Below are 72,089 nucleotides of genomic sequence, written 5' to 3'. Positions count from 1 at the left end.
CATAATAACATTACATAATTGCAAACATAAATATAAACAAAAAATATATTTTATTTATTTTACAGATCAACATATATATTTAAAATTCACGATATTATTTATGCAGATTAGATCTAATAATAATCATACAGATTAGATCATATCCATAAATAAGTAATCAAATACGGATAATAATATTATGGATCTTGCGAATGATCAGATCCCCTCGAAAAAGGTTGAATTAACTAGATATACCGTCAATATTATTAGTTGGTATATATATAATCTTGGTCTGTCGGGCGAGGTAGCAATATATACACAAATATCCAATTAATTAAGCATATGATAGGTCTCTTCCAAATTAAAGCAATTTGTGTAACTCAATGCCCTATCTTCAAGGTAAAATCAAGGTTGAGATCATCATCATCACCACTGCTAATACTAATATATATACACATCCTAATAACTAATAACTTGATTTCTTTTTAGTTTCTCAGATAATATATAATACTACTACTATTAATAATTTGATGGTATGGCATATATATTATTGCTTTAATTTCACCAATATATAATAATAATAATTAATTAAACCTCGCTCCCAATGCATGCATATTAAATTAAATCAGTTCCCAGAAAGTGAACTTCGAACGATCACCAATCATAGTTGACTTTACTATTAAAATGTAGTTAGCTAAAGATAAATAAATATTAAAATTGTTCCTATTAAAACAAAAATCTTATCAGCTATGCTGAAATTTATGAGACAATAAATGGTTTTAATTTGCTCGCATGTTTAGGTGTTGCGATGATGTATGTTATTGTGAGTTGTGCCTAAGCTGCTATTAAGAACATTTTTAATGGAATATTTTTAGAATAGAGGAGTGCTACACGTACAAGTCATTTTTGTTTACAAGTCTTACAAGTTGGGCCTAACACGCGTATTACAGAAGAAGAAGAAAAAGAAGAAGAAAAAATTGGGCCTAACACGTGCGTTACAGAAGAAGAAATGACTTATATGATTTGTATGGAAAAGCGTTCTCTCTTTGCCTTCGATCTCCTTCTGTTTTTTTCGATTTTCATGGTTTCTGAAATCAAGCTTTGAAATTGTTTTAAAGATGATGGAACTTCAGAAATACACCCGAACGATTACAAAAATACACCCAAACGATTATAGAAATACATCCAAAGGATTACAGAAATACACCCAAACAGTTACAGAAATAAACCAAATGATTACAGAAATACACCCAAATGATTTAAGAAATACACCCAATATAGAGAGAGACAGTATATTTCTTCTTGAAATCAATACACCCAAAGAATTATAGAAATACACCCAAATGATTACAAAAATACACCCAAAGAATTTAAGAAATACACCAAAATTCGTTGAAGTACACCTTATGCATAATTCAGAACTCTTTCTCTTTTTCTTCCTCATCTTCTGCTACTGCTTCTTCTTCTTCAAAAACGATTTCAGAGCTTAATGTCAAAAAACAATGAAAACCGAGAATAACGAAAAAAGAAAACAAAGAGAAAAGCACGTAAATGAAGAAGAAGAACAGGAATAGGAAGAAGAACGTGTAGCAAGAAGAAGAAGAAGAAGGAGAAAGAGAAGGCAAGAAACGTACCTTGAATAATGTTTCTTCGTTTTTTCTGGTGATTTTGATGAAGGAGAAAGAGAAAACGAAAAGAGGAGAAGAAATTTCAATTAAAAAAGAGGGAGGAAGAGAAGAAAAAGAGACACAGAGAAAGAAGAAGAAGAAGAAGAGGAAGAGGAAGAGGAAACACGGAAAGAAGAAGAAGAAAAAGAGGTACAAAAAAACGTGAAACGACGTGTCTATAAATGACTTGTATGACTTGAATGGAAAATCACTTGTATGTAGAGAATTACTCTTTAGAATATTATTTTTAATATTTTTAAAAAATAAATTAATTTAAAAATAAAATTTATATTAAAATTAATTTTTAAAATGAATCTAATATTATCTTAAAAATATAATTAGATTCATTTTAAGATAATATTAGATTCATATTAAAAATCAATTTTAAAATGAATCTATATAGGATATTATTTTAACAGAAAATTAATAAAATTTTGTTATTTATATAATTATGTTGATAAAATAATTAAAAATAATATAAAATCTTAAATTAAATAAATTAAAATTAAGCAATGAAAAAATAAATTTTATTTTTAATTTTAAATTACTATTTATAAAATATGATTTCACAAATGCTCTTATAAAACCCAAAATGAAATTGAAATTATAACGAGTATTGAAAATACTTTAATTAGCTAGTGTTTGAAAAATAAAAATAACAAAAGGAAATTAAATGGTATTTCATACATGGTTTAATGTCACCCTATTTTCACTTACATGGTTGAGGTGTAATACCTAAATAAGGAAAGAATTTCTATAAAAGGGATACCTATATTAATGTACAGTATGGTAATTCTTCCCACATATGACATATGAATATAAGTGGTTGTATCATTTTTAATTACAAATTAAATTAAATCTAATTGAACACTTGTAATAAATTATCAAGTACTAGCTTATTATTGTATATTGAATGGTTATATTAATTATTTGGAGCTTATTAGTAATTCAATTTCGTTGTCTGATAGGTTACGTTTATTTTTAGGGATAGGACATTGAGATAAGAATATAAAGAATAAAATTGTGTTTGACAGATGAGATATGGATAAGAATATTGTGTTTAGGGATATTGAATTAGTGTATTTTGTGTCCATCTGATAAAACGGATATAGAAATACTAACAAGGGACACAATTTTTTTTATTTTTTTTTCATTATTCTTGTTAGTATTTTATAACTATATTTTTTATTATTATTTTTTTCTTTTCAAATTTTTTAAATGAAAAAATAAAAATAAATTAAATTTTCATAATTTATTCTAATTTATTGTCAAACAGAATATAAAAACACAAAATTTTATGTCTCTATGCTTTATAGAGAAAAATTCAAAATAGCCCATGACTGCATGACAATTACCTCAAAAGACAACGAGGTCCTTGACAAAAATAAATACCAACCCGGCTCCTGAGATTTACTTTTATGGGACTGATTAGCTCTTGTGAAAAAAAAAATCAATGTTATTTTTTTGGCACATGGGCTAATCAGTTAAAAAAAAATATCAGAAACCAGATTGAATATTTTTTTTAGAATCTCGTTGTCCTTTCAAAATAATTGTCAAGAACCGAATAAAGTATTCACTCTTCTTTATATTTTATTCTCAGTGTTTTATCTTATTCTCTTTTCAAAAACAAACGCAACAATAAGTACCAAGTGTGTGGTGTATAAATTGCTGTCTATAATAAATGAGTATTATTTGAAATTAAAATGCAGTTAAGAAAAAGTTGTTAGGACTTCCAATTTATGGAGGATATGGATACATATTTATTGCATATTAATAATAACTAACCACTCTTGAATCTTGCACGTATATATATATGAATATATAGTTTTATGAAAAAAATCGACAAAGAAGGCTAATTATACATCCATATATCTCATTTATTATTACATACCCGTGAATCCGCAAAATGACAATAAAAAAGTAAGTGTAGTTTAGATGTATTCGAACTCCCAACTTTAATTACTTTTAATTTATGATGTATATATGGATATAATTATATATATTATGTTTAAATTCATTTTAAAAATACATGTTAAGAATAATGTTAGATATATTGATATGTAATGATATTTAGGAGTATCTAATTGTATTCGGAAAAAAATATTTTATTCTTTATTAAGACATAATTAGACACAAAAAATATGTGTCAGACGAATATCAATAAATATCGTATTAAAAATGTATCCAACACGCAGATATGACAAATTAGGAAAGTATCTATTCTTGGTAACTTTAATAAAACAGACGATATTAGATTCAATCATGCTACGTATACATTAAAATTAGTCATTAAAATCAGTTATTAATATATTAAAATACAAATACATATTAAAAATTAGTTAAACTACATATGTATTTATAAATAAATTTATTAATAATTAATTTTAATGGTTGATTTTGATGTATAAATAGTATTTATTTTTGGATTTTAGTAGCCTCTTTTCACCGTTACATACTTATTGAGTAGGGGTGGAAAAAGGCCAGGCGACCTGTCAGGGGCCTGTAGCCTGGCCTGTGTTTGGCCTGGCCTGTTATAAAATAAGTATAGGTCCAGGCTCTTTTAAAAGTCTTAATACATTAATAGGCTAGGCCCAGGCTTACTAATTAGCCTTATAGACCTGGCAGGCCTGCCTGGGCCTGTTAAAATATAATTAAATATATAAATAATTATTTATTATTAATAAAATTATGAGATATTTTAAATTTATTATATTTTATTATAAATATTTTTGTATATTTTAAATATGTTAGAAGTTTAAAATTTTTTATAAATATTAAATATATGACATATTATATATAACAATTTTATTAAAAAATAATTTTTTAAAATAATATTTTTATTTTTGTAAAAAAAAATTATCAGGCCTTTTAACAGGCTTCAGACCAGGCCAGGCCTAGTATTTTATAAAGAGTCTATAACAGACTGCAGGCCAATCAACTGTATGACAAGTCAGACCTGTTAAAAGCAAAGTCTGGCCTGACCTAGTCTGTTTCCACCCCTATTATTGAGTATGGTACTATAATACTATCTTAGTATCTTTATTATATATAGTTGTGTAAAATTGTGTTGCCATCTTCCGAAGTAAACTAGGCTAGGGCAACCAGATTAAGGAACCGTATATTGCCACCATGTAGTGTTGTAAATTTAAATTTCAAGTTTTTCACCAACTCAATCGTTGTCCATAACATGATTCCCCTTTGTTTCTTCTTCATTTTGGTCATCATGAACTTATTTGAACACGTTTTAACTTGTCTTGAAAGTAGGTTGAATTTATTTTATAAATATAGATAATATGGTTACAACTTACTAACAATAAAATAATAAAGATAATTAAAATTTAAATTAACTATAAATTAAACAATATACATAAAATCTTTACCATATAAATTTTAATTAGGTTTAAGAGCAATGCTAGAGGGCCAGCAATTTTTGTGATTGGTAGTCATCAAATAGCCATCAATGATGATTTAATGGTGTGAGATTTCATCTAATGGCTTATCTTTCTCTGCTAATTACATGCTGGCCAAAAATCAATAAAATTGCTGGCTCCTAAACTTTTTCTAGGTTTAATTACTCTGTTGGTTCCTATAGTTTCGTAAAATTTTTAATTACGTCCCTATATTTTTTTTCCTTTTAATTGAGTCCTTATATAATTTTTTTTTAAATTGGGTCTTAAACCTTTTTTTTCCTTTTATTTGAATCTCTACACCAATTTTTTTTTAATTGGGTCTCTATACAATTAAACCAAATACTTAGGGATGAGCACGGATAGCGGGTACCCGCTTACCCATCCGAACCCAACCCGAACCAATTAAATTGGTTATGGAACCAAAGAGTAATCAGGTTCAATTCGAACTAAACTGATGGTCTTTGTTAGTGATTGGTTCGGGTATCGGTTCTGGAGGTGCAAAATCCGAACCAATTCGCGAACCCGATCATGTATTAATTAAATAAAAAAATAAAAAATATATATGACTTTTTCATTAGACAAAGATTATTCACTATTAAAATATTTAGATGTTAATGAGTTTAATTTTTAATGTATTTAGTATTTAACATGTTTGGATTATTTCTATTGATATTACATGTTTATTGTACTTGTTGAATTTTTAAAATAAAACTTTGATTTTTTATATGAATTTCAAAGTCATCGGGTACCCAATTATCCGAACCGAATCAATCCATTTTTAATCGGTTTGATTTGGTTCGGATACATGTACAAAAAGACACAAATTCAAACCAAACCAAACTGATTATATTTTGATCGGTTCGGTTCTAGTTTTACCATAAACCCGAACCAAATCGACCCATGCTCACCCCTATAAATACTGTCAAAAATGATATAATTGAAAAAAAATTTGATACAGAGATCAAATTGAAAGAAAAAAAATATAAAAACCTAATTAAAAATTTTGTAAAACTATAAAAATCAATAGAATAATTAAACCTCTTAATTATAATAATTTTATTTATGTTTTTGTCTTTTCTCTTGCAAAAGGAGTAGTGGGGAGGAAGGAGACTTATATCTGTGACTAAACTTGAAAAAAAATTTGCAGAGGCTAATTTTTTTAATACAAAGTAATATATATTAACAAAATTAAATTACTATTGTGGAGGCCAATTAAATTTTAATATAAATAAAATCCAATTTTTACATATAAAATTTATATTGCCTGATTTTATTGTTTGGACGAAAAATCAAAAGTTGATACATTCATATATCATTTGGCAGAGAATAATACTTTAAGTATCTAATTAATTTTAATCATATCTACTAGTTGATATTCTATATTTAAAACAAAAAAGTGGTGAAATTCTTTATAAATCTCCGCGCTAAGTCATATATATTATTAGGTTAGTTATTATGAGCTTTGAAAATATTAGTATTTATTTATTTATTTTACATTTTAAGAAGACTTCGCTTCTACTCATAGTTGCTGGTTAGTGACTTATTCGTTTTGAAAAAAAAAAAAAGTAAATAACAAAATTTTGTTAAAGATAAAAATATTTGTTCTATTTGAAAAATAATTTAGTTGCTTATATTTTCTAAAACAAAAGGTTGATATATATATATATATATATATATATATATATATATATATATATATATATTGTATCGTATTTTAGTCACGTGTTATACAAAATGTATTATGTTGGTGCATTATGATGGTGCATGGTGTTATAATTTTCCGAATCTTTAGGATTTCAATTAAATTGTGTTCGAATTCAATATTTTTTATTTTTATTTTTTTAAGGTTCTCCACCCCACGTGGTCCACAAAACACTTTAGAGCTATCTTTAGTTCTTTACATTAGAATATTTTCCCTCGCTATTCACGAGCTGAGTTTGTTGCATTATTATTGTTTATTTACCATAATATTCATCCTCGTCACTCTTAACCCTAATTTTTTTTTCTCCAATCTATTTTTTTTCAAAACACTTGAATCTGCAATCTTTAAATAAATATAGAAAAATTATGTCATTTAAACTATAATTCGTTGATCTTAATCCTAAATTACAATGTTCCAAAATCAAACTAATCATAAAATCAGTAAAAACCGGAATATATAGGAGATAATTTCTTGTTTGGCCTCCTATAATTTTTAATTTTGGCCCTTTTATTCCTTTGTAAAATTAAACATTTTACCTCTATTCCAAGTCATTGCAACCGATTTTTAACATCATATTCTAGACTGAATAGGTGATCTGTTTTTGATTAATCCATTTGAATCAATTAATTTTATTTGATTTTAAGAATCATACTAAATTATGTGAAAAAAGCAAAAAAAAAAAAAGAAAATCCTCAACGTAATTAAAAATATCTAAAACAATAAGGCGGTCTATAATCTACATTATTGTTAATAACTTATTATTACAATTTCATATGTATATGTATTCAAATTCATAATCTTAAATTAAGAACACAATGAAAATCATTTTACATGTTTATAGTTTGAGACACTAATCATGATTTTTTATTGATTGAAGGCGAAATTGAAGAAAGCCAAAGCACTTTTATAGTTTTATACACAAGTCATATATACAGAAGGGATAGTTTGACAAAATAAATTAAATAATATAATAACAACACGCTAGCCACAGCTACTGCAAAAACAAATGTTAATCGTGAGTTTTTAATTCATTATAAAAAAATATTCTACGAGCTTCCTAATTATTAAACAATATATTAATAAAACAAAAGTAATGCAATTAAGGCACTGGAACTTGATTAATATTAAAATTGTGTAACATATATATATATAGAGCCTTTGTTAGCATATTCTGTAGTTTTGATTTCTCGTAACCAAATAAATGTAGCCTTAGCTTTAACAAAAGTATATATTATTTTCATTCATATTTTGTTACATTGTCTAAGGATAATTTTAGACTCAATTTCTTATAGTGTGTGATGATGACAATATTCAAAGACTATATTATAAAATATTATTATTTTAATTTATATAAAAATATTAAAATTATATATATATGTTATCGAATAAGAAATGTTGATACGTTGAAACGTGCATGGCATTGGCAGCTTCCATAGAACTATAGAAGGACACATAGAAAATAGCCATATGATAAATGCAACGGTAACAAGAACAATATTTTAATGGGTAATAAAAAATAATAGTTATATTTTAGTTTCATAAATGATAACACTATTAACACACAATTCTGAATTCTTTCTATGACGACAATATTGGCAGCGATGATTATTCCTAGCTAGAATGCGCGAACTTTTTAGCTCATCGTCATTGTTGAAATATTCATCCTATCTTATATAATATAATATATATATAAGAAAGTTTTCAAATGTGTGTAAAATATCAATGTTCTAATAATTTTAATTGTTATTTTAATTAATATATATTATATATATATTTTTTATAATTAAAATTAACAGATTAAAATTATTAAAATAATAGTATATTTGATACACTTAAAATTTTTTTATAATATAATTATGTCTAATAATTATTCGATAAATTTAACATATTATATTATATTTACACAACATTATTAAATAATATCTTGTATTTTATATATATATATATATATATATATATATATATATATATATATCATTGAATTAGATATTTATTATAATTTATCGATAGCAATAATTATTTATATATCTCTTTTTATTAGTTTAAATTTTTAGAAAAATAATTTAATAATATGAGATCAGAGTTTTTATTAAAAAATTTAAAATTTAATTTTAATATCAGTATTTAAGCTTAAATCATATTTTACTATTTTTCTAATCCATCTTAATTTTCTTTCAAGTTTATTTGGAGTTCTCTTCATTCGACTAATTAGTCAATCAAATTATTGAGAATTAAGAATTGAGAAAGGGCAATGTTACAGATCCTAAGGATCTCGACTTCAAAGTAAAAAAAAAAAAAAAAAGAAAGAAGGCTAACATCTAGCTTTGTAAAAAAAAAAAAAAATCATACATGTAATGATGTAAATGAAATGATGTTCTAACTTAATTAATAAGTCGAGAAAAGGAAACCTCTCTTTAAATATTAAATATATATTCTAAAAAATATTTTAGAAATTAGATAAATAATCTATTTGTTAAATATAAAAACTTTTTTTGTTATTTACAAAAAATATTATATTTATTAATTATTTTTTTCACATTTTAAAATATTTAGAGATTGTTTTGTCGATAATATTTTCTTAAAATTTTTTTGTGAGTGTTTAAATCTTTTGGATACCAAATTAATTGTTAATTCTATAAATAATAGAAAAGTTAAGATTTAAGTGAATAATTTGAGGATGTAGTATATTTTTATTTTATTGGGCTAATTTTAGAACCTATTATTTATATTATTCACAAAAATCATTATCTACCTAACAAAGTTCATAAATAATAATTATAAGATTTCGACACTTAATATATTAAAACCCCTTTTTCAGTTGTAACCATTCTCATTATGTGAATTATTACTCAACTCCCACCAGAAATATCAAAGATTTTGGTTGAGAAAAATATAAAAATACGTACTACATACTATAAGTCAAAATGAAATAATTACAAGTTATTATGGAGGATTACTATACATTCATGAATTTAGATATGTTTTTTTAATAATTAACATGAATGATTTAGACATAAATTAAAAGATCAATTTGTTCTAAATAAATACGTATTTTTATACACATGATAATTAAATTTTTTATACATATAATATAATTATTTATTTAAAAAACTGAAAATATATTAATTGAGAATTAATGAATGAACGAACGAAATAATAAATAAGCACTTTTTCCTTAAATGAACTGACTAGTTTTTATAAAAAATAAATTCAAAATAAATTGTTAATAAAGAGAATAAACAATAAAACCTCTTCACATATCATTATATTAATTTCAATCAATTCGACCATCCACCATATTGATTATGGGGGCCGAAAGTGGAAGACCATACTTAGTCTTTGACTCTTTGGTGAGAATATTCAGATTCAATTCATCACATTTTTACAATTTTGATACACATTTACAACATTTTGACAACACTCGTACAGATTCAATTCACCAATATTTTTACAATTTTGATACATGTACTCTTTTCCAACATTTTAACACTCGTATTAAATATGTATGACTCGTTAGAATAGTAATTACAAAACAAATTTAACTATGGATTTAATTATTTGTGTTCTAAGAGCGCATTTTAAAATATAATAATAGAAAATTTTTAATGTTTTTTATGTATTTAGTACATTAAAAATATATAAAAAATAATAATTTTTACAATAACTTTTATAAAATATTTTTTTATAATATATTTAATTTATACTCTTAAGACACAAATTAACAAAAAATTTTAACTATTTTATATTCTAAAATATATTTTTAATTTTTTGATATATTTAATATATTACAAATATAAAAAGTTATAATTTTAATAATTTTTAATAAAATAATTTTTTTATAATATTATTATGTGAAAATTTAGGTGCAGTCAATTTTACGTAAAGTTGATAGTTTAAAATCGTTAAATAATTTAAATAATTTAACTAAATTTTTATCTAACAACTCTTAATTATCAATACTTTACCTGAGTTTTCACGGTATTATTAACATTTACTCTTAAAACACAAGATAACAAGTGTCTTCAAAAATAAACTCATTCCTATGTTTATACACCAACTGCACGCATTTCTCAAATATCTTTCAAGTCAAATTTCAAACAAAATTCCAACTAAATTTCTTGTGAACCCAATAAACTAACCTAGAAATCAAGCATTAATTAACTCACAAGTCAAACAGGCCAAAGTTAACAAAGTTTTATTTATTTATATTTTGGCCTCACCTTAATTTTATATTTTCGTCTCCTTTTTTAAAAAGATAATTTTAGAATTTATTTATGTTTAATTAAATTTTTAAAATAATAACAAATCATAATTAGAGATAAATAATCAAAAATACATTTAAATTATTTTGATGTTGATAAAAATGCTTTCAGATTTTATTATTGACAAAAATATTTTCAAACACAAAATCTTAAAATCTTAAATTTTTTTTAACCTTTATAAGGCTGATACACACTTTGTAAAATTCAAGAGGTGACTATAAACATTTTTTCTTTCAGCAACCTTCAAAGTTTTTAACTCATGAAAGAGCTATTTATTTATTTATTTTTTTTTTGAAGCTCAATGAAGAAGGAGAAAACAAAGTGATCAAAAGAGAAGGATGTAATATTTTAGTTTTGTTGTGTAATACCTTACCATACTTAATTTTATGCTTAAGTTATAAGACTGAGATAGTAAAATATTACGACCTCTAAAAATAAAAAAATATATATAATAATAATAATAAAAAAAAAGATACTTAACTAGAGCCTTGAAAAACGGGTAAAACAATATCGCAAAATAAAAAACGCAACGCTCAGGAAAAGATTACTTGCGTGCTAAGAAACCTAATAGGAACATGATGAAGATGAGCAAAAGAATAAAGTATATATATATATATATATATATATATATATATATATATATATATATATATATATATATATATATATATGTATGTATATATAATAATAATAATAATAATAATAATAATAACCCAAAAGAACATGTTCAAAACCCTAGTTCTCCATAAAACCTCTAAGAGGTACATAAACAAAGTATTCTTACATACAAGAGGAGAAACTATACATATATATACATCAAAATAACAAAAGAAGACCCAAAAGTAAACCACTTCGCCGCAAAACTTTTAGACGCCTATTGAGGAGCCACTCGACCTGCATCTGAAACAACAACACAGTATGGAGTGAGAATCGGAGGTTCTCGGCATGATAAAGGTGCCACGCATGTAATATATAAGGTCTTGGGAATGCCAAAGGCAATCCTAGAACTCCAACATACAGTTATAAACCTTAATTTCTAAGCAGAAGCTATAAAAAGAGGTAGGTAATCTAAAACACTCCTATACTTACTCACAACGCCAACCCATTTTACCCTTCCTCCGCTCCTCTGTCATCCATAAATCATGCAGAGACAAGCAACCAGACAAATTCACACACAAGAAGAAACAGATAGAGCAAGTAGCAAATATAGCAAGTAGCAGGATATATATTTAGTTAGGCAATCTCAGATAATACATAGCAATCAAAACAAACAAATGTGCATGATGCATGCCTGTCCTATGGTTGTTGATATCAACTGTCGGTTACATAGCCATCCCGACATGTTCTCAAGCTCAAAATACACCATGGGGAGGACCCCCAAGCTGACATGGGAAAAAGAACGCCCCAAGCTCAATAATATCCATGGGACGAATTCCAAGCTGACATGGGGAGAAAAGACAACACCCCAAGCTGACATGGGAAAGGAATATCCCAAGCTGACATGGGGAAGATAGTACCCCAAGCTCAATAATGTTCAATCATTAGCGTACATATACAACTCCGATATACTCGCAATATTACTGTACTTTCTCAATAAATACCACGGAAAAATTTCGACTGACATGGAGAAGACAACACCCCAATCTCAGGTTATTCAATCATGTCTTACAATTTATCATTTTCAATCTCAATACTAATTCATGTCTCAGTCTCGTCATTCTCCATTTCACTCAACTCATTGATCATACATTTTTATTATTCTTGACTAATTAATATCATCAAGTCTCAATTTCTTACATTTACTCTCTTCCTTCATCTTATAAAATCAAATACTATCTTCTAACACTTTAATATCCACCTCAATTCCTAAAACTCATGTATTATTCAACAATCCACCCCTTTCAACCATAATCTTCCATTTCAAAAATTCATTAACCAGTTCCCTTCATTCATTCATAACCAATCATAAATCAACTTCAACCAATTAAATAAGCCATAACCACCAAATTCCATTAACATATATCAACCTCATCATCAACCCATCATTAATAAATTTAAGAACACATATTCAACAGTACCAATAAATCATGCTCATAAATTCCAGCACAAGCTCAATTTCAATAACACATATTCAATAACTTCAACTACTCATGCTCATAAATCCTAATTCAAACTCAGTCATAAATCTATTCAATATCACCATAAGGCTAATCATTTAATGCATCTAACCTTTTCAACTTAACCTATTGTTCTGTAACCTAAGTTTTCACAAAACCTTAAATGTTAAATGCGTGAAACCTAAACCATACCTTGGCCGATTTCCCGCTCAACCTGAAACACTTTTAATTTCACTTTTTTTTAAGCCCTTGGGGCTCCAACACTACCAAGCTCAGATTTTCAGCTTCACAACTCCACTTCCAAGCTTCCAAAATCACCAACAAACTTCAACAAGCATCAACATTCACATACACACTACCTTTACCCACTGATCCTTGAGCAATACCCACAAAAAATCAAGTTTAGTAGACCCTATTTTATTTAGATAGAATTGAAGAGCTCGACGAGTCCGACGCGTGGCCGCAAACGGCTTATCAATCAGAGTTCCGGATAAAAAGTTATCAAGGTTTGAAGATGATGTTAGGGTTTGCTTATTCTTCTCCCATCCCATGGCTGCATCCAGCGTGTTTGATGATTTATAGAGGAGAGAGGGGGTTCTTTTAAGTGTTTTATGCTGAGTTGGGTTGGGCCTTGGGCCCATTTTGGGTCCGGTTCGGTCCGTTTGATCTAATTTTGTGTCAACTTTTTTGAAATTTGTGTCAAAATTCTCGTTTCAACGAGCTCTATCATATTTTGATATTAGTTTTGTATTTTTAGCTTTCCTACTAAAAATTCAATTTATTAACTAATTATTTACCGGTTTTAGCGGGGTTTACATGTTGAAATCTTCAAACGATGTCTTTTAGGGCCAAAACGTGTACGACGTCGTTTTAATATGTCCAACATGATAAGAGTTGAGCCACGTCACTAATGACACTGAGTTTCGATAACGGAAAATACACAAAAGATTACATTGATGTGCTTTTTTAAATCTAGAAGACCAAACTGTAATAATTAGAAAGTAAGAAACTAAATCGATGCAACTTGCCAATTTCAGAAACTAAAATGGGACTTAATAACTTGTTAGAATTTCATTTGTTATATAAAAAGCTCTATTTACCGTCTCGTTTTTTTCAGTAAATATAGAACGTCTTTATTCATAGTTGTATATTTTTATTATGTTTTTAAATAATTTAAAGATATTTTTGTTCATAATAAAATTTAAAAATATTTTATTTAATGACAAAATAATTCGAATATATTTTTTATAGTTTATCCATATATTTAATAATAATTTTAGATGTAATCTTATACACATTAAATTTATCTATATATATTTTCTTAAAGCAACCTTATCCTTATATTTATTAAACAAATATAAGATTCTAAAGTCAAAAAATGATGGGTATAATGATATACATAAAGCGCTTATATTAAATTTGAGGCTAATTTTTTTTTATATGACACCAACTGTGGTGTAATGCTGGGTTATGGAACTATGGGGAGTTTTACATTGGTGTGACGGCGTTCAGGTGAAAAGAAGTAATCGGACGGTCCGATTTATTGCAGCTGAAAAGGGACACAAATCGGACCGTCCGATTTGTGGTTCATGGAGGGCAATGCATGGAAATCGGACCCACCGATTTTATGCTTAACTTCAGATTTTTCTTTTGCACAAGGAAATCGGACTCAGCGATTTCTTGGCAAGATGGAAAAAAAATTTGGGAGCCATGAAATCGGACCAGCGATTTCTGGGTGCCACACTCCCGTCAAGCATCCTGCATTCCCATAGTGCGGTTATACACCACCACTAACCCAATATCAAAAATAAAAAAGTGTAAATTTGAGCAATATACCATCTTTCATATAAACATTTTTCAACGCATGATAAGAATAATATTCATGACATGCATCAAAATAATTTAAAATGTAATCAATAACAAATATCACTTTTGTTGTTATAAAATAATTTAAAATATTTAAAAATATTTTCTAAAATTATCAATCATCAATTTTTTGGCTTTAAAAAAAAATTTGCCCCCATTAATAGATGTCTAACTCTACCTCTGATCATTGGCGTAGATTTTTATTTTACTGACAGTTTGTTCGAAGTAAAAAAATTAGTAGCATAAAATTAGTCGCTAAAATAAATTTTATTTTGAGGTTCGCCAAACGTTGACACTATATTGGCATTGATGGACACGTAACATAAATTAACAATGCTTTAGGTAAATATTGAGGAGAATATTCTCGTAAAGACCCATAAAATATTTTTTTGTAAAAATATTTATGTATTACATTATTATTGAGCGTATTAATGAATTAGTTATTTTTTACTTTTTTAAAAAATTAAAATAAAATTAATTTTTTAATAATAATAACAATAAATTTAATTGTTATCAGATCTACTATATAACCAACTGAATCATTTTTTTTAAATTATAAATATATTTGTTTTTTTATCAAAAATGTAAACATGGTTCGATTTAAATTGTGTAAATCAATCAGATCAAATCGCGTCTAATAATTATAATGCGGACAATTAGATTTATTATTATTGCTATAATAAATTCATTTTGTTCTGGTTTATTAAAAATAAATTATTAACCGGTTTAATAAAAATATCCAATAATATGATGACACATATAAACGTCTTTAAAAAAAATATATTTTAAGTGTTTTTATGTCTCCAAATATTAAACAATTAAAATTAATTTTTAATTATGGAGATAAATTATCGATGTTAAGGCTGTCGGTACATTAATCTTCAACAAATATTAACAAATTTACTAATCAAACTCTTGAAAATCTTTTTACAAAACTCTCCAATTAAATCTCAATGCAACTAATTAAATCCTCATCAATTTTTTAATAAACCAAAAAATAACCCTTAAAACACTCAGAAATCAAACTTGATTTTACCATCAAACCGAGGAACCTATAAATATATATCAAAGGTTGCTACAAAAATAGGTGTTTGATTTGCGTCGTAGGACTAAATAAGAGTTGGTAATAGCTAAAATTAAGAAAGTTATATTAGTAAAACAAAAACGAGCACACACCTATTTCTTTACACTGAAAAATAATAAAAATTTTAAAATCATATATTAATGCTAGTGTTATATATTTGTTTGTGAGTAGAGTCAATGATAATTGATACTTTTATATTAAAATTTAGATTAGAATATATTTTTTATTTTTAAAATTTGGTAAAAGTTTAAAAAGTATTTTAAAATTTTATTTTGTTTTAATTTTATTCTAAAATTTTTTTATTTGTATCAAATATACTCTTGGCCACTAATTTTTCAAAAAATTTAGGACTAATTTAACAATAATTTCATAAGAACAACTTTCAATACAAACAAATCAAAATAATTTTTATGTATTTTTGTTGGATTGGTCTTAAAATTTTTAAAAATTTAGTTATTAAAAATATATTTGATGAAATTAAAATTTTTTGAGATAAAATTAAAATAAAATAAAATTTAATAATATTTTAAATTTTTTTATTAAATTTCAAAGACAAAACAAATATACTTTACTCTAAAATTTAATTAGAATAAAAAAAGTAAATATTGTCATTTATTAATTAATAATATCATATATATATATATATTATTTTCAATTTCTTAATAAAAAAATTATCATTATGAAAAATAAAATAATAAAAATAGAGAACAATTTAAAAAATTATACAAATAGTATTAATATTAAACTTAAAAATAACAATATACCATTTTTTAAATAAGATGATAAAAAAAAAAAGAGGTGAGAAGAAGTGAGTGCACGCCGTACGCGTGGGGAAAATACAGACCCCGGCAACGCCAACTGACCAGACAAATAAACATTACTAACATTAACTCTAACTTTTACACACAGATATTAAAAAGATTCATATTTAAAAAAAATTATAAAATAAATATAAAAAGATTTAACTAAGGTGTGTTTTAAGGACATATTTTACAATTATAATAATAATTTTTTTTAACGTTTTTAAGATATTCAATATATTGAAAACTTAAAAAATGTTATTTTTATAATAATTTTTATAATTTTTTTTAAAAATATATTTAAGATATGTTATTAAGACACAAATTAGCAAAATTTATATTAAAATATTGATTCTCTATTATTTTTTATTTTAGATATATGCTATAAAAATTGATTCTTCTTTTATATCATTTATTATTATAAAATAAGAATTTAATTTTAATATATGTAAAATAGTTTTATACTTATATTTAATCACATAATGACACATAAAAAAAATAAGTTTAATTATTTTGTCAATTTTTATCATTTTATCGAATTTTTAATTAGGTCCTTATATTTTTTTTAATTGAATTTTTATATCATATCAAATTTTGTAATTAAGTCTCTACTGTAACAAAATCATTAAAATGAATAGAATATTTCATTAAAAAAATGAATATGCTTTACACTTGATTGAATATTTCATTTTATTTAATAGAATATTTCGTTAATTTTAATATTTTTATCACAATAGAGACTTAGTTATAAGATATAAAAATCCAATTGAAAAAAAAAACATAAAAATCTAATAAAAAATTTAGTTAAATTATAGAGACTATAATTAAACCTAAAGATTAACTACTATTTTTATTGATAACATATATGGTCATTCAAGAAGACAAATATAATTATATAATTATATAAAGAGTAAAATATCGTTTTTATCTTCAACGTTTGGGATAAGTTTTCAAGTTGTCCTTAACGTTTCAATTGTCCTATTTAAGTCCATAACATTTCAAAATTGATTCAATGTTGTCCTGCCATTAGGGATCCGTTAACATAATTTACGGCGGGACAAAGGTCCTTAAATAGGACGAAAACGTTGGGGACAAAAATGATACATTGAAATAAACTTGCGAATTTCTTTTATATATCATTTTTGTCCCCAACGTTTTCGTCATATTTAAGTCCCTAACGTTTCAAAATAGTCTTAATTTTGTCCCGCCGTCAATTCTATTAACGTATCCCTAACGGCAAGACAACATTGAGTCAATTTTGAAACGTTGGGGACTTAGGACGATTGAAACGTTAGAGATAATTTTGGGACTTACCCAAACGTTAGAGACAAAAATAATACTTTATTTTATACTGTCAGTATATCAAAATTAATCTCTATAAAATAATAAAAGAAGAAAGAGAAAGAAAGATAATTATCAAACAATTTAAAACAAAATATTAATTTATTAAAAATTATTCTAAAATATTTATTATTTATTTTTAAATTTTCACTATAATATTTCTAAATTTAATACCTACATATATAAATACATGTTTCATTAAATGATTTTAAATGCATATTTTTTTATAAATAACAAATGTGATTACTAATTTTTTTTGTCTAGTTTAAGTAAATAATAGAATCCCTCACATTGATTAACATTAATCTCTCTCTCTTTCTCTGAATCTCTCTCTCCCCGTTTGTCCCGCGCGCCAATCTCTGTTGTGTTGTGTTCCCACTCGCCATTTTTTTACAATCTCTCCTTCTTTCTATAAAACCTTCTAAACCTCCTCATTCCATTCTCATTTTTCTCTCTCAAATTTTTTCTCTTCTCATTTTCATTCTCTCTCTCAATACCAAAAAAAGAAAAAAGAAAAAAAATAATAAAATGGACGTTCGCCGGCGACACCACTCTTCGGCCCCCGCCGGCGAACCTTTGAAAAAGAAGAACACCCCGCCACCTCCCCCAGCACCTCAGCTGGTGTCCACGGTGGTTCCTCTGTACGTAACAAACGGCGTCTTCTTCGGGGTGTTCTTCTCGGTGGCATACTTCCTCCTCCACCGGTGGCGCGAGAAGATCCGAAACTCGACCCCTCTCCACGTGGTCACGCTCTCGGAGATGGCAGCGTTCCTCTCCTTAATCGCTTCCCTCATCTACCTCCTTGGATTCTTCGGCATTGGCCTTGTCCAACCCATTATTGCAGCTTCCTCACGACCTTCCTCCGATGACGAAGCAGAAGAAGAAGAAATCATTAAAGACGACGCAAGAAACCCCGGTCCCTGCCCCGCCGGAATAATCGACTGCTCCGCCGTCGCCGCTATTTCTCCTGCTCCGCCATCGCAGAAACCTCAGCTTCCACTTCACGTTCCACCTCAGATTCCTCCTCTCTCTTCCGACGACGAGGAGCTCGTACAGCAGGTGGTGTCCGGCGAGGTTCCGTCGTACTCTCTGGAGTCCAGACTCGGTGACTGCCGGCGTGCGGCGGTGATACGGCGCGCGGCGGTGGAGAGAGTCACCGGAAGGTCCCTGGAGGGTCTTCCGGTGGAAGGTTTCGATTATGATTCGATCTTGGGACAGTGCTGCGAGATGCCGATAGGGTTTGTTCAGATTCCGGTGGGTGTTGCGGGTCCATTGTTGCTCGATGGGGTTGAGCACACGGTGCCAATGGCCACCACCGAGGGCTGTTTGGTTGCAAGCACAAACAGGGGTTGCAAGGCCATATCTGTCTCCGGCGGCGCCTCCTCCGTCGTCCTCCGTGATGGCATGACCAGGGCTCCCGTCGTCAGGTTCGCCACCGCCGTCAGAGCCGCACAACTCAAGTCCTACCTTGAAGACCCAATCAACTTCGATTCCCTCGCTGTCGTTTTCAACAAGTAATTTTCATTTTCCATAATTTTAGTTCTTTTTTTTCACTCACACCTTCAACACAAGTTTTGATTTTTTGTAATGTTATTGGTTCTTTGCTCTTTTGGGTAAGTGAATATCGTGACAAGTTTGAATTTTTTCTTGGCTTTCTTTTGTGACGTGTGTTGGTGGAATTTGTCCCCTGTTTTTTCGAGTTTTACTAGGAGCTGATTAAGGCTGGCATGTTTTTCATGTCTTCATTTTTTTTGGTTGATTAATTGGAATTGTTGTTGTTTGTTTCTGCATACTCGCTTAACGTATAACACACGTGCAGGTCAAGCAGGTTTGCAAGGTTACAGAAGATCAAGCCTGCCCTTGCAGGGAAGAATTTGTACATTAGATTCAGTTGCAGCACCGGTGACGCCATGGGCATGAACATGGTCTCCAAAGGTGTCCAAAATGTTCTTGATTTTCTCCAAACTGATTTCTCAGACATGGAAGTCATTGGAATTTCAGGTGAATTTTTATATTTAGATAATTTCATATATTTGACTAAACTGCTTATCGTAATAAAGCGTTAATATTTTAGTTATAACTAAAAAGAGTTTCGGTATATTTGTGTGTTGGTTAGGAAATTATTGTTCGGACAAAAAAGCTGCCGGAGTTAACTGGATCGAAGGGAGGGGTAAATCAGTGGTGTGTGAGGCGATAATCAAGGAGGAGGTGGTGAAGAAAGTGCTCAAGACAAACGTAGAGTCTTTGGTTGAGCTGAACATGCTGAAGAACCTCACCGGATCCGCGGTGGCCGGTGCTCTCGGCGGATTCAATGCTCATGCGAGCAATATTGTATCCGCCGTGTACTTGGCCACTGGGCAGGACCCTGCTCAGAATGTAGAGAGCTCTCATTGCATCACCATGATGGAGGCCGTCAACAATGGCAAGGACCTTCATATCTCTGTCACCATGCCTTCTATTGAGGTAACATTTTCATTATTGCTCTTACTCTCTTTGTTGGTTCTTAATTTAACTCCTTCTTATCTTGGATGTTGCTTCTAATTGTAGAAATATTTGTAGTATTCATTTAATAACGCCATATCTTGTAACCTATTTCAAATTGGTTAAGAGTTAAATCAAGATTTTTTTATCTTGAGTTTTTTCCCCCAAATCTTAGTTTATTAATCTAACTAATAAGTCTTTGGTATAATATAACGGTGAATTCTAATATGTCTATATTCCAGTGATTATACAAATATTGTTAAAACTAAAGTCTTATTTTTTTTTATATATTTTGGTAACAGTTTTTTTAGCAACACTTTTTCAAAAATATTACTTTCGGTATAACAATACTTTTTAAAATATCATATTCAGTGTTATATAATCATACTAAAATCACCACCCTAATATAATACCACATTACATGATATGGCATTTCTGTCTAGACAAATTAGTTATCTTTTTAATAATCTAAATCTACAAGTCAAAAGAAATATATGTCATCCATAAAGATCAAAGAATATGTAACACCTAACAAAACCTTACAGCATGTATATGGTAGATTCTTCATTCTTGATTTGGGTTGTGGTAGATGTGAGGGTGTGGGGACTGACCAAGTAAGTAGTAGAGTCTAGATATGTCGTTTTGTACAGTGTTTGGCAACGGCACGTGTTCAAGGTAACAGGAAAGTGGTTGGTCCACACTTGTCCCTCATAGACACATGATATCATCAAATAAGAGATTCTGTGCTTGCACTATTTATCTCATAAACTTTTACCTTGGTATAATTAATAGAAAAGATATAATTTTACTCTTATTTTTTTTAATACCATTTTATATATAATTTTTTTATTATATAAAAAGATTTATAAAAAAAAGTAATATTATCAAAATAGAAGTAGTAATATTCATTGTTTAAATAATATTTGAGACTAAGAATTCTAAAATAACAGTTTTATTGTCTCTCTGTGATCTCAAAATTATGGATTTAAGTTGTATTTTCCAAACTTTGCGATAATACGTCAGGTTTGAATTAAAAAGAAAGTTTACATTTTCAATAAATTGTGTTTGGAACTAAGTTTAACTAATTGTTTTTCTTATTTTTATGTCTTTCTTTCTTCTTCAACTGATTTTTATTGTACAAATACATTATTAGACCAATTTAGTTACACATGATTATGAAAATAACTTGGCCATGTGGTATTACCATAAAAAAAATTCTTAATATTATTATGTATTGTTATTTATTTTCTTTGATAATAAAACGTGTAAGAAACATACAAGACACTTCTTGATAGTTGGGTACAGACAATACTTCTCACTTTACAAAACATGTTTCTTCGTCACATGTACGCAGAACAAATTAGTGTCCCAGGCAGTCCTTTTCCTAAGGAATGAACTCAAACCAAACCGGTGTTTGGATTAATATAGTTTAGATTGGAGTGGAATACAGGTAAATAACTTAAAATAAAAACTTTGTTGTTCTGATCGATAATTTTGTAAAGGAGTGAAAAAAAGGGATTTGGAATATAAACAATAAAGTATAAACTAATTACTCTCTTTTGAACTCCATCTCATGTTATCATGTAGTTTCTTTCTATATGATGTGGTTGGATGTAGTTATTAAATTAAAATTTCTTAACCGAAACGGAGAAAGTTTATGTTTATGAAACTATGTACTTTATGATAAGACTATATCAACTAAAATCTTAATCAACCATAAGTGTAAATGACATAACACCAACTTTAAGTTCAGACCTATACTTATCAAATTAAGTGATTTTGGATGAGGCTAAATGAAGTCAAGCATACTAATAAATTAGCATATTAAATAAACTCCTTCTTAAATATCAACAAGTCTTTTGGCCTGTCCCAATTCTTAGTTACAACCACTATTTCAATTTCCAACTACCTAAATGTTGCTTCTCATATCAATTTTCTGATCTGTTGATGATGGAGATGTTAATGATATGATCTTTTCTCATGTAATTTAATTTCGTATATAATTATCTTTAGAGGACTGATTCATTATCCTCAATCATCTTTCTAATTATCTTCTTAATTTTTGTTGAATACATATTCTTTGTTTAGTTTTTTTATTCTTAAATACCAATTAAATCATAGTCATAATTTGAATGACTAGAATAAACGCTTACTTTATTTTTAACCTTTTTAAGATATTAAACATGTTTGAATTTTTTTATTATTTAAAAATTAAGAGAATAAATGGTGCAGGTGGGAACAGTTGGAGGGGGAACACAACTGTCATCTCAATCAGCATGCCTTAGCCTACTTGGAGTGAAGGGTGCATGCAAAGAGAGTCCAGGTGGAAACGCAAAACAATTGGCCACAATAGTAGCAGGTGCAGTTCTAGCAGGTGAGCTCTCTCTCATGTCTGCAATTGCAGCTGGTCAACTGGTCAAGAGTCACATGAAATACAACAGATCTAGCAGGGATGTTTCCAAGATGGTCTCATAAGCCTAACTAGCTCACTTCACCATGCCTTCTCAATTTAATCATAAAAAAATGGGAGTGTAACATTTAGTTAAATTAAAAAACTTGTATCATCAATCAATTAATAATGTAAAAAAAAAAAAAGATGAAGGTTTAATTTTGTCTGTGAAGTTGTAAGTGCTATTCAATTGTTGATACTATATTTTGTGATTTAATTTAGTCCTACTGTGATCTCAATAAGAGATTAGATTAAATCATGAAGTGTAGTATTAGAGATTAAATTAAAATTTTTCAAAGTTAAAAACTCAATTGAATTTGAATTATGCTTACAATATTCAAGATAAAATTTAAGCTCTATCCTTAAAAATATTAAGAAAAAGAAAGATATGCCAAACCAGTACATGTGTGAGTGAGGATCACAAATCACAGAGACAATTTTGTAAAAGTGGTGGGGGTGTGAGAATAACAAGTCCATGGTTGGCAATGGCATCTTTTGTAGAGTAATAAAAAAAACAAACAAAAAATGGGACCCCAGGGAGGCATGTGTGTGTGTTTTTGTTAGGAAGAAACAAACAGTGAAGACAGCCTGCAAATTAGAATTACTTATATATCTCAAGTCCATGTGAATGTGATGAGTGTCATGAACATTTTTCCTTTTCTAAAGTTTGTACATAAAAGACTTGAGAATCAAATTTAGTTTTATTCTTTTTTCTTTTTATCTTTTTTTAAATTATAATGATCTGTGTTGTGTGTCATTAGTGTCCGTCATCTAATGCTATTTATTAATGTTTGTCTCTTGTGCTTGTAATCTCCCCCCATTATGTTAGTTTGTAAATTTAGGGAGAAGATAAACATCCCAAGTGGCGGATGATTTAATAAATATATGACATTCAATTAAGTTATGCATGCTCCTTGATCATTTTTGCAAGTTAGCTTATTATCTGTTTAATTAATAAAGTAAGGTCTTAACTCTTAACTCCTAAGAAAATTTTACACTTTTTTACCTCTCCCCCCTCCCAAAAAAAAATCTAATAATGCCCTTTAAAATTCGTTTTTATTAATATTCAACTCATTTACTCGATTAAATAAATGTGGTGGTTCTAATTCTTAGTTGTGTACAAGTTTTTTTTGTTAAGTTGGAGAAGTCTCAAACTAGCATTTAGTCGTAATTACGATCCAATCCCTCTATTGGGCCGCCGAACAAAAGTTTGACCCGTTGACTACTTTTTAGTTTTAGGAGAATGTTACAATATCTTAAATTAATTTAAATAATTAAATTTCAATATGATTTGATATATTGTGGCTATTCTGAGAGCATGGTAGAGAATTAGAGATCTAGAGGTCAGAATTGGCACATGTATCAACATCATATCACGTGAAGGTTTTATCAATTATGATTTGCCTTTTTGGCATAAAAAGTATGTTTCTTGAACAGAACCATGATTAGGAATTAGGGAAAATGAAGTAAGAAACGTAACAATCATGGTTTGATCTACCATTGTTTTGTTTGTTTCATTGATTACAAGTTTGAGATCAGTATAAGAATTGTGATGTAGTAATGTTTGTCGTAAGAGCTTGAGTCTCCAACTTTAGATTTTGTTTTTATAAAAATTCTAATATTATGTTTATAAATTAATTTTTTTAAAGACTAAATTGTTAAACATAAACGCATAAATAATTCTATTTCTAATAGTATTATTTTTCACAATTTTTATCGGTGATGGCCAATCTTGATAGTGTCCAAATATAAGGAAAATAATTGATATTTAATTTCAAAGTAATACATGATCAAATAAAATTAAGAAATTGAAATTTATTAATCAAGAAAAAGTGGTGACACAATACAATTAAGGTCACGTCATAGCTAATGACTCTAATGACTCTATTAGTTTGAAATGCCGGAGAAAAATAGCTAGACTCTAATGACTCTATTAGTTTGAAATGCCGGAGAAAAATATGAAAAACGCCGTCTGTGGGGATCGAACCCACGACCACGTGGTTAAAAGCCACGCGCTCTACCGCTGAGCTAAGACGGCTTGATGGTTATTATGGGCAATCTATTTATAATTAGTAAATTTTGTGCTTGGTTCATTGGTTCGCAATGTAGACAATTCATGTAGAAATACTAAAAAAAAAAGTCCTAGGAAGCGTAACACCTTTGAATTCTCACTTTTCTCATCCACATGTATTGTAATGAAATGGTTGTAAAATAAAATAAGATAATGGTTGAATTAGTACATTGTATGGGAAATGTAATAATGTAGACAATAAATTAAATTTTTAAATACTGTTGTGCTCCCAAAGTGAACCTACTTTAATAAATGTTGCACTCTCATTTAATTGAAGTACTAGGGTGCTTATCTGCATAAATTGAGGATACAAACCATGTACTTGCGATGATAAAAAATCAATGTTCCTTTTACTATGAATTCGTCTTCGGAGTGTGCATTGTTCTGTTTCTCTCTTTAGATGGTTCTGAAAGGCAGATTATTTTCGATTGCTACAATAATTTTGGTAACAACGAATATTCAGGTTTTGATGGTTAATAACAATCATTTTAACATGAAACCAAAAACAATTGACGCTTCATGTACACATATTTGTGCAATAAAAATACACCTTTCAGGCTTCACCTTCACGTAAAACCATTCTTTTCCAATAGCATCGACGTGTGAAGTTGCATTTTGAAAATTGGTGGCATTTTTTTTGAGTAACTGTAAAATAATAATGGCAGTTATAGCACATGTCATATAGTGATTTTGTGTAGTTATTGGTGAACAAGTTGAGCACGTGTGGTAAAAAGAGTGATAAAGATAAAATAGGAAAATAGAATGTGAGTAAAGGACATTAAAGTGCCTAAACCCTTTTATAGTAGTAGTAGAAGATTAATTCTATAGCTGCACATGAGCACATCAATTGCCAATAAAAATTAAGGTTCAAAGCTAGAGCATCAGAATAGCAGCATTTTCCTTGTAGCAGCACTAGGCACTAGCCAGGTATTGGCCGTTAGCAAGAAAACAGTACAAGGACCACCTAGGATAGTTTTCTACCAATATATATAATTTCGGAATTCCCGGAACAGGAAACATAACATAAACTCGCCCAAGTCAAAAAAGGGCCAGACACTTTTAGGTGGATGACATTATAATTCATAATTGATTGATAATTTGATGTATCCAGCTTGTAACATGATGGGAAACTCCTACGGATAATATAATAAATTCAAAACAGACCTAGCAAGTGTAGCCCACAATAATTTACTCAAATTTGACCTGATCGTTTCTGGCATGTTACTGGGTTAAATACTTCAATACAAGGTGCAACCTAATATCTCTGCATTATCACAATAACTAAACAGATAGAATACCACCCATAAATAACCCTGTATGTGAATGACCTTCATTGCTTTTTCGAAAACAATGCAAATCTATCTCTAATCAAATTGTGTATAATTGAATACCAACTTAAATATAAGAATCATAGCAGCATATATTATGAGCTTTCCTCATTTTCACCCACAAATTAAACCTTGCTTCTAATTAAGCCTCTTGCTTTAGCTAGTCAATCGCTCTTATCCTGTTGTGAACCAATCTCTTGCAGATAGTGTTCTGCATCCAAGGCTGCCATACACCCTGCACATGTATCATGACTTATTCATTATTATGAATGCATTTATTGCTAAAATTTCAAGTTCAGTGGTAAATAATAAACATCAAAGCCAAAGACAAGGCAGCACAATCAATTTCTCCTCCAAAGCTTAAATATCTTGGGTAGGCACAGCTTAACATATCATCTCTTTGGGCACACCATTTCATTTTGGTGCTTGGTGCATTTTTTAATGTGGACCAACAGCCTTTCACATGTTTTAATATTGAATCAAGGGCTTAGAGTAGGCAGTGCCAAACCAAGAATAACTCTTTACAACAAGGTCATACATCAGGTCCAAACAATGCATCCACACAACAAAACGAGGCAAATTGGCAATCTCTAATCCATACAACTTGAGCTCTTTAAATGAATGAGTATTATATGTGTGCCGGCACCAATGCTAATTGTCAACTCAATAACAGAATAAATAGTTCTAAATTGTCCACATCTACAGTTAAACTACGATATAGTGCACATGTAGACATTAATGACATTGCCAATGTTGAAACGGTATAACTGTCATCAAATGTGATGTAAACAGTAAGATTGTTTTCACATTTCACATAACAAATTAACAAGATTAAAGATAGTAGCTACAACCAAGACAAAAAAATGATAAACAAGAAAGCGGATAAAGTTTTAAGGACCTATAAAGCATGCAGAATGTAAAATGATAAATATAAGACAAGTTTAGACAACTATTGTTGCTTAAGTTTAGCATGCTTGTGATCTCAACAAAACTAAGAATTAACAGATGAAATTTACTGGCATCTATTATGCATGTATCAAGGTGTTCTCATTCAAATTTCATAAGCATGCTCATGCAATAACTGGTGCATGATTGACTTGTTATACACAAAATAAAAGGTTTGATAGAACATCATCTTGATCAAGTGAACTTTAGTTCAATTAAACCTTTTGTGCTAAGGTCAGACCTCTAAAATAGAAGAAACAGAAACAAATGAAACCAACACTATTATCAGATTATCATTATGAACAAGAAAAAAACAAAAAGAATACAAGCTACCACTAGTAAGCTACAGACTACAGTAAAACTAGACATTCATATCATTAAATGATTTATTAGATACTCCAAAACAGAGAATCTTGAAAACTATTCAAAATTCAGAATAACTACAAGAAGCAATTGAACATTCAGTTTCAAGTGAATGGCTAACCAAAGACAGAACAAGAGAGGTTGAATTTACTTAATGAGTTCTAATAGAACCAGTGGTTAATTGGAACATTTTTGTTAGTTTGCTACAATATTCTCATTTATTAAAAAACCTTGCAATCTTGGATACTATTCAACTAACAGGATTCCAATAGACATTTTCTTTCATGTGCTTGCAATGCTTCATTTCCAGTTTGCCAAACTCCGGAGGAATAAAACAACTACTAAGCATTTTCTCACTAGGTAGAGTCAACTACACAATTCAAACCAAAACATAGAGCCCTATAATAGATCACATATGTATTTAATCCATTATATATTTAAATCCCTTTAAATAATTTCTTCTAAGATTTCAATCAGTTTTCGGAGGCAACTATGCCTAACGACAAAAGGCAAGATCTAGTTGTTGTATACTAGAGATATGCACTACATACACTTCCAGGGACACATGAGACAAACCAAGGTTAAAACACTGCTAGGAACAAACATTTAAGCCCATCCGCTCTTCATTCCCTTTCTTAAGCATAAAAAATTGTTCCCAACTTTAAAACAAACTCAAATTTTATGTGTTATTTTCCTTTTCAAATTTCAGATGGCCTTGTGTATTGGGGTCGAAACCAGTGATCTTTTGAACTGAACATGTTGGAATGGACATTGTTAGCAATTGGTACAGGAACTGATGCAACATCCAAATGGTGCATTCCTGCTTCATTTCTACTAAAACTCAGTCAAATAAAGTAAAACACAAATGAAAACATAGGACCATGAACTCACGTTTGGTGCAGACACCTAAACTTACACACATGAACATAGGACACGATACCTCAGATGAACCGGTAGTCACTACCATCACAGAAACCAATTTAAAATAACCAAAACGAAGACACAGTGAACCAGTAAGAGAAAATTACCAGAGCCAGCAGCAGTAATAGCTTGCCTATACTTCTTGTCCTGAACATCGCCGGCAGCAAAAACACCCTCAACACTGGTTTTCGTCGTCCCGGGCTTCGTCACAATGTAGCCATCAGCATCAAGGTCAAGCTGTCCACCAAGAAACTTAGTCGCAGGCTCGTGCCCAATCGCAAAAAACAACCCATTCACGCTCAAATCAGAAACCTCCCCAGTCACCACGTTCTTCACCTTCAAACCCCCAAGCTTCTTGTTCCCTTCGTCACCGTAAGCCTTCTCCACCACCGAGTTCCAAAGCACCTTGATCTTCTTGTTGTTCAAGGCCTTGCTCTGCATAATCTTCGAAGCCCTAAACGTATCCCTACGGTGGATGATGTAAACCTCGGAACCGTACTTCGTGAGGAATGTCGCTTCCTCCATGGCGGAATCGCCGCCTCCGATAACGGCGAGCGGCTTGTTACGGAAGATCGGGGCGGCGCCATCGCACACAGCGCACGCGGAGATCCCGCGGTTCCAGAAACCGTTGGGGCCTTCACCGGAGCCCTCGAAGGGGAGGCGCTTGGCGACGGCGCCGGTGGCCACGATGACGGAATCGGCCACGACGGTTTTGGAATCAGTGAAAACGCTAAAAGGACGCTTCGAGAAATCTACCTTCGTGACGGTCTCCGTGAAGATCTCGGTGCCGAATCGCTCCGACTGCTTGCGGCAGCGTTCCATGAGCTCACCGCCGAGGATGCCGTCGGGGAAGCCGGGGAAGTTCTCGACATCGGTTGTCGTGGTTAGCTGGCCTCCGGGGGCGATGTCGTTGGCCATCCATCCTTCGAAGAGGATTGGCTTGAGCTCGGCGCGGGCAGCGTAGACGGCGGCAGTGTGGGCGGCAGGACCGCTTCCTATGATGCAGAGCTTGGTTTTGAGGGTGCTCATGGTGGAGGCAGAGTATGCTGCGGCGTTGGCAGTGGTGGTGGAGGCCCGGCGAAGAGCGGCGACGTGATTGCGGACCTTAGAAATGAGATTTTGGAGAGTGTAGTTAGGGCAAAATCTCATCACTTTAATCGCCACTCTCCTTCTCTTTCTTTGACTTTTTTTTATTTTATTTTCTCTCTCTCTTATTTTATTTACTCTCTAATTATTGGAGGCAAAATCATTTTTTTTATATTTTTTATTCACATTCATTGTGATTGTGGAAACTGGAACGTGAGATATTCATTTGAATAAGGCGCGAAATGGGTGTTTCCCTTTTGCTTCTGGGCGCCAAGTTAAGCAAATAACACTTAATTTATTTTTTCCATTATACACTTTCTTAATTTATAAACATAAAAATATACACTAATTCTCATTATGAATGATAGCTTTTATTATGCTACGTACATATCTAGTAATAATTTTTTATTTGATCACTATTTTTTAAATAACTATTAAATGGTATTCGATAGTTTTATAAGATTTACAAAAATAATCTTAAAGGATGGAAATAACATATAAGCTCCTAAATTATTTAAGAATATGACAAAAAATATCATATAAGTGAAAAATAACTTGTGCATTTAATTTAATTTGAGTTTTTATTGAAATATCTAGATAATTATTTAAAAAATGTATAAAAAAATCAAAACAAAATTCAAACTTTAAACTTCTTTTCATTTGTATAAAATCATTTTATAATTTTTTTCAAAAATTCTGTATCATTAAAACTAACATTAGTTTTATTTGACAATTATTTAATAATTTCTTGTTTTACCTGTTCAAACTTACTAAATGATTTCATAGTATTATTATTTTTTCTTAATTTTAACTATATATATATATATATATATATATATATATATATATATATATATATTTTCAGTATTAAAGTTTTATAACCTGTTCATACCCTGGTCCAATACAAAGGCCCAGATCCAACTAAAAGGCCTAATCCAAAGGATTAGAGCCCAGCTAAGTACCGGCCTTCACATAAGAAGTCGGTATAAACCACGACTTGGTCAGAAGAGGTCGGATGCGAGATTAGCTGGCAGATAAGCACTCATTCAAATGAGTAACCGCCCCTAAAATCTCTCTAACCGCCTCATAAAGCCATATCTCAACCTCCCCAAGATAATAGGGACGGTTACCACCCTAAAGATATGGCACTACACCAACGGTGGTTATTGGCTCGCCTCCATAAATACCCTGACACTCCTTCAGGTATCCCTAAGTCCAATACTCTCTAAGACCTGCTTACACTCTTGCTAACTTAGGCATCGGAGTGTCTTTGCAGGTACCACCCCCCATTCTCACGCGAGCACAAGTCGGACGGAGCCTCCCGAGTCGCGGACCTACCCGGAGTCCTCCTCCATCACACACTTGGGCCGCCTAACGCCATCCGCGTTATTAATCTCCGGTTACCCACCGTAACATTGGCGCCGTTGCCGGGGACCCGAGAGATCACTCAAACGATGGCGGATAGATCCCACGAAGAAGGCCATGTGGATACAGATTCTGAACAAGAGAATCTAGACATGGGCAATGGCAATGAAGACGATGATCAACACAGAGAGGGCACCTCTGGAGTAAAGAATCCGAAGGTAAATTCCTCAGATGGGCGTGAATCAGAAAAAGGCGCACCGCCTCACATAACTGAACTGATGGGATTGGTTCATAGCCGCCTGGAGCAATTGGAACAAGAGCGGGAGAGGCAAAAGGAAACCGAAAGGTACCTCAAAGAGGAGATGGAACGGCGAAAAGAGTTGGAAAGAAAACTCTTGCAGCTAGAATCCTCCCTCAAGAACTCCCGCGATGAAGGGGAAGATCGACTCCCGGGCGGAGAAGATCCCTTCAGCGAGGACATAATGAGGGCAAAAGTTCCAGGGAACTTCAAAAGCCCTGATATGGACCTCTATGATGGAACTACAGATCCCAAGCACCATCTCAGCAACTTTAAAAGTCGGATGTATCTAGCCGATGCCTCCGACGCTACGAGATGCAAGGCTTTCCCGACCACTTTATCAAAAGCAGCAATGAAGTGGTTCGATAGCCTCCCCCCAAGATCCATCACTAGTTTTGAAGACCTCTCAAGGAAATTCTTGATGAGGTTCTCCATCCAAAAAGACAAGGTTAAACATGCCCCGAGCCTCCTGGGAATAAAACAGGAGGTCGGAGAGTCTTTACGAGCCTATATGGAAAGGTTCAATAAGGCATGTTTAGAGATCCAAGACCTGCCCACAGAGGCAGTAATAATGGGGTTAGTCAATGGACTTAGAGAAGGCCCCTTCTCACAGTCCATATCTAAAAGACATCCCGTTTCTCTAAGTGATGTACAAGAAAGGGCCGAGAAGTACATCAATATGGAAGAGAATGCAAGACTAAGAGACTTGAGTTCACGACCTGGACCTACTTCCTCCTCTAGGGAAAGAGAGAGGGAAGTCAGGAAAAAGGAAGAACCCGGTCTCGAAAGGCCCAGAAAATATCACTCTTATACTCCTCTAAAGACTTCCATAGTGGATGTATACAGAGAAATTTGCAACACTGAAAGGCTGCCACCCCCAAGACCTATTAAAAATAAAAAAGGGGGAAGTCGCGGCGAATATTGCGAGTACCATAAAATATATGGTCACTCCACCAACGACTGTTACGACCTCAAAAATGTGATAGAAAAACTGGCTAGAGAAGGTCGGCTTGACAGATATCTCATGGAGAGGTCGGACACCCATGGAAAAAGAAAGCGAGACGATATGGACAGAAGAGACCCACCGCCACAGACTCCTGAGAGACATATCCATATGATCTCAGGAGGATTTGCGGGGGGGGGGGGAATCACTAAATCTTCTCGCAAAAGACATCTCAAAAGAGTCTACCAGGTCGGGGATGAGACACCCGACCTCCCCACTATATCATTCACAAAAGAAGATGGACAAGGGGTAATTCCCGGGCATGATGATCCCGTGGTGATAACCATGATCCTAGCCAACGCCCATCTCCACAGAACCCTAGTAGATCAAGGAAGCTCGGCGGACATCCTTTTCAAGCCCGCCTTCGACAAGCTAGGGTTAGATGAAAAAAAGTTGAGAGCTTACCCCGACACCCTATATGGGTTAGGGGATACGCCAATAAAACCACTGGGATTTTTGCCCCTTCACACAACTTTCGGAAAGGGGGAGAAATCAAGGACTCTGAGCATAGACTTCATAGTCATCGATGAAGGGTCAGCTTACAATGCCTTAATTGGCAGAACTACCCTTAATCGACTCGGAGCAGTGGTATCCACTCCTCACCTCTGCATGAAATTCCCGACTCCAGGAGGAATAGCAACGGTGAGGGGAGATCAAAAATTGGCAAGGAAGTGCTACAACGAAAGCCTGAATCTGAGAGGGAAGGGCAAAGAAGTCCACACCATAGAATTAGGTGGTGCAAGGACCAGAGAAGAGCTACGACCCCAACCGGGAGGAAAAACCGAGGAGATATAAATCGGTAAGGAGGAAGGAAAAAACACTTACATAGGAGCCAATCTAGGGGAAACCCTGAAACAAAGGTTGGGTGAACTCCTAAGAGCTAATTCCGACCTCTTCGCCTGGAAGGCCTCCGACATGCCCGGGATTGATCCCGAGCTCATGTCCCATAGGCTCTCGGTTTACTCAGGATCCCGACCTGTACAGCAAAGGAGACGCAAGCTCGGCCCAGAGAGGGCCTCCATAGTGGAAGAGCAAGTACAGGCGCTCCTGGAAGCCGGCTTTATCAGAGAAGTCAAATACCCGACATGGCTAGCCAATGTAGTGCTAGTCAAAAAACAAAATGGTAAATGGAGAATGTGCGTCGACTATACCGACCTGAATAAGGCATGTCCTAAGGACCCTTATCCCCTACCAAGTATTGATACCCTGGTGGACTCCAGCTCAGGGTACCAATACCTATCATTCATGGACGCCTACTCGGGATACAACCAAATCCCGATGCACGAACCCGACCAGGAGAAGACATCGTTCATCACACCGAAAGCCAACTATTGCTACGTGGTCATGCCATTCGGATTGAAGAATGCAGGAGCCACGTACCAGAGGCTGATGAACAAAGTGTTTTTCCCCCATCTAGGGAGCCTAATGGAGGTATACGTCGACGACATGTTAGTAAAAACCAAGCAAGAAGTCGACCTCTTAACCGACCTCTCACAAGTCTTCGACACTATAAGGTTGCATGGGATGAGACTAAATCCCGCAAAATGTGCCTTCGCAGTAGAAGCAGGAAAATTTCTAGGGTTCATGCTAACACAAAGAGGGATTGAAGCCAATCCCGACAAATGCAGAGCCATCCTGGAAATGAAAAGCCCGACTTGTTTGAGAGAGGTTCAACAGCTCAATGGCCGACTTGCAGCCCTCTCCAGATTCTTGGCAGGATCGGCACTAAAATCCCTTCCATTATTCTCCCTATTAAGGAAGGGATGCCAATTCGAATGGACTCCGGAATGTGAGGAGGCGTTCCAAGAGTTCAAAAAATTCTTAAGCCAACCTCCTATCTTGACCCGACCAGTACCGGGAAAAGACCTCGTCCTATACCTCTCCGTCGCAAACAGAGCTGTCTCATCAGCCCTGATCAGAGAAGACGAGGTCGGGCAACACCCGGTCTATTTCACCAGTAAGGTTCTACAAGGTCCTGAGCTAAGGTACCACAAACTAGAGAAGTTTGCTTACTCCTTAGTAATAGCCTCAAGAAGGCTACGACCTTACTTCCAGGCTCACACAATAAGAGTCCGTACGAACCAGCCCATGAAGCAAATCCTTCAAAAAACGGATGTTGCAGGGAGAATGGTTCAATGGGCGATAGAGCTCTCCGAGTTCGATTTGAGATACGAAACTCGAACTGCAATTAAAGCCCAGTGCCTCGCCGACTTCATTGCAGAATACGCAGGTGAACAAGAGGAAAAACCGACTACATGAGAACTCTATGTAGACGGATCCTCCAACAAAACAGGGAGCGGCGCAGACATAATATTGGTAGATGAAAAAGGAACCCAGATAGAGGTTTCCTTAAAATTTGACTTCCCGGCTTCAAACAATCAGGCAGAATATGAAGCCCTGATTGCAGGATTAAAATTAGCAGAAGAAGTTGGCGCCGCAAAGGTGACGATCTACAGCGACTCACAAGTGGTGACTTCCCAAATAAGTGGGGAATATCAGGCAAAGGACCCCAATATGAAGAAATACTTGGAAAAAACCTTGGAACACCTAGGGCACTTTGCGGAAACCGAGGTTAAGCATATAACTCGGGATCTGAATAGCAGAGCTGACGCCCTATCCAAGTTAGCAAGTACCAAACCCGGAGGGAACAACAGAAGCCTGATTCAAGAAACCCTCCAAGAGCCCTCGGTATCAAAAGCAGAAGATGAACGAGAGATACTTGAGGTAGTCGGCCTAGACCTCGGATGGATGAATCCCTTAGTCGAATATTTAAAATTCGACATCCTCCCCAAAGAGGAGAAGGAAGCTAAAAAGATCCGAAGGGAAGCACAATATTATACTTTGGTGAGAAATATCCTTTACAGAAGAGGGATATCAACACCATTGCTAAAGTGCGTACCGACCTCAAGAACCGCCGAGGTCTTGGAGGAAGTACATAGTGGGATCTGCGGAAACCATCTCGGAGCAAGGTCGCTGGCCAGAAAAGTGATCCGAGCAGGATTCTATTGGCCGACCTTGCAGAAAGATGCCACAGACTTTGTGAAAAAATGCCAGCCATGCCAAATGCATGCAAATTTCCACGTGGCTCCACCAGAAGAGCTCATTAGTATAACTTCCCCCTGGCCTTTCGCAAAATGGGGGATGGATCTGTTAGGTCCTTTTCCCCAAGCACCAGGGCAAGTTAAATACTTAATTGTGGGTATAGATTACTTCACAAAGTGGGTAGAAGCAGAACCGCTAGCCACTATCACCGCTCAAAGAAGTCGCAGGTTCCTCTACAAAAACATCATCACAAGGTATGGGATACCTTATTCCATCACCACAGATAATGGAACCCAATTCACCGACGCCACCTTCAGAAACCTGGTAGCCAGTATGAAGATCAAACATCAATTCACCTCGGTAGAGCACCCACAAGCCAATGGGCAAGCCGAGGCAGCTAACAAAGTCATACTGGCAGGTTTGAAGAAAAGATTACAGGAAGCGAAGGGAGCTTGGGCTGAAGAGCTCCCTCAAGTGTTGTGGGCTTATAGGACAACCCCCCAATCCGCCACAAGAGAAACACCCTTCCGACTAGTATACGGCGTAGAAGCCATGATTCCTGTAGAAATCAGTGAGCAAAGCCCAAGGGTAATTCTCCATGATGAAGTCGGAAATGTACAGGGGCACAAAGAGGAGCTCGACTTGCTCCCCGAAGTCCAAGAGAACGCCCAAATAAGAGAAGCGGCATTAAAACAAAGGATAACTACCAGATACAACAAGAAAGTCATTCGAAGAACATTCGCCGTAGACGACTTGGTCCTAATCAGAAACGACATTGGGGTCAACAAGTCAGGAGATGGAAAGCTCGCCGCAAATTGGAAAGGGCCATACAAAATCAAAGAAGTGTTAGGGAAAGGTTATTATAAAGTAACCGACCTGGATGGCACTGAGTTACCAAGGTCGTGGCATGCATGTAATATGAAAAGGTACTACAGCTAGAAGCGAACTCTACTCCCTGATGTACTCTTTTCCCAGCTTCATGATTTTTTCCCAAAAAGGGTTTTTTCTGGAGAGGGGTTTTTAACGAGGCATCATAGTAGAGGCTAAGGGAAAATATGCTGTCAAGACCCTTAGTAGCAAAAAGGTACCTTCCCGATTAATAAAGATCTTTTTTATCACTATATTTCTCTTAAATATCCTCCTTTATTTCTTATAAGTCTTTCTACGAAACGCGCCGACTTAAGCTCGACAAAGCGTGAAAATCCCATGAACCGACCTAACATGGTCGTCAGGATGAAACGACGAGGTACAAGTCGGTGTAAAGAGGTTATACAAGTTGATCGTACTAAACTCGGAAACTGTCCGACTCTTAAGTCGAAGGGAAATCCGAGTAATGCAAACTCGAAAGAACTCCGAGTACAAGAAAACCGAGTTCCGAGTAGATGAAAAACGCATCACAAAAATAACCTAAGTCACGAAACTCACTAAAGCAAAGCTGAGTATAAAGGATAACAAAAGAGATATGAAAACCTGAAAAGTTTGAAGTTTGCATACAAACCTTTGCACGAAAAAGGCTCGAAAAAATAATGCAAGCTAAACAAAAGGTTTTTCCGAAAAGATCAAAACAGTAAAGCATGTACACGCGCCAAGTAACTTAAACCCTTATCCAAAAAAAGGGGGCACCTACTTCGATTAAGAAAACCCTTATCCAAAAAAAGGCATTTATTTTGTTTAAAACCCTTATCCAAAAAGAAAGGGCAACAAAAAGAATGTTTTGTTTACGGCCTTAAAAGGCCAAAAGCAAATCGTTCACGAACCGCCAAGCAAATAAATAGAAGTTTAAAAAAGGGGGGACCCACAGGCCGGGCCCCCATATAGCCACAAAAATAAAAAGAAGTCATTTCTTGGACGGAGTAGAGGAATCACCACCACCAGGAGGAACACCACCAGGACCGGGAGGAGGAGCCAAAGAGGAAGTCGGAGCGTCTTTAGAGTGAGGAGGAGACTCTATAATCCTCTGCCCCCGAGTCTTTAGGTCTGACTCGGAAAGGACCTCGGGAGCAGGAGGATCAACAATGGCGCCGTCAATCACCACTTTGTCAGGATGTAATGGAGAAAGATCCAAGTCGGGGGCTATAACCCTGACCTGCTCAAGGAAAATTCTCCAAGACTCCTCGGCGCCATCGGCGATAGAGTCCTCCAAGTCAGCATAAGCATTCCGAGAGTTCACCAAATCCTTCTTCACCTCCACCATATCTTTAAATAGGCTTTGGTAACTCTCCTGGGCTGCCTTCCTGAGATTCACCTCCATAGTACATTGGGCTCGCAGCTGGCTCTCCTTCTCCCGAAGGTCATCTCTCTCCTTCCTCAACTTATCCCTCTCCGCCTTCAACTCCCTCTCATGTTTTTCAAACATGAGAAGCCTCTCCTCCAGCTCCGCAACCTTTGAGGTAGTTCCCAAGGAGCTGAGGGGAGTCTTCTCGAAGATATCCGAAAGTTTGCCACAAACTCCCGCCGCCCTAAAACTCTCCTCGGCCAAAGCAGTAAGGTGGCTCCGAACAGAAGCATCATCCATAGGTATCAAAGGATAGATGTTCTTTCGGACGAATGCTTGAGCATCCGCCTTAACACCACCTTCCCAAAAAGGGCCAGACTCGGAAGTCTTGCGCTTCTTCTTCTCAGGCTCGGAGAGCAATTGGGCAGAAGGGAGTGGTCGAGCCAAACTCGAGGAGGAAGAGATAAGGATAGGCTGAGAGGGAGTACCAACATTTCTAGGAGGAGGAGGAGGAGGAGGAGGAGAGACGACCGCCTTGCCACCCCCGGACCTAGTCCGGGACTTGGCCTTAGCTTCCTGGACCCTTTGGTAAGCCTCCTGAGCATTCTTTTTTGCCATATCTACAAAAGACACAATTAAGTCCCAAGTCGGCAAAAATAAGTCGGCAAAAACAAAACAAGTCGGTGATAGTAAAACTCGGAAATAGGAGATGCATGCGCTACCTATGCAAGATTGAACAAAAGTCGACGTCCCCTGAAGGATTTTTCTCGTATCTAAGTATGGGGTCTTCCCCCATGCTTCTCGGAAAAACCCCACAATGGCCGCCTCCACCTCGTCTAGGTCATCTAGACCAATCTTTTCACAAGGGGTGGCCGGCAGCCAGTAAAGGGGAAAACGAGGGGAGGAATGCTCGTCCAGAAAAAAGGGGTGGTGACCCTCTACAGCTTGAACCTTGAAAAAGAAGTTTTTGAAGTCGTGGAAGGATTCGTCAAAAAGGGTGAAAATCCTCCGACCTTGAATGGCTCGGAAGGATACCCATTGTTGTTTGTTATTTAGCCCACTAAAGGGCTTAGTCATATGGAAAAGATAAAAGAAGATTCTCAAGGAAGTCGGAAAGTCCAGAGCGTGGCTTATAAACTGGTAAATCTTCAAGAAACCCCAGGAATTGGGATGGAGTTGAGTAGGGGCAACCTTACAGTGGTGCAAAACGGATATCTCAAAATCCGAGAAAGGAAGAAAAACACCCAAACGGGTGATCATGCATTCATACATAAAGAAAAAGTGAGGGGCCGCCTCATCAACTCTCCCAAAACAGACCCGGTCTTCAGGACCCGGGATTATCAGTTCATATTTGGGCTCGTCCTCATCCGAAGTACAGAGCCTGTGATGAGTACGAAGGTGGGTGATGAACTCAGCGTCAACCAACGGTTCCTCCCCAAGGACCGTATCGTCAACCCACTGAGAAAGAATGTCTACAGAAGCCATTTTTTTTACAAAGAAGAAAGTGGCAGAAAACCTACAAAAAGGAAAAAGAAAAAAGAAAATCAAAAAATACGGCCACTAAAGAAGAGAAATTCGAAACTAGAATCTACAGGTCAACCTATCTACTCGCAAAACAAAACATGCAAACATAAAGCATGACAGGGAAAAAGCAAAACTAACCTTTATCCAAAAATGGAGGTTGGTGAAGGGCAGAAGTCTTCGAACCCAAGGATGCAATACGAACAAGATAAAGAGAAAGTTTGAAAGATTGCAGAAACCGAAAATGGAAAGAGAGGGAAAGTATTTATAAAAAAGGCTAAGGGGCATAATGGTAAAAAGCGAGGCAGTCATCAATGAGACTGCACCGTTACCAAAGCCCTCAATCCCTAAATGATCCCTCAACAGACACGACGCTTGAATTGACGTAACTGTCAGAAACCAAAAGTCGCGAAAATCACGTCGGTTCCCAAGATCCGTGTTCTTTTCAAACAAGTCGACTACGCACCCGAGTTGAATACTTGAACCCAAACTTTAAAGGAAATTTGGGCTCAAGTAGGGGCACTGTTCATACCCTGGTCCAATACAAAGGCCCAGGTCCAACTAAAAGGCCTAATCCAAAGGATTAGAGCCCAGCTAAGTACCGGCCTTCACATAAGAAGTCGGTATCAACCACGACTTGGTCAGAAGAGGTCGGATGCGAGATTAGCTGGCAGATAAGCACTCATTCAAATGAGTAACCGCCCCTAAAATCTCTCTAACCGCCTCATAAAGCCATATCTCAACCTCCCCAAGATAATAGGGACGGTTACCACCCTAAAGATATGGCACTACACCAACGGTGGTTATTGGCTCGCCTCCATAAATACCCTGACACTCCTTCAGGTATCCCTAAGTCCAATACTCTCTAAGACCTGCTTACACTCTTGCTAACTTAGGCATCGGAGTGTCTTTGCAGGTACCACCCCCCATTCTCACGCGAGCACAAGTCGGACGGAGCCTCCCGAGTCGCGGACCTACCCGGAGTCCTCCTCCATCACACACTTGGGCCGCCTAACGCCATCCGCGTTATTAATCTCCGGTTACCCACCGTAACATAGCCCATATAAGATATAACTATAAACATCAGATAATAAAGCCACGGTTATACATAGCCATGTATTAATAATTCCATAATAACTAATAAGCATATCCCAAAATTCTATTTGTTTGGCACTTATGATGCTACCACAAAGGTTCTAATATTCTATGATGCTCGTGAACTTTTCTTTTTATTAACAACGGAGTTAAAGAAGCTCAAACGAAAGACAAAACTAAGAAGTAATTATCTTCGAATGGTACGTGCCAATTAGGCATGGCAATTTTTCTTTAACGAAGTGGATATTTGCAGGAAATTATCTGTCGAGAGACAAATTTGGAGGGCAAAATCCATTCGCGGGTGACGGGGACGGGAACCGTTTATTATACGGGATAGGGACGAGGATAAAGGTTCCTGCTCCGTGGAGATCTGCATATTTTTTGTTATGAGAAATTACTAAAATATCCTTCATATATATATGTATTAGTTTCATTCCACTTACATTAACCCTAGCCTCTATTTCATTTCTGCAGACATGAATTCTAACATCTTCTCTTTGAAATTCCACTAGACCACCATAATCTACAGCCACTACTCTAATCCACTGTCCACCTCTCTTCTTCCATTTCTCACTGCTGGCCACCGCCCCCAAATCCCCTCACCGTCGCACTCCCCCAGTCCCCCTAAACTCCCTCACCTTCGCAGATTCCCTCCCTCAAAACAAAGAACGTCGTTGCCGTCTTCACGCGTCAGGAGCGTCGCACCATCGCCTTCGTCGTCTCATCAAGAGAGTCGCGCCGTCGCCTTCTTCGTTGCGTCAGAAGCGTCGCACCGTCACCGCCTTTGTCGCAGCAGGAGCGAGCATCGCGCTGTCATCGTTCTTGTCACAGCAGGAGTGACACGCCGTCGCTGTCTTTGTGGCAGCAGGAGCAACGCCCCATCGATGTTTAGTGAGCATCGCCATTCTTCTTCGCTGTTTCTGCTATTCTTTTTTTTCTATTCATATGATTTTCGGTGAATTTTTTTCAATTTCTGTGTTCTACCTTAGAGTATTTGTTAATTTGATTTATGTGATATTTGTGATTTTCTGTCATTTCTGTAAATATTATTTCATATATGTGCCTCTGTCAGTGATTAATAGGAAAGATTTGGCATAATACTTTAGATTTTTGCAATTTTCATGAATACCTTCAATTTGATTTACCAATAATCAATTAATGTTATTTACTAATTTTGACTTAACACTGGCTCTATGATTTACCTTCAATTTCTGCTATGGTATTTGGTTTTATCAATTTTTTTCCTTTTTTATAAAAATTCACGAATATCTGTGGATACCCAAGTTCCCGGCAGATACAGGGTCCCCATTACCCGTCGTGGGGATGGGGCGGGAACGGGGACAGATAATAGAGGCGGAGGACGAGGGACGGGGGGCATGTCCTCGCCCCCATAGAGACCCGTTGCCATCCCTAGTGCCAATCGCATCAGAATGAAACAAAGCAAAATACATGAAGGTAAGGTAAAGAAAACATGACAACCAATCATCAAGCTATGCCCAAAGTTAGCAAGTCCATCCGCACACGAATTCGCCTCATAGTATTAGTGATTCAAATTTCAATTACATAATTTGTCACACCTATCCTTGATAGCCAAGACAATGGCCTTTAAAAAATGACATTCAATCCCTTCCTGAGAACACAGTTTCGTTGCAGCCAAAGAATCCACCTTAATATGAAGACTTTCTAATCCAAGACTTAAAGCTAGGTGAATACCCAGGAAGACACCCTAAAGCTCCACTGCTGTAATAGTTCCATAATCCAAATTGGCACTAAGACAAGTAATAAAATTTCCATTACTGTCCTTAATAATGCCTCCACAAGCAGCTCTCCCAATCTGCAGGACAGATCCATCAGTGTTTAATTTAAAGAAAGCCGGATTAGGCGGTATTCACTTAACCTGCTTATCAATGAAAGTATCCACTTTCTTCTTCACATTGCCGAAAACCAAGACTCCCTTGGTTCTTTGGGAGGCATAGTTTATCCCAACTAAGAAAATGTGGCTTTCGCTCCAAATCAGTACCACCCCACACAGTTTTTTACAAATACTATCAATTTTATCACAAATACTCATAGGAAGCTTCATTGTTTGCATAACATAAGAGGGAATAGTCGCTAAAACAGATTGGGCTAGCGTTAATCTACCAGACAGAGAAAGGCTCCGAGTTTTCCAAGAGTTCAATCAATTCGACATTCTATCAATGATAAATTGAAAATCTTCCTTCCGAGCTCTAGCATGAAGAAGAGGAACACCCAAATACATACCCAAGTTATTCATAAGTCTCATACCAAGAGCATCACTTAACCTACGTTTTCTTTTGAAACTCATATTTTTTGAAAAGAAAACACAAGACTTAGCAAAATTCACCTTTTGACCTGAACATCGGCAAAAAAGATCAAACATACCTCGCACGACTTCTACTTGATCCATAGTTGCTTTTCCAAAAAGAACAATGTCATCAGCAAAACAGAGATGAGAGAGTTTCGGACCTCCCATGCTAAGCTTAATAGGCTCCCAATTTCTATTATTCACTGCTACTGAGGTTATTTGAGACAGGCATTCTATGCATAAAACGAAAAGATATGGAGAAATTGGATCGCCCTGGTGGATTCCTCTACTCAGAGTGAAGGAGACTGAAAGTGACCCATTTCAAAGAACCTGCATATCCACTCACGAGTAACAGTGAAAGATCAAATCAGCTGAATTGTTGGGAATGTTGGCCTCCAGCAGAATATCTCTGATAAATTGCCATTTCAACCGATTGTATGCTTTTTCAAGATCGATTTTAATGGCCATGAATCCGCCCTCACCCTTTTTATTTCTCATAGTGTAGAGGACCTCTTGTGCCACCAAAATATTGTCCGCACTCTGTCTGCCTGGAACGAAACTGCATTGAGCAGGGCTAATAAGCTTGGGCATGAGTTCCTTCAGTTGTTGAGACACAATCTTGGTAATGAGTTTGTATGATACATTGCACAAACCAATTGGCCTGAAATGCCCTATGGTCTCAGGATTATCAATCTTTGGGATATGAAAAATATAAGTATTATTCACTACTTTAATTTGTTGATGATCTTGGAAGATCCTTTTAACCCAACTAATTAGAGAATCTTTAACAGAAGACCAATTACTTTAGTAAAACATTGGAGGCAAACCATCAAGACATGGAGCTTTCCAGGCCCCCATTGCAAAGAGGGAAGTTCTAATATCATCAACTGTCACCTTCTTAGTCAATATTGCTATATCCTCCTTAGAAATCGTTGGAAACAATGCCGGAACTTCTAATCTCTCATACCCGGAATCTTCCGTATAGAGGTTCTGAAAAAAATTAAGGCTATGATCTTGCAACTGTTGATCCTGCTCAATCCAGACTCCTGCTTGGTCTTTCATCATACTTACTCTATTTCGTCTCTTTCTTGAAGTGGCTGCACCATGAAAATAGGAGGTGTTCATGTCTTTATAATTTAACCACTTACATCATGAACATTTCTTCTAGTATATTTCTTCTTGAATGAGCAAATCTTCTAATTCCTTCCATAAACACGATTGAAGATCCTCAAGGAAAGGATTTGGCTCAAAAGAAAGATTTGCAGAAATACAATAAAGCCCGGCTAAAATGAAAGATTTTCCCTTTGCAATATTACCAAATACTTCATTATTCCAAATTATTGCAGCGGACATGAAAGATGAAATATTATCCTCTAGCAGGTTATCAGTACGCCAATTATTAATCAATAGTGCATGAAAATCCTTATGAACAAGCCAAGGAGCTAAGAAATAAAGGTTTAACAAAAGAATTACCATGATAATCCAAGTTAAGTGGGCAGGTGCTTCACCAGAGCCTGCGATAACCACAGAGACCATGAGTTATTTGCCACATACCTATCCAGTCTCCTCCGAATAGTCCCCCGCTGCCAAGTAAAGGGTTGCCCTTGGAACCCAATATCGTGCAACCCGGAATCAAGAAGACAAGCGGCAAAACGATGATGATCTCTGGATAAGTTGAAACCCCCAAATGTATGCACTCGTAAGCACACAATTAAAGTTGCCACCCACACACCAATCGCCCTGAATGAGACCTGCCAATCTTCGAATATTATACCAAAGATCAGCTCACAGAGCAATATAGGGAGATTCGTAGACAACAGTTAGAAACTAAGGAAGCTCGTTTTGACAAGCTACCCTCAGGTGGACAAATTGCCTATGCGATTCCAGAACCTCAATACACCAAAATGTATCATTCCACAACACCCAAATACCTCCAGAGAAGCCAACACCTTCCACTAGATGCCAAGAAGAGAAACCAAACTTTCGAGCAATGTTCGTTACCTTTGTTCCAGAGATATGAGTCTCCAGTAAATAGAGTATATTAGAGTGATAACGACCACATAAATCCTTAACCAACCTGGAAAAACATTTATATCCTACACCTTTGCAGTTCTACATTATTATATTCATAATAAACAACAACAACGGAAGAAGACAGGAAACACAATAAGAAAAGACTGAAACCAGCTATTACACAGGAGTGGGATCATCCACCCCCATACCTGCTGAAGCTTGCTCCACCAGGGAGAAACCGAAATAGAAACCACAGGAGAGTGTGCATCAACCATTGCTCCGGGGTCCGGTGGATTTGATGTTGTACCCATGTCTCCCATATTGCGATTTACTTTATTTGCAGGCCTGATATCCTCCTTCGAAGGAAGATATGCTTGAACATAGGGAAGCCCTTCCAAGCCCAGCTTGTCACCTCCAGTCATGAATTGTGCTTTGTGCCTTTTTAATCAAATTAATTGAGTGCCAGTAATCATCTTCCTTCCGATTTTTTGCCACAGGACTAGGAGAGGAGTCTACTTCTTTCCCCTTATTCACCATTGCTTCAAAACTTCGACTCCCTACTTTCTTCCTTTCCATTCGCGTTTTTTACACCCCCTTTGCTCTGGACAACAAACAGATTAGACTTTAGAATGGAAGGAGTCTTTCCAGTTTGGGTTTTCTTACTTCTTCCCTCCTGAGACGAAAGTTTCAATTTCTCCTCATTTCCTTCAAAATGTTTGGGCGTGTGAGTTGAGGCTATGTTGCTCAAATCAGGAGTTATTGAGTCTTTGGGTTCCTCATTGCCCAACAAGTTGAAACGTGAGCCTAGTTGAACTTGCACTTTGGGCCCTGGCCCACTTCCTTGCTTAGTGCGAGCTCCTCTACGTTGGTTCTTGCTCACAAGCATCCAAGGCTCAAAGAAGTGGTTTGATTTCTAACATTCTCATCAACCCTTACTGTGGACTTCGTTTGCACCTCTGTCACAATCCCCATTTCTTCGGGAACCACTTCTGAATTATCCGGAGCCATATTAGCTGCATCTAAACCTTTCCCATTTGCTTTAACCATCGGAACAGTCTCAGTCATTGCCGCTTGCGGCTGCATCTTGGTGTTTGTGACTCCTCCATCAGGACATTCCTCCTATGACCATGCCTTCCACACCCAAAACATATCAAATGCAAGCCCTTATACTATATCCTGAACTCTCGGCCTAATACTTCAATGACCGGAACAAGTTTACGCCGTAAGTCAATCTCAACACATAGCCGCACAAATTTTTTTCTCGAGTGAATTGACGTGGTTTGGTCAATTTTGAGCATAGAACCTATCTTTTCCCCTACTCTCCATAAGAACGGTTGAGTGCACAATTCCACAGGTAAATCTGGAATCCGCACCCACAATGCAATTATTTGAAAATCATTAGCACAAGGGTTAAAGAATGGCCTCTATCTTTGTACCAAGAGATAATGGCCAGTAGCTTGCCAAGGGACTTCGAACAGAGCGTGTCGATAATCTTCCTCGTCTAGGAACCGAACTAGGAAAAAAATTCCCAGTTAAGTCAATGATTTTGACTTCACCCTTCATGGCCCATACCCGTGGAATCCAGGCATCCATAGCGTGGAACCCCAAGCTTTTTCACAGAAGTTTGACAATTAAGGAAAACTTCCAAAGCTTGCACCGTGTGTCGTATTCTTCCAAGGACACTTCAACTACTGATTTTGGATTGAAGGGGGCTGCTTCCTCCTTGGTTAATTCCACAACCTCATCCAGAGAATAATCCTCAGCCACCAATTGAACAATCTCTACCGGAAATAAATCCATCTCGGCTCCCCCTAACATCAGACTATCCTTATAAGAACAGCTTCTTGTCGTTCCTGATGCTACCTCACCCGTCGGTACAAAATTCGATTGACTCCTCAGTGCAGGAGGGGGTTGGCTCTGCCGTTCACCAACATTATCCATCACCATCGTAGTGACACCTTTTTTGTTGCGTGGAACCTCCTCTGCATCTGGCAGGATTTCATCCCCATTGGGTTTAGCTTTCTTGACACTTCTCTATAGTTGGTCCTTTTCTTGAGAAGATTTTTCCTCTGCTGTCGCCTTAGGGTTTAGAGAGCATTCTATTTCTTCCAATCATGAACAACTTTTTCAAATAATTCGTCACACTGTTTTTCTTGTAATGTGTTTGAATATTATTTACTTGTGCTCGTGAACTATTCCTTCAGAAGCAGCTTTAAACTTATTTGTGTTGGTTGAATACCTATTTTGGCCTCTCATCATTTTTTTAAGGATTACAAGATTTTTAATTAAAAAAAATATTTTTTTAAGTTTTTAATATTTAATTTTATGAGATTGATTAATCTTTTGTCAACAATCTATCTTTTAAAATATACTTATGTGATACGTTATTCACTAATATATTCTCTATTTAATTTATATAAGTAAAATCAATTTAAAAATCATTAACATTTCTTAGTTTTACATAATAAATTTATGTAATATATTTGAAAAAGGTAAAAAAAAAACTAAATTACTTTTATAATTATTCTTAAAAGACAATAAAACTCCCAACAAAAAATAATTTATCAATCCTAATTGACTCTTAATAGATAAATCAACAGTTAACATATTATATAAATTTATTCTATTAATACAGAGCGAAAATATTAACAAAACAAATAATAATCTCATAAAAATAAAGATGAAAAACCATAAAACAAAAATTTATTAAACATACAGTCTTTTGAAATAATTATCAAGCCATTTAATTTTTTTTCTCCTTAATTGTATATTTAGCTTCAACCCAAAACAGGTTCCATTGCAAATAGGTGGAAATTAGAAATCTTCTTTCTAGTTATTAACACCCTAAAAAGAATGATCATTTTCAGATACATGCATCAAAGCATATTCACAAAAGACAAATTTTATGGTTTCTTTTGAGTTTGGTATCTTATGTGCCTGTTTTTTAAAAATAATTACTAAATATTTAAAAATTATTTATTTTTATATTTTTAAATTAAATATTAATTTTTAATTTTTTAATAAATTAAGCAATTACATGCAAGTATCATGGTAATTAACTCCAAAAAATATCTCTCGAATCTATAGCATTATTCTAAAATACGATATATTATTGAAATTGAAATGAAATATAAAATTTCGTGTATATAAGTATATTACTTAATTTCTCATCACTAAACAACTTTTAATAAGTTAAGAGTAAATTTTTTTATCAGATTACTTATTCAAAAAATTTAAATTAACAAAAAATACATAAATAATTATATATTTTAAATATCTTTTATGAAAAAATCTTTTTTAAATTTGTATGAATTTGTTTTTATAGATTTTTTTCTACTTTTACCTGCTTTATGTTTAATTTTTTTTTTGAATTAACAAAAATTAAACTCCATAGTTTAGGTTATAAAAATTTTGATATTATGGCATTTTTAAATCTTAAATTGATAATATTTTAACAGAAAAATATTCTTAAAAAATTAATAAGTTGCTAGTTTACCACAAGATATTAGAAGTAGAAACAAAAAATGAGAAAAAAAATGAGAAAAAAAAGAAATCAACAACCATTTTAAATATATACTAAAATCAATTATTAATATTAGTGATTAATATAAAATTACATTAAAATATAAAATATATATTAAAAATAAATTAAATTATTATATATATTTATATACAAATATATAATAACTAATTTTTTATGTGTAGATAACGTTTTTAAAAAATCAATTTTTTTACCAAACTCTTAGTAGATTATTATTGTATCATATACTTATACGTGGGGGTAAAAATAAAGTAATATTGGTATATTTTCAAAAACAAGACAATATCAATACAAATGTTTATTATAACTACCTATTATGAAATGAAATATAGTTATATCAATTTTCAAGTTCTTGCATTGATTTTGATGCAAAGTTACACTAATTAACAAGAAATGATGATATAATTGACATAATGGTCTTCATATTGGGACAAAGTATCCAATGCAAAATGTTTTTGTTGTTTTTTAGAAGTATTGGCACTAGATTTCAAAAGCTAGATTATTTTGGACAGAGAGTTGGTAAGAACAAGATTAGTAGAGCCAAGCTGTAAACCAATTTAGCCACAACCTGGCCTTTGTCACAGACACCCCCTTAAATTAGTGCGGCCCACCAAACAAATCCCTAGATTATTTAGCTCTAAAGCTAAGCATTAGTGGATTCCTAATCACTATCAATACTCATTTTTTTAATAATAAACTTTATTTTTCTCTCATTTTAATATGTGTTAATGACAATGGAGCTCATGTCTACTAAATTATAACCATGTAACCAAATTTAGGGGTATGATTATTGCTATCTCCAAGAAATAGATTATTTTAATTTTTTTTAATTGTTTAGTAAAGTATTTTTTTATTTTACATTTTTTAAGTAGGACAAAAAAATCATATAAAAAAATATTAAATAATAAAAAATCACACTTTATCAAATAATTTAAAAAAAAATTAAAAAATTCTACTTCCCTTCTCTCTCTAATGTCAACAATAATCCTTCCCCTCTTTAAGACTAACTTTATGTTTAGATTAGTCAAAAACAGGATTGCTATGTTAGGTGGTAAAAACAACTTTCTTTTACTTTTTTATTTTATTTTATCTTTGTTTTTAATATTTATCAAATTTAAAAATTATCTTATTATTATTTTGTCCTGTATATTGAGTCAATATATATTTCTTTATTGTTAGGTAAAATGTAAATTTCACATCTTATCTAATAATAAATAAAATAACGTGTCTGCTAACAAGCTATAATTCAAATAATAATCTCTTCATACTCATCTAAAAATCGTGGGTTCGAGTCTTATTTATATCTTTGAAATTTTAATATGGAAGAAAAGTTTAAATAGTAATAACTGAATTATATAAAATTATCATCTAACAAAATCAAAATTAAGATTTGGAAAAATATCTACACCCATCCACAAAATTTGTAGATAAAGAAAGGAACAACATGTTACATTACAAGTTGAGTATGTGACACAATTTGACAATTTCCCAAGTCTGTTTACATACAGAGAATGATGCATTACCGATGCCAAAACTTCACCAAACTGATTTAATAATATACACAGAAAACAGGAATAACTAAATGTATTCCAAAAAATGCCAAAAAAAAGGAATATTAAAAATACACATGAAGATGATAAGCTAAAAAATACTGGCATATATTAATTATGTTTTGTCTCTAGTAAAAAAATATGAAAAGAAGCAAAAAATATAATTATATATTTACTATGAGATTTTATCTTGATGATGATGATGAATGGGGTCATGAATTTGGTCGTCCATGGAAGAAACTGAAGTTCTCTTAATAAACTCCAAGCAATCAGCAATGGCTTCTGCATAGAAAGAATTGTTCCTCACATAAGATGGTGCCACGTGTCCCTTCATAACCACCAAGCTATCTCTGCTGCTATTACTGTTGTTCCTCTTGAATCCACCACTCCTTCTTCTTTGGAACACTTTCTTGAGAATCTTTAGAGCCTCAGAATATGAGAGTTTTGTCAACTTATCAAAGATTCTAAGGAAGAAGTTGAACCTCTTCCTTAGTCTTAGATAGTAAACTCTTCTTAGATTCAACCTAAACACTCTGCATTTTCCGTGGCATGATGACGTGGATGATGCTGACGACGAAGAAGAGGAGGAGGAAGAGGAAGATCCTCCTCTACCACTACTAACTCTGTTGTAATAACTCATGTGATGATGATGATGATCCATATGTTTTGGACTAATAATTATTATTAAGCACCAAAACTTGATGAGTTTATGTACAAATATATAGGGTTGAAGGGTGACTTTTTTTGAAGGAAGAAGCTTGGAAAGTTTGTGAATTTTGGACGGTTTGGTATGGTGTGATTATTTATATATATTGATATATGTCACCGGGATTAAACTTGAGAAACTTAGGTTTGTTATTTAAATAAATATATATACAAGGCACTAATATGAACATCAAGGTGTTGAATCATTGATTGGTGTGGTAGGGCCATTGTATGGGGACAAGGGGGAAAAATTAAAATAAATAAAAATTAAAAAGACCAAAATGCCATCTATTCTTTTTCAAAGTAGGTGACTAAAGCAAAGCAACATACATGAATATCATAATCAGGATCAAATTGGTGAGATTCCGGAATTGAGCTGCTAATTAAAAGAATATGTTATAATAATAATAATAATATGAGACTATTTACTTTAGCTTTTGTTAGTCTAACAAAGTTTGACTTTGGAATTGGCTTTTTATGATTGAAGGGCTGGCTTTTTTACATTATAGGAAAGATAACTGGCAAAAATATTATTTTGTTATTTTATAGATTTTTTTTAATTGTCCTGTTAAATTTATGCGTTTAGATAATTTTTTAAATAAAATAATTTAAAATATATCAATAGATAATTAATTATTTGTGTATAAATTTTTTTTATATTGATAATGCCATATATATATATATATAAAGTTGTTAATGAACATGTACGTGTGCTTTTAAATTTATAAATATAAATAAATATTATGAGTACTTTAGAAAATGTATGTGAGACTTGTGATGAGTTTCATTCTCTCTCTTTCTTTCTGCTTTCCATGAAGAAAATTTGTCTGATTACGGCTCAACTTTAATGATAGTAACGAACTTTGAGGACTAATGCTCACTAGGATTTATGATCTCTTTAATTACTACAGTTGTCTGTCTAAAAAATCCACTAATCTGCCAAAGGAGTAGCTGATCCACACAGTTTTCATTGAAAATTAGTGTTATCTTTATCACCCACCTTATAAATTATTGATTATACTTTGGAGCCCATGATTTTTAAGACACTATGACAACCAAAAATAAATAAATTAAATTGTGTATTGGCACTAAAGATTAATAACATATGTACTTCTATTGTTAGATAAATTGTAAAATTTATTTATATATATCTCAAATGGGTCGAAACACTCTACTATACAAATTGATATTGTATGGAGAGAGAATTAAATTTTTTTTATAATTATTTTTTTATTATTTTATTAATGTTCAAAATATGGGTCATAGTATTTTGAATTTCTCTTTCATCATATAAAAGAAAAGATATATAAACTTACATTTTTATCATATAATTCACCATCAAAAAATATATATCATCACTAGTTTCATAAATAAAAAATAATGGTATAAGTATAAATAATCCTTAATGAAAAAATATAATGGTCTATATATAGATTTCCCACAAGATGAGCTCGTCTAGTCTCTCTAATTCAGCGTTTTTAATTAGTTTAATTTTCTAGATGTAGCCGATTGTTGTCTTAACAAGTCAAACGGGTGACATAAACCAACATTATTGGTAAATGTTTCGACAAAATCATTAACATGTATCTTATCGCTCAGCCATATACATCGGTCGGATTTAAACTCTCGATATTTGATTAAACAAATAAATATTGATTTTGACCAATCTAATTTAATTAAATAAATATTTACGTGCAGTTATTTTTACCTAAAATTAATACTTAAAAATTCTTAAATAGTGATTTAATTAAATTTATCAAATCATCTGATAATTTTTAAATATCAATTTCATACGAAAATAACTGTTTGTAAGTTTTTATCATTTAATTATTGTTACTCCACTTTATCTGAACATCAACCAACCAATTATTAAACGGGAAACAAATAAGGAACCCTAATTAAACTTGTACAAGTTCATGAAACAGGGAAAGTAAACTAACTAAACTAAAAATTATGGAGGAGAGGTAGATGAACCAAAGTTATTGTGTGAGCATTGGTCATCAAATTTATGCATAAAAAGTGCCACATGTTTCGGACAAAAAATATTTTTGGTTGATGAATGTATATGCCGTTTATGGCAATGAAGAATACTTGGGCTCTCACCTGTCCTAACAACCTTAGCTTTGTGTAAAGTTGAATTTATGAATGAAATCAAATACTTCCACTTTTAGCCGCCAAAAGAAGTTGTTTCAAGTTTGTGTTATAACGGTTACCCATTAAACATCACATATTTTAATTCAAATTGACATGCAAACGTTTCAATATAGTGCCGACTTTTGAACTACCACCGGGCCTTGTATTTAATTTGTAACTTCAAACAATTAAACCTTAGAAGGTAAGAAATTAAGAATCACATATGTTCCATTAATGTGACGTGTATGTTTGATAGTTGATAACACTTGTTTGACACATTCATTTCTTGGAGCAAGTTGTGTTTTAACTAACAAACTAAAAAAGATAAAGATTTGGTGAAAACTCAGGTGAATTCGACTTCACGTGAAGTTGATATCTAATAACCATTAGATGAAAATTTACTCAAATTAGTCAAATCATCTAACGGCTCTCAGATATCAACTTCTCGTGAAGTCGACTGCACCTGAGTTTTTACCTAAAGATTTATCTATCATGAGTCTTAAAGACACATGTTAAAATTATAAAATAAAAAAGTTTTTATTAAAAATATAAAAAATTTAAATTTTTAATATATTTTATTTTATTAAATAAAAATATTTAAAATTTTTCATTGATAATAAATTTATTATATACCCTTAAAACATATATTAGTTAAACTCAAAAAATAAAACCACGATTTAAACATATTAAAAGACAATTATCTAATAATGTTTTTTAGAATTTGTAAAAAGAATCTAAATAAGAGTAATTAACCTATTATATATAGTTGATATTCAGATGCTATTATAATGGGCAACAATAAGTATCTATTTACAATTAAGTAAAAACTGTAATTTAATCATAATAATAAAATTAATTTAATATTAAACTAAATAAACATATAAGATTACAATTAAATATTATATATTAATCTATAATATCCTAAATATATTGTAACATATACTATATTGAATTTCAAATATTTAACTTATATGTTTTTATAAATGGCTTAAAAATAGCTCGTATATATCAACTATCAACTATTAACGTAAGAAATTATCTAAAATATTTGACATATTTTGAACTAAAAAGGAAAATATGTTTTTGAGGATAATACACTTCCTTTTCAGCTCTTCAGAATAGATATCATTTTCTTCGTCTTCTAAGTGACCATTAACGTCATCATCCTTGTCTTCTTCTTCATCTTTTTTATTTTTTTATATGTTTAAAAAAATTAAAACATATAAATTTTAATTTACAATACAAAAATTTTGATATACAATATAAAAAAATTTTAAATAACTATATATTTAAAATATTAACACTCAACTAATAAAATATACATAACACATAAAATTTAGTATATAATACAAATTTAATGCATAATATAAAAATTTTTGTTAAGGACTATATATCCAAAATGACATCTAATCAACAATATATATATATTACAGAAATTTTAGTATACATTCTGCACAAAAAAAAAAATCACATATTTAAAATATTGACTAACTCAATTAATAAATTATATTCACAATAAAAATTTATATATTATGTGCAAAAAATTTTATATTATAAATAAAATTTCTATGCTTTGTGTAAAATTTATGTGCTATATTAATAAATTTTTATAATGTGTAAATTTTTTTATATTATGTGTAAATATTTATGTGTTATGTCAATAAATTTATTTACTTTTTGATAAAAATTGGTGTGTTGAAAAAATTCGAAAAAAAAAAGAAGTAGTAATGCATGTACGCATTACTATTATTGGGTGTGCTTAGTTATGGATAATTATTATTATTGGGTCCAAAACACTAAAATGATTATTGTTGCATAGTTCCATTAAGTGCCAAAACACACGTATTTGTACTGTATGGAACACGAAAATAAACTACGTGAGTGCGGTGTTTTGACATTCTTAATAGCTAGTACTACTTAACTCTCGTGAAAGGAAAAAAAAAAAACCAAGAGAATTTGTTTTTCTTTTAAATAAATATTGGAGGTTATCTTGCTGACTAATGTAATTGTACTAGGCTTGTCCTATTATCTTATAAAACACGAAAGTATCACCATTATAATAGTTTAAATCCATTTAATAACAATAAACTTTTATTTAAGTACTTGTAAGAAATCCAACATATGAGTTTATTTCACGCACCGACGTTATCCCTTGTGTTTTGTTCAAATTATTATCATATTACGGATAAATAATAAACAATAACGTGGTAATCAGTGTAGGCATTAATTTATTTCACACATTATGATTGTAATATTCTTAATGGATAACATCACCATCAGTGAAGCTTCAAGAAAATAAAAAATAAATAAATAAAAGAATACTAAAAAACTATTAGAATTTATTGTTTCAGTGATTAGTTAGTCATGAATATTTAAAAATATGTAATAAAATATATTGTTGAATTATTAAATTAAAAAAATTGAGTTGATAGTTAAGTGATAGCTAAAAATAATAAATTTTGATAAAAATTATATATTGACCCCTAAATGAAAGTCAAGCAAATATTTGATGGAGTCATGGAGGCATAAAAAAGTCAATAAATAATAAGTGGCCGATTATTAGATTTCTAAAAACAAAATGAAAAACTGAAATTTGATGAGATAGCACTGGCCACAGAGCAAGCTCCCTTCTTTTTCTTCTTTCGATCTCCCCCACGATAAAAACTTTGACTAAACAACACTAAAACCTACTCTCATTTATCACAAGGTGACTGAAAAAGAAGAACCAGCATAATAACCATTTCAATATTTATATATGTGCGTGTGTAGCTTGATTTTAGTCATGTGTTCAACGATGATACTAAATGTTCAAGTCAAAAAGTAAACATAAATTCAAAATATGCACGCTTCAATGGTGACCATCAAAAGTACATTGATTTGTAAACATAATATATTTCTTTCATAAACAAAGTTCCTTTTGGGGAGGAAAATGGTATTTACATAGAACTATGGTATTAAATTTACTAGGAAAAAGCTAACTATGGTATTTAATTTACTAGGAAAAAGCTACTAAATTTCTCGTGAACTTTGATACAGTCAACAAGAAAATAGAAAACAAATAAAAAAGGAAAGTCAATGGGATAAAAGTGTGATTAATATAAACCTCTTAGATATAGAACCTTCCAATACATTTTGATGAAAATTTATTTTTATTTTAAAAAATGAAAACTAAAATCAAATTCTAAACTTTTTATGATTAAAAACCGGACACCATATCAAGATGTCATGAACTATTAGGTAAAGACACACTAAAGGCATCGTGTTTAAAACGAAAAAAGAAATGAACACAGACCCCAACCAAAAGTTGAACCAAACACACTGGTCTACTGATCTATGATTTTATTTCTATTACATTTCAGAAAAATTGCCAAATGATCAGTGCGGAAAGCAACTAAGCAAATGCAGTATATTCATCCCAAATGTTAAAATTAAATATCAACAGCTTAATTTACTCTCATCACCCAAGTTGCCAATATAATGACATGTTCTTCAGCAATTAGAGAATCCTAACTAACTAAACTCGTATTAACATGGTCGAACTGGAATTGCTAGAGAAGAATCATTAACAAGGACTTTTAAATATCCCAAACATAAATAAATATAAATATTATATGCTAAGCTAAGCTACAAATTGGGGTAAGTCTGAAGAGGCTGACCCTGAAGCCATTGCTCTAAATGGTTTCCCTGCAACTATCTAAGTAAATCAATGGTAAAGGAACCACTATTCTGATTGCTCAAATGGGACCCGAACAAACAACTGTCCATGCAGAGTTACCACCGCTGATGTCTGATGAGGATCAATTCTTGAGGGCAAACTTACAACCTGAATTCATTAAAATTCTTTAAACATGGATGACATAATGAAAAATTATTAAACCATAGAATCGCAAGACCCTCAGTAGGATGTATGTAGCAGAAAACTTTTTACTACAACAATTACAAAGCATCCAGTGGTACTTGTGTAAGAAATACTAAAAGAAAATGAGCATGGACCATTAATATAAATAATTTAATATTTTAAGCTTGAAAATATTAAACACCACCAGTAATAGATATCAATAAAATTACCAAGCCAAATACATCCTTATTGTTGAAAAAGGTGGAGAAATCTACCTTTTTGAAAGGTGTTACACCCCAAGGATTATTGAGATGCTCAGGCTCACCACTAATAACTAAGCGTCCTGCTGGGTCTGATTGAACACGCACCTGATAGCAGAATGTATATATGATTATCCTCACCATAGTTGGACTAGTGTAATTTATCATTTTATTTTTAAAATTAAAATTCCTAGTATATGCTATTACCTCTTCTCGAAGTAGACCAGGAACTAAAGCATATACCTCAAAGCAATCCTTCTGCCCACAAAAGTTTCCATTGCAATGAGGAAATTGCATATAAAAATTATATTCTACTTGAACACAAGATAAGCAACTTACAGTTTTTTGCACATTGATTTTTACCCAATCAGCAGGAGGTCCAATATCAATCACAGCTGTATCCAATCTACCAGCCACATATATCAACACAGGCAGGCAAGTCAGCGAGTGAACTAAAGTGCCAAGCATAGGCTGGCAGCATACTTCAACCATTAACCATACAAACAGATAAGTAGCAAGCCTAACACAAAGGATAAACAGAGCTGTAGAAAATGAAGTAAATGTGTCTTACTGTGGTTTAGACGGTTTACTACGTGCAGCTTTGACTGCATTGTCCATATACGATGGTTTCTTACGTTTAAGTAAATCTGAGCCAAAGTGAAGGGAATCAAATACTGAGAGAATCATTTAACAACTACAATCCTGTTAGGAATGGTAGCAATAGGATGAAGGGCCATACTGATGCTTTTAAGCTGCTCCTTTTCACGTTTTTGCATAGACACAGAATTCCTATCCTAAGAAAAACAAAAGTATTAAACAATTATACGGTGTAAAAAGTAAAAACAAGGACAAAGAGAAAATGCCAATTAATCACAACTTCAGAATTGTACCAGACCTTAATAATGGGATCACCGACTTCACCATTGCCTAGTAGACGTTGTGAGTGCCAACCCCGCATAGCGCGTGCTGCAGCATCTCTACGTGCTCTACCTGATGCTGAAGTCTGCATAGAATCATCATTGAAACATAGCACACAAATAACAACAGGGATAACAGATAATGATAGAGCGGCAGTTTAATTCCTCCCGCAAAGCAGCTTCTACATTACAATAAGGTAGAAATCAAACCATTTTAAACTATTGTTCAAACTTAATCACCATGACAGGGCACAATGGCATAGTTTGATCCATGTAGCCGACCCACCCTAGTGGGATAAGGCTTTGTTGTTGTTGTTGTTGTTCAAACTTAATCAAGTATTCACATTTAACAATGCTTGATGCCTTAAAATCCACGTGTAGGCATTACTTTCCTAGGGATGGGGAAGGGAGGTAAATATGTAGAAAACCATAGAGATGCAAAGTCGCACAGATGAAATATTCTTCTTGCTGGAAACATAATAGCCTTCTGAAATTGTGAGGAACCAGGGGGAGTTTAAGCTTGAACTGATAATTAGGTCAAACTTTCTCTTAGGAAAAGTAATTTTGAGAAAATCTAAATTAGAATTGCACCATGTTAAAGCCCCTAAAATTTCAGCAATATAATTTTCCAATAGTTCCCCCCCATCTTATGACAGCAAACTTGATGAAAAAGGTGCCATCAATCATCTATTGAAGTCAACAAAGCAAAAATTTCCATCAATAAATGTTCCTTGTACTAGTGGTGGAGCAGGAACAGAGCTTTAACATTTTGGAAGTTACTTTTTGAAAGAAAAACTGCATAATTACTTGGTATGGGAGTTAAGGGTTAAATCGGGAAAAAAAGTGGACACTAACTTCCCCATTCCTTTTATATTATAGTAGATATTATTGCTTATGCTATTAAATCAAACACAGAAATTACATCTTACCTGATTTTCGATATTCATAGGCTCTGGTTGTGAAGGAATTGGAACACTCAGCTCACCACCTTTTATCTTATGTCTTTCATAATCAAGAAGTGCCTGCAGTAGTACATCAGAAATATTAAAAACGAATAACACATTTGAAAAAGAGCATGCCTACATTTATATGCACAATATCTGGTAAATTTTTCAGAAATCTTGAAAATGGAATAGCTAATAACAAAATAAGCATATATGTCTAAGGTATTAAATAGATTATATAGAAATTCGGACAATGCCACTACTTAAGAGCCAAAATTTTCTCTAATAAGGCCATAACTTGAACACTTATCATCTTGACATCTTACAGATCATAAGGTATGCTAACATGAAAATTTCCAGGTAAGTGACATTATCTAAAATAAACCAAATGTTAATAATAGTAATGTCCACACAAATAGCCTAAACAGAAGCTTCAAAGAAACACTAAGCATGCATAGATATTTCAACAATTTGAAAACTGAATTTATTTCATAAAAGAAATTTTTTTTTTCAAAAGATGAAGTCTAACATTAATCTAAAACCACCTTCTCATAAAACCCACGGAAAGTCCATGAAACTGTGGTACATGTCCTGCATGTGTTAAAAACAGAACATTATAATCAGTCATAAGCAATCAATTCATCCAAAAAGCTGTCAGAATTTGGCAGCCCTTCTCCCCACACATATCCTCCAACCCCCTAAAACAACCAAAAAGATACCACTTATTATATAATGAAAATAATAGCTTGAAAAGTATACTTTCCCATGCATAAGGAAATCAAGCAACCATTCATAATACATGGAAACACTTAATTGGTCTCATCATCATAACCAATACACACTACCATTACCATGGCATTACTTAGAAAATTAGAAAGAATGCATATCACAGATTTGAAATCTAATAACACAAAGAGATACAAAGTACTATAACGTGTTCATTTGAGGAGACTCTTCAATGAGCCATGAACACAATCAAGACAAGATAGGGGATGTTGGCTCTTACTTAGGAGGTTTGAAAGATTCTCCCACTTGCCGCCATAGCTTACACGAGGTTACCTATTCATAAATATAAGCCTGTTAGGGGTATGTCCTGGCAGCAATGAAAACAACTGATCCAAAACAAAACCTGTTAGCTAGAGTGTAATGAATTTGCCTCGAGGAACAACCACTTAACTCATACCAAAGCCTATTTTCAAATACACTCAATTTTCATAATGCGCATATAACTTCATAGGTGAAATAGCAGCCATATTTGCACCATGGCCAATTGTTCATCCAGTTAATTAATTATTCGACAGCAGATTTCACAATCATTGATGGAGAATTCAGCAGGTTAGCAATTTCATTTGTCTTCAGTTTGCAACATGAACATCATAAGAATTAGCATATCTGTGGAATCATAGACATTTACAATCTTGCATGTTCCATGTATAATTTGAATTGTGTAAATTTTCATAGTACTCAAGCAATCTTAAACACCTAGGTATTTGATTACAGAGTATCTGAGAATAAACATATACCAGATTACTCATAGACGTTTAAATATCTAGATAGTCTCTCCCACTGGTTTGTATATGTACGAGTTTATATGCAATGAAACGTCTTCAACTTTTACCGGCAGTCAAAAATTGGTCTTACCACTGATCACACATTACAGACAACAAAAGTGATCGGCAAAGTCAAACTACTATCCTACAAACACGGATCAGATGGAGTGTGCCAACATGTTTAACCAGAAGACCCTACTGTTAATGTGGATATCTAACATATGTTCATTCATCCAAAGTCAGCTACATAAAATTATATAAATCCTCTGCCATACCCCTCAAAAAAAAGGGAAAGACAGGAGGAGGAGGGAGAGGGGGGGGGGGGGTGAAGAATACCTTGTCATAACCACCCAATCTTGTTACAGCTCTCCACAACCTTATAAACCACCAAATATGGATCAGGCCAAAGTGATCATATTTCAGAATTTGGTCAATTCATAACATAACATAACAGTGAAAAGCTAAACTGAACAGCTAAAACTTACTTAAGGCAATTAAGTCCTTCTCCATAAAACTTGGGAGGTTTGAATTCCATGCTCCTCTCCTTAAAGAAATTTTCAAGCTCCTTCATGAATGCTGATTGCTCTTCCTCCGTCCCTGACTCATTCCCATCATAACAATGGTCTGCGTCCAAGAAAAGCATGTGACTTGAGTTTTCATTCCCATTGTCTGCAGTTGCAGCAGCTTGATTTTCATCAGTCTTATTCTCAACTTCTAATATATTCTTGATTTCAACATTTGTATCAGCAGGAACAGCTTGCAGCATAGAAGGCTCATCATGCCCGGATGGTATGGGTTCAACATGGTTGCAACTTTTACCATTAGCCACTTCACCATCTTCAGGCTTCACTTCTGCTGTTGTTTCAGCAACATTGGCATTATTTGTACAAACATTCACATCATCCTCTGTACCATTATTGCTCTGAGGAATTTCATTAGCTTCCTCCATCGGGTCAGAAGCTTCCTCACGATCAGTTCTATTTACATCAAGCTCTACTGTGACTGACTGAAGAGTATTTTCACTACTTTGAATATCTTGCTGTTGAATACCCTCAGGAACCACCTCTTGATCCTCACTTTTGTCCTCAAGTGGTGGCTCAGCCTTGTCCGCAGAATCTGGTGCTGACATAGCTTCAGCAGGTAGCACAGATTTAGTCTCAGAAGGTTGCTCAGACTTATCCTCAGAAGGAGGATCTGCCTCAGCTTCCGCAGGTGGTACTGCCGTAGCCTGGGCAGGTAACTTTGACTTAGCCTCAGCAGATGGCTCTGACACAGCTCTAAGAGGTTGCTCAGCCTTGACCTCAGGAGATGGCTCTGCCTTGGCCTCTGGAGGTGGTTCTGCCTTTGCCACAGGATGCAGCTCTGCCATAACCTCAGCAGGTGGTTCAGCCGTAGACTCAGCAGGTGGCTCTGTCTTAGACTCAGCAGATGCCTCCGCCTTAGACTCAACAGGCGGCTCCTTCGATATGTTTTTGACGTGATTTGGACTTTCCTCTACTGGAGCAGGAGTAGAAGAAGCATCAGGTTGAATTTGAAAATTGGCATCATCTAAGTGTTGGTTTTCTTCCATAGCCGAGGGCACGCCCTGGCCAACTTCCTCATTTTCTTTCGCATCACTCATTTCCGAAATTCTAACCACGCATTAGAACAGGACAACCTCCTACACCAAACCACTACAGGAGTTCAACAGAAGAAAACAGAGATGAGGGAAAAAAATTTCATCCTTAAAACTAAACCGGATCAACACCGAGGATTTCTAAAGTTAGGAAGTTGGTATAAGGTGAGAATATGAGGGCAACTAAACCCTAACCTGACATCTATAATTTAGTCCCAAAAACCAAATCGTACCATGTGTTTGTGAAATTCACAAAGCACAAAAAGCTTTGAGTTCTTAGTCTTCTTTGCAGAGATTGAATAAATAAATCTAAATTGAACAATGAATGATAACCGTACTTTTTTAAAAAATAAAATAAAATAAAAAAAGGAAGAAACAGCAGTGCCAATTTAGCATTACCTGTATGAAATCGAAGATGAACGAGAATTTGAAAAAACCCTAATTGGTTGTGATGCTCTATGCGGGTTTACTTGCAAGAAAATTTTTACCACCACAACGTTTTCAGCTTCAAGCGGCAGATCCAGAATTTGATGCGAGCTTGATATTGGAACACGCGCCACGCGCCGCGCTAGCCACGACCTCCGAAACGTCAAAAGGTCAAGAACTGCAATCTTACTCATACGACGTCGTTTGATTTGGGCCCTGACTAGTAAATCCAGTAAGAATAGGAGCCCAAAATATTTGGGCCTAAACTGATGTTCAAAATAACTAGTCCAAAACATATAGTATTCCATCATTTCCATGTTAGGTATTCTGATACTAAACCAAAGCAGAAGTGATATTTACAGATTCGAACTTGAGTATGTCAATGACAAACAACATTGGTCCACATGCTTGTGGGCTAGAGAAAAATCCCATACATGTGAATTTACCAAATTTCTCCATTTCTCTATGAAATTTGTCATTTGAAAATCAGCGGTGCTGCTCCTCTTTAATTTTTAACGTACATGAATCATTTGAGAACAATTTTTATTTTCATAATTTCAGGGTAGACCGAACATTCATTTTTCCTTATTATGCAATCACTGTATTAGCACAATATATATGCCTTATGGCCCCTTCTCCATGTGCCCAATTGCTGAGGTGTGCAGCAAGGGTTTTTTTTGTTTCCCTAAATTTTCTTTACAATCTGTTTTTTAGCCATTAACACTTAACGGTCACTGTCACTGTTAGTTTATCTTCGTCAATTATAAGAACTTGTATATGTAAAGTTATATTGTTGGAAGAAAAATACTATAAATCAGAATTTATTAATTTTAATTTTAGTATTTAAAAGTGTGTGTTAGAATATAAATTAAAAGAATTAAATTGATGACTAAAAATGATAATAAAAAATAATAAATATAACGATTTTTGAGAAGACTGTCTAATTCTCTAAAAAGAATTAATTTAAACTCTCTAATTATTTTTGCTAGACCTATATATTTTTCTGCGAACCAATAAATATTTTTATTACGAAGAAAATTGTGATAAGTCTATATATATATTTTTGTATACCCTTTTGAGAATTTTATTTGTACAAAAAGATTTTTTTCCTCACGCAAAAAAAAAGGGTCGTCAACCCCATTTGTTAGAACAACTTTCATCTACCGGTCTATTAAGATGCCTCAACTGCATACATCACTGCACTTTTACTTGACATCTATTGTTAACGAGAAACGGCTCGTCTCGTCGTGATCTTCTCTTCAATTCTCAAAATTTCTTTCGTTCTATTTCCATAGAGATAGACTTATGAAATCGAAGAGATTCGAATATTTTTTTTAGAGCGTATTGATTTGATTTTATAAGCAGACATCGTGTATTATTTAAATTATTAATTTCAACTAAAAAAAATAATTTTTTGATCCTGTAAAATTATTGAGCAAATGATACAAAATAAATCAAATTAATTTTTCGAAATCTTCGATTTTTTCTTTTCACTTTTTCTAACATTTCTCTTGTTAGAATTATTGTCTCCTATAGCACTTGCATTTAATTATTCAAAATTACAATCATATCCTTGTGATTAGTGATCAGACGGACAAAGGCCGAAAAGAAAAAGTACAATGTTGTCGGAACCCTTCAGCAAAAATTTCAAGGAGTTGAGAGTGTACTTTGCAACTGTTGACACAGTAATTATGCAAACACTTATGTTAGATGTATTTTTTGTAAAGTATTGGCAGAGAATTACTAACAAATGTTAAGTCAATTGCATAAAGAGAATAAAATACTTGAAGTTTTTTGGAAAAAAAAAACGTGAAGTAATAATAGACAGGTGTTATCTGTCCTTATCAACTCTGCTTGCTACCAACCTGTCCAAAAGGGGCCCTTAGTTGTTCAAAGCAAAAGAAAAAAAAAATTAGTGGTTAATTTTATGGTTATTCATGCGTTTCATGCGTTTATTTTAAAATTAGTGGTTGCATGATTGAAATAAGGTAAATGAATCATGATTAGATATGTTCAAATTTAATTCTCTATATTTATCTATATTGTAATTACAGTATTTATTCTTTGATTTTTCACTTATATTTTTTCTAAAAAAATCTTAGAATTTAATTCCAAAATAACTGACTACAAAATTAAAAGATTTGTTATCTTAACCAATCTTACATCAATTATTTTTTCATATAGTATACTTGTAATATATTTTTACTCTAGCAAACCTAGAATGACATGAACGAATATATTTATTGTGAAATGATGAAAATACGTGTGTTAATAATTTAAGGAGAATAATTATTGAACATAAATATCTAACATCATGACATCAATAATGTTTGAATGTCTGCAACTCTTTGCAAATGTCAGTCTTTAAAACCCTTCAAGGCTTGTATACGTAGCAAAGTCTCTTCTTTTATTTTTTTGAGAGGCTGAGACGACTTAAATTTTAATAACCTTTTATAAAAATATTCTATAATTAAGTAATTTATCCAATTAAAATTAATTAAGTTGTATAATTATTTTTATATTCATACGCTTTTTTTCCGTGTACACTATTACTGTTTGTTTGTTTTTTTTTTTCTTTTTAGTTTGTTATCATCGTTATTATCACCATCATCAATATTATTGTTGTTGCTACCTCTTTTTTTTTTTCATTTAAATTTTTTTCTCTTCCTTTCTTTTTTTTCTTTATCATCATCATTGTTATCGTAAAAAAATTATAAAAAAATAAAAAAAGAAATCACAACAACAAAAAATAAAAAAGAGGAAAAGAAAGAGAACGAGTTTTGAATTATATATAATTTATTAAAAAAATAACACCAAAATTTTTTAATAATAACATATAGATATATTATTTTTGATACCGAACTTTCGGTGTCACCTTGAATAAATTTTGGTGTTATTTTTGTTTCCAGTAAAAATTTAACCTAATAAGTGTGAATACATTCATCAACTAAATAAAATTGTAATATATATTCATTCAAATCTAATATGAGAAAAATACTCCTAAAAGAAGATGTAAGAGCAAAAGAAAAGAAAGAAAAAAATACAGCATTAAAGAAGAGATTTATACATTTTGTAACAAAATTTTGATGTTAAAATTATGAAATTTCGGTACTATTTTTGTTTATCGCAAGAATTCAATCCAATACGTGTAGCTCAAAAAATTTATGTGCCACGGTAAAAAGATTACAGTGTTATTGTCTGATAAATTCAGTATAATTCAAAATTTTTCATTTCCATCTTTTTCTTCGTTATCATCATCATCTTTTTTTTTATTTCAACTTCTTGTAATTTTTTTATTTTACTCTCATAACAAGAATAAAAACAAGAAAACAAAGGAGGAGAAAAAGAACACAAAGAAAAAGAAAAACGCAAAGAAGCGTAACGTGTTTACGCGCGCTAATGATAAAGTTAGTTTTTGTTGAATTTAAACTAATTTAATTAATTTTAGTTATAAAAAAAATTTGGATGTATAGCATCATTTAACTTTTTAATGGTTATTTTTTTCTTTGTGTGATATATTGTTTTTTTTAATGGTGTAATAGCTTTTTTTATGGGCATTTTAAAATTGATAGGCTAGTTTTTTTTATATTTGAAAAGAATATCTTGAAAAATATTTGATGTTTATGAATTTTTTTTTGTAAATTTTGAAAGAATTATATCTACTTAAAAAAGAAAATAAGATATCTCAATGTCTTGCAGTTTGTGTAATTTTAGAAGTAAAAAATTTGTCTTTATTTTTATTCTTTAAAATTTTCTATAATCAAATATTGCACATTCTTTTATTGTATAACATAAAAATATAAATTTATTTTTATAAAATTTGTTTTATGTAAGTATCGTTTAATTATTTTTATGAACGAAGTGTATTAGTTAGATGTTTTAAAAAAAAAAACATCTAATTATAAAAAAATAATCTACAATTTTTTTGAAAATAAATTTAGTGTGATTTAATTTTTTTTATGTGATTTAAATATTTTTTTATATTCTGAATTTTTTTATGAACTATATAGTATAACTTAAAAAAGATAGAATTGGGTAAAGTTAATTACACCCCTTATTATTACCTAGCGTAACTATATTTCCATCTATATACTTTGTAATTAATAAAGGAAGAGAACATGTATACATTAACGTGGAAATCTTGGAATGGATATCTATTGAGTATGGACTATGATTAGCAAGTTGAGTGCCTAAACTAACAACGTAATCAAGTAATCATCCATTTCATCCGTTCCACAATTTAATTTAATTGAAGATCTTGAATTCAAATTGTAAAATAGAAGCCAAATTAAAGGATCTCCATCAATTAAGTTGTGGCAAATTGGTTCAATGTTTTTTTTCGTAATATTTTTTAATTCGATAAATTTGTAACACTTATTCAATCAGATAAATAAATTGGTTATTCGACCAATTTAAATGAATTAATTGATTCAATATTTAGTAATAACATTTGAATACAACATCTCCCATTAAAGATAAAGATGAACTACTCTTTTTTTTTTTTCTACTATCTTTTTGTTTCTAATTTTCTATCTTCCTTTAATTTGTTCCTCAAAATCAGAATACACAATCATCTCATCTTACATCTTACATACATATAAAAATAATGTAGCAACGATTGTTTTGTCTTTAAAGATTTTATTCATTAATTTTATATAAACCAAGGAGAATAACTTTATATATTCGGTTATGCTACGTTACCAACAGCATATCTGCCAACTTCTGCCAACTCTTATATAATTGTGTTTCATGAAAGTGTGTTCATGGATGTGTCTAATAAAAATGTCTTTTTTATAATTGTGTTTAATAGAAGTGTCTTTATAGATATATTTTCTGGATGTGTCTCTTTATATATGTATTTAAAATATATTAATTATTAGACACATCTACGAACACACTTTCATGAAACACAAATATAAATAAGAGTTGGCAGAAGTTAGCAGATAATATATTGGTACCCTATACTTTTCCATTACCTACATATATAAACATATATCATCACTCGCTATAAGGCAGAATATACTAATGGAGTATATATATATTCAAATCTAGTGTACCGACTTCATTATTCACGTATTATTAAAAACATTTTATTTAAAGCTTCTTATTGTTATCGATTATGTCACACCTAAAATTAAAAAAAAAAACAAATAAGTTTCTATTTTTTATTACGAAAATAAATAAATTTTTTATTAAAATTAAATTATAAATAAATTTTTTATTTTTGTAAATAAAAAACATATAAATCTCTCTTACAATAATTTGAATTTGATACAAAGAGATTTACGTATCTCTAATTAGGACAAATCACATAAAAAAATAAATTAAAAAATAAAATTACATGAATCTCCTAAAATAAAATAATAAAATATATTATGTACATGTGCTAATTCTATGTAAATCGAAATAAGTTATTTCGATTTGTCTTCACTTTATGTAAATCGAAACAATTTAATTCGATTTACTAGAATATTGTACAATTTAAATCAATATGATTCGATCTATATTAAAAAAATTAATAATATATATAACGTTGGATGTTCAAGTATATAATTCGAATTTATATGATTCGATTTACATAAGTACTAGATCGTGGTAAATCGAAGTTACTAGCTATATTATTATTATTATTAAATGTTTTGATAATATTGCTTGTTCAGCAGCCAGGTGCGTGGATCGTATTCCTTTTAAGCTCTAATTTATTGCTTTATATCCTCATCGCATCATCAATCACGATCACTGAATTATGAACAATCCATTTGGAAAGGGAAAGAAGACTCAAGAGAACTGAATTTAGTTTGTTTTCCAATCAAAAGCTATAAAATGAAGAAAATATGATATAGTTAGTCTTGCAAAAATTAAAGGCCGAGAGTAAATCATCCAAATCTATATGGTTCTGCGATATACCTATGAGAAATCTTTTGCTTATGTCTTATTTAAGTTAATATATATCTTATACATATTAAAATTGAGTTTAATTTTAATATATTAATAGTATAAATAATTTTCCATGATTATACAATAATTAAATTCATATATATTTAAAAATTAATTAATTTTAATGATATAATTAAATATTTATGTAAATTTTTTTATACATAAGTGTATGTAAATTAAACTTATTTACATATTCTCTTTTAATTTATAACTAGTATAACATAGTTTTTTTTATACAAAATAAAAAATCAGAAAACAAATAAGCTTAGATAAATTTTTGATCCAATAAGGGATTTATGTTTTTAGTGTTATTCTTTTATATATATGTATATATACACTAAAAGTTAAAAAATATTTATTTTGATTATTTTGACTAATCTACTCTATTAAGTGATGCATTGCAGGTTAATATTTACTTAGCTTAACATATTTTACCACATCAATATTTAATTATTAATTACTTTAGCATTTAATCTTTCATATCATTTAAGAAATCAAATAATCAAACTAAAATTAAAAAAAATCATTTAGCATGTCTTATTTTTGTACTTTTAATCTAACCTGATATAATAGACTTAGAATTAGTTAGTTAATTGCTACTGTTAGTATTGATTAGTTAGAGTTGCCGGCTAGTAAAGTTAGTTAGATAGATTAAGTTAATTAATTTTTGTGTAATTATATAAAGATAAGCATGTAATGCAAAAACAGATGATGAATGAACACAACTTTTATCTTTGCCAAAATTTCTCTTTCTCATCTTCTCCAATTCTCTCCTTCTGCGGATTCCAATTCTCCAAATTCTAATTCACTAATAGCTTTTTCTTCACTTGCACCTTCCTCTTCTGTTCATCTCTCTCTCTCACTCCCTTTTGCAAGTTCTTCACCCTTCACCTTTGGATTCACCTGATAGAGATTGATGAGAGCCCAAATCTCTCCAACCACGAAATTTCACATGGTGCAGTGAGCATGGAGGAGAGATCGCAGCTCCGATCAACGAGACCGAGGGTGAAAGATCTGAACCTGAAACCAAACCAAATTCAACGATTACCTTCCTCTTTTTCTTGTTGTTCGTTTTGAAGTTGTTAGACCTAATTCTTTTCAATTTCTCAATTTCTTGAATCCATATCAATTCCTCAATCGACAATGATAACTAATCAATCGAATCCAGCCTTTCTTATGGACGAACAATCAATTGCAAATTTTCTGAGTCAGATCTCTGCGATTCAAGCTCATGTGGCAAGAACTACTATGAATCTGATGCAAGATCCAGTGAGCCTCTATTTCATCCATCCAAGTGAAAGTCCGGGTAATCCTCTCATACCTATTAAATTGAATGCAAACAATTACAGTTCGTGGAGCCGAAGCATGCTTTTAGCTCTGAAATCAAAGAACAAGTTAAAATTTATCGATGGATCCATTGTGAAACCGGACGAACTCGATCCACTATTTGAAGCTTGGGAGAAGTGCAACACCAATCTAGTGTCATGGATAACTGTGTCCCTTAGCCCAGAAATATCAGAAAGTATAATTTGGAATAACAACGCCTCAGACTTGTGGAAAGAATTGAAACGGAGGTACTATCAGGGTGACAAGTTCAGAGTTGCTGAATTACAAGAAGAGCTCTTCTAACTCAGGCAAGGAGATGCCACTATAACTGCGTACTACACGTGTAACACCCTAATGCTTTTAAACTGGGTTAAGCTTTATTTGGATTATATTTAGTAACTGATATTTAAAACCATGCGAAATTTTTCTTTTAAAACAAATAAAATATGAACTCTTTTTATAAAATAATTTACATTTGTAAAAATATTGAATAACTAGTTTTTATTAGAATAGTTACTAGTTGAAATATATAAGTAGATCTGAAAATTCTAACATGAAAAAACGGGCGTGCTAAACTATGAAGACACAACAATGACAAGTTTTACTCATGCCAAATAATCATAACAAGAAACATGATAGCTACAATTGTAATCACTCAATAAGACAAGACACACAAAAGTCCTAACTTTCTTAATTTGTATAATTATGGCTAAAACAATCGCATATTCTTCCTTCTTAAGGTAAACGCTTAATGTTTTGTATCTACGTTCTCGATAGCTTGCTCCCACTAGTGCACTTGTCTTTTCACCTCAACTGAGCAATGTATTGCTTTGTACTGCATCGTTCCTGAAGATGGTACGGAGAGAGGGGTGAGAAACAAAAGTTTCTCAGTAGCTTATCTATATGGTGTCGTCGTATCCATCCCCAGCCACTCCGAGTTTTAAAATAAAAACAGTGATAATGCAATGTTATTCAATTATTATTTTCAAAAGTCTTTGTTAGTCGGAGTGGTGTGACTTTTAGATGCTTCTCATTTACTTATGCTATGACATGTCTGATGCATACAAAATGCCTATAGCGTTAAAACATATAAATGTAAACTCGTGAACCTTGGTATGATGTTCTCATAGACCATAAAGCAAGGCAAAATAAATAATAAATAAGAAAAAAATAGTAACATTCTCATATATAAGTCAAACAGAATATATCTGAATAAAATAAAGATCTTAAACAATATCATACATCATACAAAAAGGAACTTTGGATAAAGAAGGATCTTTGGATGAAATAATAAATATAATCATAAATTAAAAAAAGGATAAAAGAAGAACAATCTTGATCACACTTTTCATTGCACTTTTCATTACTTTTTTTCGTAGCTTTTCTGGAAGGTATTGAGTTCAAACCGGTATAAAAAGTGGGAGTCCCCTTCCCTTACCGAAGGTTCTTATCCTAAACGTTTTGTCGATCACCTTCCCTTACCGAAGGATCATCTCGACCGATTACCTTCCCTTACCGAAGGATCATATCGATATCTTGTCTTTAGGGGTCATCTTCCCTTACCGAAGGATCATTTTCTCAGTTCAATTTACAATCAAGGTTATTTAGACATACACAAGAAAACAGTTATATCAACAAAGATATCTTATTATATAAAATTGATGGGAGTCACCTTCCCTTACCGAAGGTTCCCAAAAGTTTGCCGATCACCTTCCCTTATCGAAGGATCATCTCGATTCGATCGCCTTCCCTTACCGAAGGATCATCTCGATTATCTTGTTTTTGGGGGTCACCTTCCCTTACCGAAGGATCATTCCCTCAGTCCTTTAATGCACATAAGATTGTTATTATAATGCATAATGCGTATGAAGGAAAGAGACATTATATCATGACATGAAATGCTAACATCTATATCCAAAATAATTAACATATGACATATAAAAATTAGCATAAAATCCCCTACCTCGAGTAAAGTTTCGATAGGTGTTCTGATGCAAATAGATGCGATTTGTTAGTGAAGATAGACTTGTTTCATAGCTAGACTTTGTGTATACTAGAATGTTTTTTATAGAAAAAGGGAATAGAATGAGAAAGGAAGGATCAAATACCTCTCAGGTTTGTGCAGATTATGTTAGGAGGCATTTAGGTGAAATCTTCAATCTGAATTGTCACTTTGTGAGCTCTATAACTTTTTCTATGTTTAAAATTTGGAAATAGCTATTAGAGACAAATTTATAGAGAATTGAATTAGTTTTAAAACGAATCTTAAACAAAGTCAATCGAATAATCACAACTTGAGATATTCTCGAAATACTGTTAATATATCAGACTGGCTGATAAGAGTGCGATTTTCTACTATGAACTTGTAACCAATTTATCTACCTAATTTAATTTGAATTTGATTTTATACTGGACTTAAGGAATAGAGCTAGTATTCTTATCTTTTCATATAACAAAATATCATTCAAATATAATAAATGTAGAATTAGTTATGACTATGTTTTAAAAGGTTGTTTACTGTCGGTTAGAGATTTACTACCACTAGTGCTTTCATATATTTAAATTTTAAATTCAAATATTAAATCATTACCATTTTA

General features: G+C 32.7%; 3 protein-coding genes, 1 long non-coding RNA gene and 1 other non-coding gene across 9 annotated transcripts; 1 reads left to right on the top strand and 4 right to left on the bottom strand.

The window, feature by feature from the left end:
- The first annotated feature begins 18,425 nt into the window (after positions 1-18,425).
- Positions 18,426-24,058, top strand: LOC112800231 (3-hydroxy-3-methylglutaryl-coenzyme A reductase 1-like). The gene is made up of 4 exons (XM_025842390.3): positions 18,426-19,742; positions 20,048-20,229; positions 20,345-20,691; positions 22,942-24,058. The coding sequence occupies exons 1-4, from the start codon at positions 18,757-18,759 to the stop codon at positions 23,182-23,184; spliced, it is 1,758 nt and encodes a 585-aa protein (XP_025698175.1). The 5' UTR covers positions 18,426-18,756; the 3' UTR covers positions 23,185-24,058.
- Positions 24,059-25,124: 1,066 nt separating this feature from the next.
- Positions 25,125-25,196, bottom strand: TRNAK-UUU (transfer RNA lysine (anticodon UUU)). The gene has a single exon. It is a non-coding gene; the product is annotated as a tRNA-Lys (tRNA).
- Positions 25,197-26,401: 1,205 nt separating this feature from the next.
- Positions 26,402-30,126, bottom strand: LOC112800230 (thioredoxin reductase NTRB-like). The gene is made up of 2 exons (XM_025842389.3): positions 28,894-30,126; positions 26,402-26,792 (listed from the first exon to the last, which is right to left on the bottom strand). The coding sequence occupies exons 1-2, from the start codon at positions 29,933-29,935 to the stop codon at positions 26,722-26,724; spliced, it is 1,113 nt and encodes a 370-aa protein (XP_025698174.1). The 5' UTR covers positions 29,936-30,126; the 3' UTR covers positions 26,402-26,721.
- Positions 30,127-40,891: 10,765 nt separating this feature from the next.
- On the bottom strand, positions 40,892-46,967 carry LOC112800229 (uncharacterized). 2 transcript variants are annotated; one of them, XR_011861818.1, is made up of 2 exons: positions 44,211-46,967; positions 40,892-43,933 (listed from the first exon to the last, which is right to left on the bottom strand). It is a non-coding gene; the product is annotated as an uncharacterized lncRNA (long non-coding RNA). The 2 variants fall into 2 exon arrangements; XR_003818416.2 differs by having other exon boundaries at positions 40,892-43,834.
- A 9,016-nt stretch (positions 46,968-55,983) lies between these two features.
- LOC112800228 (uncharacterized) lies at positions 55,984-62,399 on the bottom strand. 4 transcript variants are annotated; one of them, XM_025842386.3, is made up of 13 exons: positions 62,203-62,399; positions 60,674-61,861; positions 60,525-60,564; positions 59,645-59,697; positions 59,184-59,229; positions 58,624-58,716; positions 57,673-57,780; positions 57,517-57,571; positions 57,349-57,424; positions 57,117-57,183; positions 56,985-57,035; positions 56,793-56,885; positions 55,984-56,502 (listed from the first exon to the last, which is right to left on the bottom strand). In XM_025842386.3, exons 2-13 carry the CDS (start codon positions 61,807-61,809, stop codon positions 56,401-56,403), a joined length of 1,920 nt encoding a protein of 639 aa, XP_025698171.1. In that variant the 5' UTR covers positions 61,810-61,861; positions 62,203-62,399; the 3' UTR covers positions 55,984-56,400. The 4 variants fall into 4 exon arrangements, with proteins under 4 accessions (XP_025698171.1, XP_072052373.1, XP_025698170.1 ...); XM_072196272.1 differs by having other exon boundaries at positions 56,985-57,032; XM_025842385.3 differs by having other exon boundaries at positions 60,674-61,848; positions 62,203-62,395.
- Between the last annotated feature and the right edge of the window lie 9,690 nt (positions 62,400-72,089).

This window comes from Arachis hypogaea, chromosome 5 (assembly GCF_003086295.3).
Source record: "Arachis hypogaea cultivar Tifrunner chromosome 5, arahy.Tifrunner.gnm2.J5K5, whole genome shotgun sequence".
NCBI lineage: Eukaryota > Viridiplantae > Streptophyta > Magnoliopsida > Fabales > Fabaceae > Arachis > Arachis hypogaea.
The sequence above is the reverse complement of the archived record's forward strand: the minus strand, read 5'-3'. Positions and strand labels throughout refer to the sequence as shown.

What these genes read in the sequence shown, in the direction of transcription:
- LOC112800231 (XM_025842390.3), top strand. Translation starts at nt 18,757, where the DNA reads ATGGACGTTCGCCGGCGACACCACTCTTCGGCCCCCGCCGGCGAACCT. An exon ending in CTCGCTGTCGTTTTCAACAA is followed by an intron (nt 19,743 to 20,047) that starts GTAATTTTCATT and finishes ACACACGTGCAG; the next exon opens with GTCAAGCAGGTTTGCAAGGT. An exon ending in GGAAGTCATTGGAATTTCAG is followed by an intron (nt 20,230 to 20,344) that starts GTGAATTTTTAT and finishes TGTGTTGGTTAG; the next exon opens with GAAATTATTGTTCGGACAAA.
- LOC112800230 (XM_025842389.3), bottom strand. Translation starts at nt 29,935, where the DNA reads ATGAGATTTTGCCCTAACTACACTCTCCAAAATCTCATTTCTAAGGTC. An exon ending in TATTACTGCTGCTGGCTCTG is followed by an intron (nt 26,793 to 28,893) that starts GTAATTTTCTCT and finishes ATACATGTGCAG; the next exon opens with GGTGTATGGCAGCCTTGGAT.
- LOC112800228 (XM_025842386.3), bottom strand. Translation starts at nt 61,809, where the DNA reads ATGAGTGATGCGAAAGAAAATGAGGAAGTTGGCCAGGGCGTGCCCTCG. An exon ending in GAATCTTTCAAACCTCCTAA is followed by an intron (nt 59,230 to 59,644) that starts GTAAGAGCCAAC and finishes TAACACATGCAG; the next exon opens with GACATGTACCACAGTTTCAT. An exon ending in GGAGCAGCTTAAAAGCATCA is followed by an intron (nt 57,425 to 57,516) that starts GTATGGCCCTTC and finishes ACTTTGGCTCAG; the next exon opens with ATTTACTTAAACGTAAGAAA.